General features: G+C 48.5%; 1 protein-coding gene across 1 annotated transcript; it reads left to right on the top strand.

Moving 5' to 3' along the window:
- The first annotated feature begins 7,052 nt into the window (after positions 1-7,052).
- Positions 7,053-30,645, top strand: LOC147974199 (uncharacterized). Its single transcript, XM_087524944.1, has 2 exons — positions 7,053-7,652; positions 30,337-30,645. Exons 1-2 carry the CDS (start codon positions 7,053-7,055, stop codon positions 30,643-30,645), a joined length of 909 nt encoding a protein of 302 aa, XP_087381070.1.
- Positions 30,646-72,089: the final 41,444 nt, after the last annotated feature.

The following is a 72,089-nucleotide window of genomic DNA, read 5'->3' on the forward strand; positions in this document are numbered from 1 at the left end:
CAAGAACCCTTTCTTTGCCTAATCCATTTTGAACTTCTTCAAAACTTTATCAAGGTATGTGCTTTGTGAAAGTCCAATTAAGTGTCTTGATCTATCTCTATAGATCTTGATGCCCAATATATAAGTAGGTTCACCGAGGTATTCATTGAAAAATTCTTATTCAAGTATCCTTTTATGCTATTCAGAAATTCAGTATCATTTCCGATCAACAATATGTCATCTACATATAATAACAGAAATGCTACAGAGCTCCCACTCACTTTCCTGTAAATATTGGCTTCTCCAAAAGTCTGTATAAAATATATGCTTTGATCACACAATCAAAGCGTATATTCCAACTCCGAGAGGCTTGCACCAGTCCATAAATGGATCGCTGGAACTTGCACACTTTTTTAGCACCTTTTGGATCGACAAAACCTTCTGGTTGCATCATATACAACTCTTCTTTAATATATCCATTAAGGAATGCAGTTTTGACATCCATTTGCCAAATTTCATAATCATAAAATGCGACAATTGCTAACATGATTCGGACGGACTTAAGGATCGCTACGGGTGAGAAGGTCTCATCGTAGTCAACTCCTTGAACTTGTCGAAAACCTTTTTCAACAAGTCGAGCTTTGTAGACAGTAACAGTACCGTCAGCGTTAGTCTTCTTCTTGAAGATCCATTTATTCTCTATGGCCTGCTGATCAACGGGCAAGTCAACCAAAGTCCACACCTTGTTCTCATACATGGATCCCATCTCATATTTCATGGCCTCTAGCCATTTTGCGGAATCTGGGCTCATCATCGCTTCCTCATAGTTCGTAGGTTCATCATGGTCAAGTAACATGACTTCCAGAACAGGATTACCGTACCACTCTGGTGCGGATCTCACTCTGGTTGACCCTACAAGGTTCGGTAGTAAATTGATCAGAAGTTTCATGATCATCATCATTAGCTTCCTCACTTACTGGTGTAGAATCACTGGACTGATTTTAGTGATGAACTAATTTCCAATAAGGGAGCAGGTACAATTACCTCATCAAGTTCTACTTTCCTCCCACTCACTTCTTTTGAGAGAACCTCCTTCTCTAGAATGGATCCATTCTTAGCAACGAATATCTTGCCTTCGGATATGTGATAGAAGGTGTACCCAACAGTCTCCTTTGGGTATCCTATGAAGACACATTTCTCCGATTTGGGTTTGAGCTTATCAGGTTGAAGTTTCTTCACATAAGCATCGCAACCCCAAACTTTAAGAAACAACAACTTGGGTTTCTTGCCAAACCACAGTTCATAAGGTGTCATCTCAACGGATTTAGATGGTGCCCTATTTAACGTGAAAGCAGCCGTCTCTAAAGCATAACCCCAAAACGATAGCGGTAAATCAGTAAGAGACATCATAGATCGCACCATATCTAGTAAAGTACGATTACGACATTCGGACACGCCATTACGCTGTGGTGTTCCGGGTGGCGTGAGTTGCGAAATTATTCCGCATTGTTTAAAATGAAGACCAAACTCGTAACTCAAATATTCTCCTCCATGATCAGATCGTAGAAACTTTATTTTCTTGTTACGATGATTTTCCACTTCACTCTGAAATTCTTTGAACTTTTCAAATGTTTTAGACTTATGTTTCATTAACTAGATATACCCATATCTGCTCAAATCATCTGTGAAGGTGAGAAAATAACGATATCTGCCGCGAGCCTCAATGTTCATTGGACCACATACATCAATATGTATGATTTCCAATAACTCTGTTGCTCGCTCCATTGTTTCGGAGAACGGTGTTTTAGTCATCTTGCCCATGAGGCATGGTTCGCAAGTACGAAGTGATTCATAATCAAGTGATTCCAGAAGTCCATCAGAATGGAGTTTCTTCATGCGTTTTACACCAATATGACACAAACGACAGTGCCACAAATAAGTTGCACTATCATTATTAACTATGCATCTTTTGGCTTCAATACTATGAACATGTGTATCACTACTATCAAGATTTAGTAAAAATAGACCACTCACCAAGGGTGCATGACCATAAAAGATATTACTCATATAAATAGAACAACCATTATTCTCCGATTTAAATGAATAACCGTCTTGCATCAAACAAGATCCAGATATAATGTTCATGCTCAACGTTGGCACCAAATAACAATTATTTAGGTCTAAAACTAATCCCGAAGGTAGATGTAGAGGTATCGTGCCGACGGAGATCACATAGACTTTGGAACCATTTCCCATGCGCATCGTCACCTCGTCCTTAGCCAATCTTCGCATAATCTGTTGCCCCTGTTTCGAGTTGCAAATGTTAGCAACTAAACCAGTATCAAATACCCAGGCACTTCTGCGATCATTAGTAAGGTACACATCAATAAGATGTATATCAAATATACCTTTCACTTTGCCATCATTCTTCTTCGCCAAATACTTGGGGCAGTTCCACTTCCACTGACCAGTCCCGTTGCAGTAGAAGCACTCAGTTTCAGGCTTAGGTCCAGACTTGGGTTTCTTCACTTGAGCAGCAACAGGCTTGCTGTTCTTCTTGAAGTTCCCCTTCTTCCCTTTACCCATTTTCTTGAAACTAGTGGTCTTGTTGACAGTCAACACTTGATGCCCCTTCTTGATTTCTACCTGCGCAGCCTTTAGCATTGCGAAGAGCTCGAGAATAGTCTTATCCATCCCTTGCATATTATAGTTCATCACGAAGCTTTTGTAGCTTGGTGGTAGTGATTGAAGAACTCTGTCAATGACAATATCATCAGGAAGATTAACTCCCAGCTGAGTCAAGTGGTTGTTGTACCCAGACATTCTGAGTATATGTTCACTGACAGAACTATTCTCCTCCATTTTCCAGCTGTAGAACTTATTGGAGACTTCATATCTCTCAATCCGGGCATTTTCTTGAAATATTAACTTCAACTTATGGAACATCTCATATGCTCCATCACGTTCAAAACGTCGTTGAAGTCCCGGTTCTAAGCCATAAAGCATGGCACACTGAACTATCGAGTAGTCATCAGCTTTGCTCTGATAGGTGTTCACAACTTCTGGCGTTGCTCCTGCAGCAGGTTTTTCACCTAGCGGTGCTTCCAGGATGTAATTCTTCTGTGTAGCAATGAGGATAATCCTCAAGTTATGGACCCAGTCCGTGTAGTTGCTACCATCATCTTTCAACTTAGCTTTCTCTAGGAACGCATTAAAATTCAACGGAACAATATCACGAGCCATCTATCTACAACAACATAGACATGCCAAATACTATCAGGTACTAAGTTCATGATAAATTAAAGTTCAATTAATCAAATTACTTAAGAACTCCCACTTAGATAGACATCTCTCTAATCATCTAAGTGATCACGTGATCCATATCAACTAAACCATGTCCGATCATCACGTGAGATGGAGTAGTTTTCAATGGTGAACATCACTATGTTGATCATATCTACTATATGATTCACGCTCGACCTTTCGGTCTAAGTGTTCCGAGGCCACATCTGTATATGCTAGGATCGTCAAGTTTAACCCGAGTATTCCGCGTGTGCAAAACTGTCTTGCACCCGTTGTATGTGAACATAGAGCTTATCACACCCGATCATCACGTGGTGTCTCGGCACGACGAACTGTAGCAACGGTGCATACTCAGGGAGAACACTTATACCTTGAAATTTAGTGAGAGATCATCTTATAATGCTACCACCGAACTAAGCAAAATAAGATGCATAAAGGATAAACATCATATGCAATCAATATAAGTGATATGATATGGCCATCATCATCTTGTGCCTTTGATCTCCATCTCCAAAGCACCGTCATGATCACCATCGTCACCGGCTTGACACCTTGATGTCCATCGAAGCATCGTTGTCGTCTCGCCAACTATTGCTTCTACGACTATCGCTACCGCTTAGTGATAAAGTAAAGCAATTACATGGCGATTGCATTTCATACAATAAAGCGATAACCATATGGCTCCTGACAGTTGACGGAAACTGTGTTACAAAACATGATCATCTCATACAATAAAATTTAGCATCATGTCTTGACCATATCACATCGCAACATGCCCTGCCAAAACAAGTTAGACATCCTCTACTTTGTTGTTGCAAGTTCTACGTGGCTGCTATGGGCTGAGTAAGAACCGTTCTTACCTACGCATCAAAAACCACAACGCGGTATAGTGATTGCTTTTTGATCTTCAGAAAGAACCCAGTTCATTGAATCCGATTCAACTAAAGTTGGAGAACCTGACACCCACCAGCCACCTGTGTGCGAAGCACGTCGGTAGAACCAGTCTCGCGTAAACGTACGCGTAATGTCGGTCTGAGCCGCTTCATCCAACAATACCACCGAATCAAGAATTTACTAGTGACGACAAGCAATATGTATATACCCACGCCCACAACTCCTTTGTGCTCTACTCGTGCATATAACATCTACGCATAGACCTGGCTCTGATACCACTGTTGGGGAACGCAGTAATTTCCAAAAAATTCCTACGCGCAGGCAAGATCTATCATGGTGATGCATAGCAACGAGAGGGGAAGAGTGTTGTCCATGTACCCTCGTAGACCGTAAGCGGAAGTGTTATGACAACGCGGTTGATGTAGTCGTACGTCTTCATGATTCGACCGATCCTAGTACCGAAAATACGGTACCTCCGTGATTTGCACACGTTCGGCTCGGTGATGCCCCACGAACTCTCGATCTAGCTGAGTATCGAGGGAGAGCTTCGTCAGCACGACGGCGTGATGAAGGTGATGATGAAGCTACTGGCGCAGGGCTTTGCCTAAGCACTACGACGATATGACCGAGGTGGATTATGGTGGAGGGGGGCACCACATATGGCTAAGGGATCAATGATCAACTTGTGTGTTCTAGGGTGCCCCTGCCCCCGTATATAAAGGAGCAAGGGGGAGGCCGGCCGGCCTTGGGTGGCGCGCCAAGGAGGGGAGGAGTCCTCCTCCTAGTAGGAGTAGGACTCCCCCTTTCCTAGTCCAACTAGGAGGAGGAAGGTGAAAGAAAGGAGAGGGAGAAGGGAGAAGGAAAGGGGGCGCCGCCCCCCTTACCTAGTCCAATTCGGACTAGAGGGGAGGGGCACGTGGCCCTGCCTTGGCCGGCCCTTCTCTCTCTCCACTAAGGCTCATGTGGCCCATTAGTTCCCCCGGGGGTTCCGATAACCCCCCTGCACTCCGATAATTATCCGGTGACCCCCGGAACTCATCCGGTGTCCGAATATAGTCACCCAATATATCAATTTTTATGTCTCGACCATTTTGAGACTCCTCGTCATGTTCATGATCATATCCGGGACTCCGAACTACCTTCGGTACATCAAAACACATAAACTCATAATACCGATCGTCACCAAACATTAAGCGTGCGGACCCTACGGGTTCGAGAACTATGTAGACATGGCCGAGACATGACTCCGGTCAATAACCAATAGCGGAACCTGGATGTTCATATTGGATCGCACATATTCTACGAAGATCTTTATTGACCAACTGCATAACGATATACGTTGTTCCCTTTGTCATCGGTATGTTACTTGCCCGAGATTTGATCGTCGGTATCTTAATACCTAGGTCAATCTCGTTACCGACAAGTCTCTTTACTTGTTCCATAATGCATCATCCCATAACTAACTCATTAGTCACATTTCTTGCAAGCCTTATAGTGATGTGCATTACCGGGAGGGCCCAGAGATAACTCATTAGTCACATTCCTAATGTCGATCTATGCCAACTCAACAAACACCATCGGAGACACCTATAGAGTATTTTTATAGTCACCCTGTTACGTTGTGACGTTTGATAGCACACTAAGTGTTCCTCCGGTATTTGGGAATTGCATGATCTCATAGTCATAGGAACATGTATAAGTTATGGAGAAAGCAATGACAACAAACTAAACGATCATCGTGCTAAGCTAACGGATGGGTCAAGTCAATCACATCATTCTCTAACGATGTGATCCCGTTAATCAAATGACAACTCATGTCTATGGTTAGGAAACATAACCATCATTGATTCAACGAGCTAGTCAAGTAGAGGCATACTAGTGACATTCTGTTTGTCTATGTATTCACACATGTACTAAGTTTCCGGTTAATACAATTCTAGCATGAATAATAAACATTTATCATGATATAAGGAAATATAAATAACAACTTTATTATTGCCTCTAGGGCATATTTCCTTCAAGGACGAGGGCCGACAAAGGCGGATACCGAAACCTTCACACTATATAACAACAAACAATAATAAAAGTAAGAAAATTACATAGGTATCTATCTAAATCATACAAGTAAGAACTTTTTTCTTTTAGAAAGAATATAAGATCAACAGGCTCACCACGGTGGTGCCGGCGATGAGATCGGCGCGGGCGATCGACGGCGGTGAGGGCGGGGACGGGACATGATAGACCGCCAAACCTAGATAAATCTTGAGGAAAATGGAGTTTGGACAAGGAGCTTAGAGGGGAGAAAGCTTAAGTGTGGCTCTGGCATTTCATCGAATACCTCATGTGCATAGGGGGTGAGCTAGAGTACTACAAAGCTCTCCCACGGTCGGCCAAAAAAACAGAGCACTCCACTGCTCTACTCACGGGCAAGGGGGTATATATAGGCATCTCATTGGTCCCGGTTCATGGCTGGAACCGGTACTAAAGGACACCCTTTGGTCCCGGTTCCAGCCAAAAATCAGGACCAACCCCCTTTGGTCCCGGTTCCAGCCACAAACCGGGACCAATGGTTGTGGGCCAGGAGCGAGGCCCATTGGTCCCGGTTCGTGTCTAGAACCGGGACCAAAGGGTCCAGACGAACCGAGACCAATGGCCCACGAGGCCCGGCCGGCCCCTGGCCTCACAAACCAGGACCGATGCCCCCATGGGTTCCAGTTCGTGAGTGAACCGGGATTAATGGGCTTACCCGGCCTGGATCAACGCTTTGTTTTCTACTAGTGAAGGGGATGCACGACCAGGAGGCCGACTCCTCGTCTGGCTGACGCCACTCCAGCAGGTCCGCGCTGCCCGCACCGCCTACTCCGTCAGCTTTCTAGATGGCGCCGCTGGCGGCCGGGCATCGCGACAGGCCGTACATCCACGTTGATGTCTTCCACTGTTACTGGGAGACGGCGGCACCATTACCATGGGGAGATGTCTACCTGCCAAACAACTGGCATCTCTCCGCCGACCGCGTGCCGATCCCTCCAGTGCCCGTGAGCTGCCGCGGCCGCAGCGTGGACAGTAACCGACGGCGTGCCCGCCTCCCACCTGATCTACTAGAGGACCCTAGGTACGCCATAGATTCACCGCTATGGGATACGTGGCTCCGCGACGAGCATGATCAGCGGCGGCAATATTTTTTTGTCAGTCGTCCTCCTAGCCCACGCCCTCCTCGTGCTGACAGCCCTCCCAAAACATGGGGTCATAGGCGTGTACGCGGCATCACGCCGACGCCTTCTCGATCCCCGTCCCTGCCACCGCCACCTCCCATGACCGAGGAGGAGGAGGCCCGCCTCATTAGGCGGGTCATGGAGGACTCCATGTCCACCCATGACGAGCGGCAATGGGATGGCCACGAAACCGCGTTGGCCCTCTCTGCGACCAGCGACTTAGCCATCCCGGAGTTGGAACTCGGCGTCAAGGAGGATGTCGGTGTCAAAACCGGCGAATCTCAGGTAGGGGGTCCCAAACTGTGCGTCAAGGCCGGATGGTAACAGGAGACAAGGGACACGATGTTTTTACCCAGGTTCGGGCCCTCTCGATGGAGGTAATACCCTACTCCTGCTTGATTAATATTGATGATATGGGTAGTACAAGAGTAGATCTACCACGAGATCAAGGAGGCTAAACCCTAGAAGCTAGCCTATGGTATGATTGTTGTATATGGAGTTGATGTCCTACAGACTACAACCCTCCGGTTTATATAGACACCGGATAGGGTTAGGGTTACACAGAGTCGGTTACAATGGTAGGAGATCTTGAATATCCGCATCGCCAAGCTTGCCTTCCACGCCAAGGAAAGTCCCATCCGGACACGGGACGAAGTCTTCAATCTTGTATCTTCATAGTCCTGGAGTCCGGCTGAAGGTATAGTCCGGCTGCTCGAACACCCCCTAATCCAGGACTCCCTCAGTAGCCCCTGAACCAGGCTTCAATGACGACGAGTCCGACGCGCAGATTGTCTTCGGCATTGCAAGGCGGGTTCTGATGAAGCTATGTACCTAGGGTAGGGGCACGGACCCGTCCAAAGAACCCTACCCAAGGACATCCCTAGAAGAAATCACCTATCAATCGACTTGAAGGTACCCCACTCGACAGGTTCAAGACACTCGACCAAGAAGCTACCACTCGACCATGAAGCTAATCACTCGACTACCAGGAGGCCTACAGTCACTCCGTAGGCAAACGGTCAGCTGTTAAGTAGTCTTCATGGTCATTATAGCACTTTATTAGAGGCGTTACCAGTAACGCCTAATCTTAAATGTACCTTAAACCCTGCATTACTGAGGGCAGGAGGGGGCCGGCGAACTCTATATAAGCCACCCCCCTCCTCAGTATGGAGGGTTCGCACCCCTGTAATCCATACACGCATAATCCAGTCGACCGCCTCCGGGCTCCGAGACGTAGGGCTATTACTTCCTCCGAGAAGGGCCTGAACTCGTAAACCTCGCGTGTAACAACTTCCCAATAGCTAGGATCTAGCCTCTCCATACTCACCCCCCTACATCACTGTCAGAGTCGGAACCACGACAGTTGGCGCCCACCTTGGGGCAGGAATCTTAGCACTTAGTTGGAGAAGTTGCGATCTTTTCCGATCCCTTTGATCATGGTTTCTTGCGGAGTTTTGGTGGAGGGCCGCGAGATCCATCTCGGCGCGCTCTCCTTCATCGCCGATGACTCCGCCTGGCTTCAGGAGGCACCACTCGACATCGACGCGCTCCCCGTCCGTGGCGCGACGCACTTCCGCGCATGCATTCGTGGCATCCTCCTACGGCAGCCGTCGACCCAGTATCGGTCGACCCCTGCGTCGTCTCCCCGCCCTGTCTCCCACCAGCGCAAGCACTCCGGTCGGTCGAGACTTCAGCGGTGGGTGAGGCACGCCGTGGCCCGCCAGTCGGCAGCCCCACAAGTTGCGGCAATCGAGCCCGTCGAGTCCCTCTATGGCCTGTTCGACTGGCTCCGTGCGGACCGCATCCAAGTGCGACAGCAGCGACCCAGCGGCTGAGGTTCTGGCGGTCGATGGGACACACAGTCCCCCTGGTTTCCCTCGCACTGACGGAGCTACGGGCGGAGGCGACCCGTGGCATCCCCACGATGAGTATCTGCCCGAACCTCTCACGTCGTTACAGCGAGAGGAGCTTCGCCGCCGGAACATGGACGCACTCCACACTCCTATTGTCGGAGAAACCCCCGAGGCCCGGGCCTTGGAGGACGTGTGCCTTGCTAACCTGGCCGAGCGCACTCGACTGGAGAATCTCCAGCGAATACTCGACGAGCAAGCGCGTCAGCGGGCTCCCGAGTCCAGTCGACGTCCGCTAGCTCCCGAGTCCAGTCGGCGCCGGCTCTTCTCACCGCCTCAGGTATATCGAACCCTAGTTCAGAATTTGGCCTCAGCAACCCGTATAGCAGAGTCAATTCAGCCATCCCAGTCAGAGGCAGGCAGGGGCTTGTTGCAGATCAGAGCATTGCTCCGGGCGGCAGGAAACCAGAATTCCGCCGTTTCTCAGTCGCGGGATAGGATCCACAGTCGATCCGTTGCAGCAGACACAGTCCAGTCAGCCCATAGCCCGAGATCGCCCCCGAGGCGTGAGGGACGTGATGACCGGCATGATCAGTACAGGAGGAATGAGCAGTTTGATCATCGATTCGGTCGAGATGATCGACGTCGAGTGCCAACCCCTCCCCCGAGGAGCGGGTCATATGCGCCTCGACGGCAAGATGACAGACGCCCTCACAGTGTTGGGCAGAGGATTCCAGTCGACCCCAGAGACCCAGGCTTTGATGCGAGGTCTATCCTCATTCAAGGTTTGGTCGACAGGAACAGGGCTCATCGAGAGGGCCACAACAGAGATGCACCTGCCAGCAGTAGCAGAGTACGTGTTTCAGGGCCAGAGTGCTTCAGTCAAGCCATCAGGGTCGCAGTGATTCCTCCCAATTTCAGGCTGGCAACTGGATTCAGCAAGTTCACCGGCGAGTCCAAGCCTGACACTTGGCTCGAAGATTACCGAGTGGCTGTACAGATTGGCGGTGGCAATGATGAAGTGGCCATGAAGCATTTGCCTCTTATGTTGGAGGGCTCAGCCAGAGCGTGGTTGAATCAGTTGGCACCTAGCAGCATTTACACCTGGGAGGACCTCTCCCGAGTGTTTGTCACGACCTTTGAAGGAACATGCAAACGACCTGCAGGCCTCACAGAGTTACGGTCTTGCGTGCAGAAGCCGAATGAAATGCTGAGGGATTACATCCAGAGGTGGATCACGCTGCACCACACAGTTGAGAACGTGCCAGACCATCAAGCAGTTTGCGCTTTCAAAGAGGGCGTTAATACAGAGAGCTGAATCTGAAGTTCGGTCGAACTGGAGAGATGTCTCTGAATCGGATGATGGAGATCGCCACCAAGTACGCTAGTGGTGAAGACGAAGACCGACTCCGAAGCGGCAAGCTCAAAGCAGTCGCCCAAGAAACTGGAGGAAACTCCACTCGGAAACAGAAGCGAAAGGCCGAGCCAGCTGCTCCCGGGGAGGCCCTGGCCGTTGCCCAGGGAAACTTCAAGGGGAAACCCAAGGGCACCTGGAAGCCCAAGAAGGTCAAAGATCAAGACGGGAATGATGTTTTGGACTTACCGTGTCACATCCACACCAAGAAAGACGAAGAGGGTAATTTTATTTACCCAAAGCATACCACTCGACAGTGCCGGCTCCTGATCCAGCAGTTCCAAGGCAAGCAGCCCAAAGATAAGGAAAAAGAGCCAGACAGGATTGAAGACAAAGAAGACAGTGACGACGGATACCCCCAGATCAATTCCACCCTGATGATTTTTGCTGATGTTGAGAGCAAGAGTCGACTGAAAGTCATTAACCGTGAGGTGAACATGGTTGCCCCGGCAACACCCAATTACCTGAAGTGGTCGCAGACTGCCATCACATTCGACCAGTCGGATCACCCGACGCACATTGCCACCCCTGGGAGGCAAGCTTTGGTGGTCGACCCAGTTGTCGAAGGCACTCGACTGACCAAAGTATTGATGGACGGCGGCAGTGGCCTGAACATACTGTACTCTGAGACTTTGAAAGGGATGGGCATTCCGATGTCCAGACTTAGTACCAGCAACATGAGCTTCCATGGAGTCATTCCTGGGAAGAAAGCCGAGTCGCTCGGCCAGATTGCTCTTGATGTAGTTTTCGGTGATTCAAAGAATTACCGCAAGGAAAGGTTGACATTCGAAGTTGTGGACTTCCAGAGTGCCTATCATGCCATTTTGGGTAGGCCAGCTTACGCACGCTTCATGGCTCGACCATGTTACGTGTATCTCAAACTGAAGATGCCTAGCCCCAAAGGTGTGATTACTGTTACTGGCAGCCGAAAGAAAGCAGAAGAATGCTTTCAGAAAGGCTCAAAGATCGCTGACGCTCAGATGGCAGTAGTCGAGCTGAAAGAGTACCAAAAGACTGCCGATCCGAGTGAATTGCTGCGAGCCAAGAAGCCCGCCTCAGAATCAGCTTTTCAGTCGGCTGGCGAAACAAAGACAGTCCACATTCACCCGACCGACCCCAACGCTGCTCCGACTCACATCTCGACGACGGTCGACTCCAAATAGGAAGGAGCGCTCATCCAGCTCCTCCGTGAGAACTGGGATATCTTCGCATGGAAACCCTCTGACATGCCTGGAGTTCCCAGAAAGCTGGCTGAGCACCGTCTACGAGTCGACCCAAAATTCAAGCCTGTGAAGGAACATCTTCGACGGTCCGCCGTCCAGAAGAAGCAAGCCATTGGCGAGGAAGTGGCTCGGCTCTTAGCAGCAGAGTTCATCCGAGAGATTTACCACTCCGAGTGGCTCGCCAATGTCGTCATGGTCCCCAAAAAGGACAAGTCGCTCCGCATGTGCATTGACTTCAAGCATATCAATCGGGCCTGCCTGAAAGATCATTTTCCCCTCCCTCGCATCGACCAAATAGTCGACTCGACTGCGGGGTGCGAGAGACTGTCTTTCCTAGACGCCTATTCCGGGTACCATCAGATCCGTCTGTATGGGCCCGACGAGATCAAAACAGCTTTCATCACTCCATTCGGGTGCTTCTGTTACGTCACCATGCCGTTCGGCCTCAAGAACGCCAGAGCCACGTTCATGAGAATGATTCAGAAGTGTTTACTCACTCAAATCAGTCGGAATGTGGAGGCATACATGGACGATATCGTGGTCAAGTCCCGAAAAGGTTCCGACCTGCGGGCTGACCTTGCTGAAACCTTTGCCAATCTCAGGAGGTATGATATCAAGCTCAATCCATCAAAGTGCACATTCGGAGTTCCAGGTGGAAAGTTACTCGGTTCTCTCGTTTCCGAACGAGGGATCGACGCCAATCCTGAGAAAATTGGCACCATACTCCGGATGAAGCGTCCTGTACGCGTGCACGATGTCCAAAAGCTTACAGGCTGCTTGGCCGCTTTAAGTCGATTCATTTCTCGTCTCGGTGAAAAGGCGTTGCCTCTTTACCGACTGATGAAGAAGTCTGACAAATTCGAGTGGACTCCAGAAGCTGATGCAGCGTTTACAGATCTCAAAGCTCTGCTCTCCACCCAGCCGGTGCTTGCTGCCCCAATCAGCAAAGAACCTTTGCTGCTTTACATTGCAGCCACAGGACAAGTTGTCAGCACAATACTTACGGTCAAGCGGGAAGAGGAGGGAAAGGCCTTCAGAGTTCAGCGCCCAGTCTATTACGTGTCTGAAGTTTTGACCCCTTCAAAACAAAGATACCCCCATTACCAGAAGCTTGTATATAGGATTTACATGAACACAAAGAAGGTTGCACATTACTTCTCTGACCACTCCATTACAGTCGTCAGCGACGCCCCACTATCAGAGATTCTGCACAACAGAGATGCAACTGGTCGAGTGGCCAAGTGGGCGATTGAACTCCTTCCCTTAGATATCAAGTTCGAGGCAAAGAAGGCTATCAAGTCCCAAGCAATCGCAGATTTCATCGCCGAGTGGATTGAACAGCAACTTCCGACTCAAGTTCACTCGGAGCACTGGACCATGTTCTTCGATGGATCTAAGATGCTTAATGGTTCCGGCGTGGGAGTAGTCTTAGTCTCCCCCCGAGGAGATAAGCTCAGATATGTTCTCCAGATTCACTTTGATTCCTCCAATAATGAAGCAGAGTATGAAGCACTTTTGTATGGGTTGCGCATGGCCATTTCACTCAGCGTCCGTCGCCTCATGGTCTATGGTGATTCGGATTTAGTGGTTAATCAAGTGATGAAGGAGTGGGACGTCAGAAGTCCGACTATGACCGGTTACTGCAACGCAGTAAGAAATCTAGAAAAGAAATTTGAGGGGTTGGAGCTTCATCACATTCCCCGACTGAAAAATCAGGCAACTGATGATCTGGCAAAGATAGGCTCCAAGAGGGAAGCCATTCCCAGCAACGTGTTCCTGGAACACATCCACTCGCCGTCAGTCCAAGAAGATCCCTTCACAGAAGAAACCCCGCAGCCGAAAAGTGCCACAGATCCGACTGGAGTCGAAGTTGCTGCCGTGGTCGACCTAATCATGCAAGTCTTGGCGATCACTTCCGACTGGACGGTACCGTACATCGCGTATATCCTAAGAAAAGAACTCCCGGAGGACGAAGAAGAGGCTCGACAGATCGTCCGTCGATCCAAGGCCTTCACAGTCATAAAAGGACAGTTGTACAGAGAAAGCGCGACTGGAATCGGTCAGAAGTGCATAACACCGGAAGAAGGTCAGATGATCCTTGATGAGATCCACTCGGGGACCTGTGGTCACCATGCGTCCTCTCGGACCATTGTGGCCAAAGCATACCGAGCGGGATTTTACTGGCCAAGAGAAAATGAGATGGCAAAGGAGATAGTCGACAAGTGTGAGGGGTGTCAGTTCTACTCCAACATGTCACGCAAGCCCGCATCAGCCCTGAAGACCATTCCACTCATCTGGCCCTTTGCTGTCTGGGGACTGGACATGGTCGGTCCTCTGAGAACAGGCAGGAGCGGTTTCACCCATGTGCTTGTGGCAGTCGACAAGTTTACCAAATGGATTGAAGCTAAACCCATCAAGAACCTCGATGCTTGCACTGCTATTAGTTTCGTCAGAGGACTAACATTCAGATATGGAGTCCCTCACAGCATCATCACTAACAATGGGTCAAACTTCGATTCAGACCAGTTCAGAGCCTTTTGCGCCTCTCAAGGCACTCGAGTCGACTATGCATCAGTCGCCCATCCCCAGTCGAATGGACAAGCTGAAAGAGCAAATGGTCTGATCCTCAAAGGACTAAAACCTCAACTAATGTGTGATCTCAAGCACGCGGTAGGTGCCTGGGTCGACGAGCTTCCGTCAGTTCTGTGGGGATTAAGGACCACCCCTAACCGGTCGACTGGAAGAACCCCATTCTTTCTTGTTTATGGAGCCGAAGCCGTTCTGCCAAGTGATCTCCTTCACAACGCTCCCCGAGTCGAGCTTTACACCGAAGATGAAGCAGAACAGGCTCGGCAAGATGCAGTAGACCTCCTGGAAGAAGAAAGAGAGATGGCCATGATCAGATCGACCATTTATCAGCAAGACTTGCGTCGATTCCATGCCCGGCATGTGAAGAGTCGAGCCTTCCAAGAAGGAGATTTGGTCCTCCGAGTGGATCAACAGAAACCACACAAGCTTGCTCCTACTTGGGAAGGCCCCTTCATCATCACCAGAGTCCTCCGCAACGGAGCGTATCACCTCTACAATGTTGATCGCCAGATCGACGAGCCGCGAGCTTGGAACGCGGAGCTGCTCCGCCACTTTTACACTTAAGTTCCTTCCTATAAAGATGTAATAAGAGAAACTTCCGCAGTTCGTTTTTATCAAAGCCAAGAGTGTTCCGATGATTGCTGTCACTTTTGTTTAACATACGAAAACCCCCAGTGGGTGACTTAGCCGCGAATCTGTTTCGCCTAAGTTCAAAAAAATCCTACCGAGTGGAGAGCAAACCTCCCACTCGGGGGCTTAGCTGCAGTCCAGCACTCGCCTAAGTTCTCCTACGAAGAGACTTAGATGCAGTCAGCACTCGCCTAAGTTTGAAAAATCCTACCGAGTGGAGAGCAAACCTCCCACTCGGGGGCTTAGCCGTAGTCCAGCACTCGCCTAAGTTCTCCTACGAAGAGACTTAGCTGCAGTCAGCACTCGCCTAAGTTTGAAAAATCCTACCGAGTGGAGAGCAAACCTCCCATTCGGGGGCTTAGCCGCAGTCCAGCACTCGCCTAAGTTCTCCTACGAAGAGACTTAGCTGCAGTCAGCACTCGCCTAAGTTTGAAAAATCCTACCGAGTGGAGAGCAAACCTCCCACTCGGGGGCTTAGCTGCAGTCCAGCACTTGCCTAAGTTCTCCTACGAAGAGACTTAGCTGCAGTCAGCACTCGCCTAAGTTTGAAAAATCCTACAGAGTGGAGAGCAAACCTCCCACTCAGAGGCTTAGCTGCAGTCCAGCACTCGCCTAAGTTCTTCTACGAAGAGACTTAGCTGCAGTCAGCACTCGCCTAAGTTTGAAAAATCCTACCGAGTGGAGAGCAAACCTCCCACTCAGGGGCTTAGCTGCAGTCCAGCACTCGCCTAAGTTCTCCTACGAAGAGACTTAGCAACAGTCAGCACTTGCCTAAGTTTAAAAAATCCTACAGAGTGGAGAGCAAACCTCCCACTCGGAGGCTTAGCTGCAGTCCAGCACTCGCCTAAGTTCTCCTACGAAGAGACTTAGCTGCAGTCAGCACTCGCCTAAGTTTGAAAAATCCTACCGAGTGGAGAGCAAACCTCCCACTCGGGGGCTTAGCTGCGGTCCAGCACTCGCCTAAGTTCTCCTACGAAGAGACTTAGCTGCAGTCAGCACTCGCCTAAGTTTAAAAAATCCTACAGAGTGGAGAGCAAACCTCCCACTCGGAGGCTTAGCTGCAGTCCAGCACTCGCCTAAGTTCTCCTACAAAGAGACTTAGCTGCAGTCAGCACTCGCCTAAGTTTGAAAAATCCTACCGAGTGGAGAGCAAACCTCCCACTCGGGGGGCTTAGCTGCAGTCCAGCACTCGCCTAAGTTCTCCTACGAAGAGACTTAGCTGCAGTCAGCACTCGCCTAAGTTTGAAAAATCGTACCGAGTGGAGAGCAAACCTCCCACTCGGGGGGCTTAGCTGCAGTCTAGCACTCACCTAAGTTCTCCTGCGAAGAGACTTAGCTGCAGTCAGCACTCGCCTAAGTTTGAAATCCTACCGAGCGAGAGCAAACCTCCCGCTTGGAGGCTTAGCTGCAGCCCAGCGCTCGCCTAAGTATGAAACACATCTCATTTCCCAAGGACGACGAGGGGCAGGTCGACTGCCACCTCCTCCTGGAGAGCTTCGCCACAAATACAATGTGCGCTCCGTCCCACTCCGCAGTAACAGGGTGTAGATCGACTACTACCTTCTCCTTCGGAGCTGCACCTCAGACACAAAGTTATTTCGAGTGAAGACCAAATTCCACTCGACGGGTCATCCACAAAGAGATTCAACGACAAATCAAGTTCAAATAAAGCCTAAAAGGTCCCAGAGACCTCAGATCAAAGTACTTGAGCCCCCAGCTCGGCAGAGTTTAACTGTTACTCTTCCACTCGGCATTCCGAGGCAAATTTAAGGCAGAGTTTAACGGATTACAAAATACACTCGGCATTCCGGGGCAAGTTTTTTCATTCCTCAGGAGGAGGAGGACTGGCAGGGGCGACAAACTCATCCAAGTCGATCCCGTCTACGATACGGGTAGCAGCAACAATAAATGTCTCCATGAAGTCCTGGAAGTTGTGCTTCCTCGTGTTGGTGACTTGGATGGCGGCCAGCTTATCCTCCCGCACCTCCTTGCAATGGACGCGGACCAGAACAGAGCCACGTCAGCGCCACACCGAGCTGAAGACTTCTTCCACTCCTGCACTCGGTCTGGGATCCCGTTGAGTCGAGTCATCAGAGACTCGAGATCATTCTGGAGCGTAGACTCTGGCCAAAGCATCGGGTCGATCCGCGTCATGGCAACCTTCAGTCGAGCCAAGTAATCCACGACGCCGTCAATACGAGATTCCAGTCGGAGCAGGTTCATGGCAGCTTCATCTTTCACCGGAGAGTTGATTGGATCCAAACCTGTTTCGATCCGCCCAGTCTCCTCTTCAAAGTTCTGGCAAAGTTATGCATACACGACCCAAGGATAAGTCAAATTTCGTAAAACTGAGTCGACACAAAAAAAACAGTCAGAACTGAATGTGCACCTTCGAGCTTGATGTACAACTTCTTGGCAAAACTCCTCAAGTAGCCCTCCAGGTCGTCCCTCCTACGAGCGATGCCTTCCATCTTCTTGCCCAAGAGGAGGTTCTCCTTCTTCCAATTTGTATTCAACCTGTTGGCTTCATTCAGAGCGGTCTGCAACCTGGTATTCTCTTTTTCCAATTGGTCGACCGAAGCCAGCTTCTGTGTGGCCAGAGCAGTCTTGTCATCAGCCTCCTTACGGGCAGCAGCCAAGTCCTGATCCTTCTTCGCCAGAGCTTCTTTCAGTTTTTCTGCAAAAAATGATGACTGAGTCGGAGAAAGCGAAAAGATACTCAAGCCTAAAAACTAACCAGTCGACAAAGGCATCTTACCTGCGGCGCCGTCTCTGACCTTCTGCAGCTCTGTCCTGGCCAGCTCCAGATCAAGGTTCATTTGAATTTGCTGCTTCTCCAAGTCAGCCAAGCGGGTTCCAAGATCACAAGATCTCTGAAGTCAAAGGGGAGGAGTTACAATTTCAATAAAAAAGAAGCAACAAAGGCAATAAATACTAAGACTACGGTCGACTACCACCAGCCCACCATAGTCTCGGGGACTACACCCAGTGGGTGCACTTAGCGTGCCCCCACCGGTTCCTATCCCACCCGACCGACCCCTGAAGTCGAGTCCAAGACAAGTTGCTTCCGAGCAGCTAAGAGACAATAATGGAGTTTCTAAGACTACAGCCGAAGCTAAACATTCGATAGTAGCCTCGGGGACTACACCCAGTGGGTGCACTCAGCGTGCCCCCACAATAAAAAAAAAGAGAAAGACGTCGACTGCCCGCAGTCGACAGGATACCGTTCCATTCGACATGACCCGATCAGACAGAGCGAAGAAACTCAACTACAACGACTCAATTTAAAGACTACAGTCGACTGCCAGCAGTCCACCGTAGTCTCGGGGACTACACCCAGTGGGTGCACTTAGCGTGCCCCCACTCGTCCAAGAATTGGCAAATACACCCAGTGGGTGTACAAACTTAAAGATCTTCGGAAAAGAGATTCTTCAAAGGACATATCGAAACAGACCAAGTGTTGAAGTCGACTGACCTGGACATTGCTCTGAAGAGCCGAGCTTGCGTCATAAGCCGCCTGGCAAGCCTCCCGAGCCACTTTCACCTGTTCCATCATGATTCCATCCTGGCGTACAGCCTCCTTCGCAGCAGCCGCTTGGTCCTCAGGGACAGGGTACGCAGCAAAAAGCGAAGACGGATCCGCAGTCGACGCTGAAGGTCGCACACTCGTCAGAGGAACAGCGAAAGTCACGGAAGCCCGAGTGGGTTCGCCATCGTCCCGAACTACGGCCTCAGGCGCCGGAGTGGATTGCGGAGTCTTCCCAGCCAACGCCTTCTTCTTCCTCTTCACCCTCAGTGGTTCGTTGTCGTCGTCGTCCGGGAGGTCAATAACATGAGGAGGAGCTGCAAGGAAAACATTCAATCGACCAGAGTCGCGATAAAGTTTCAGTCGACTCGAAAGCAGGACGTCAGTGATCGTACCAGGGTTGGAGGTGACAGCGTCCTCCATCTCTTGGTCGTCGTTCCTGACGGAGACCTCAGAAGTTGCACCACTGCAAATCTCGAAAGTTAGTCAGTTGGCCCAGTGAATCGACCAAGGATCCATCCACATTCGACAAAGGAAAGCAAGTGTTATTGTTACCCGGAAATGGTGGGAACAGCTATCTTCATCTTGGGCAAGGCCTTGGGCGGCTTGGATGGCGTCGCTCGTGGGTGCTTGGGAGCCTTCCCGGTCGGCGGAGGAGAAGAAGTCCGAGGGCGTTTCGACGACTGCCCAACAGGAGCAGTCGCCTTGCCACGTTCCTGTGCTGGATCGTGGTGAGCTTGGATCGCCCCTCCGGGCGGGAGGGTTCAGCCTCCTCCTCCTCTTCGCTGGAGAAGATGTCGTCGCCTTCCTCTCCCTCACCGTTGGACTCCCACTCGCCCTGGTCGTCCCCGCTCTCGCCTCCGCTCCCCTCACCTTCCTCAGTCGACCCTTGTGCCCCGTTGGGCGTCGAGTACATCTCGGTGGTCGCCTGGAAGACAACAGACAGGACGAAAGTCAATCGACTTACCCAAAGAAGACCAATACAGAAGGCCAGATATCCGACACAAAGACATACCTGATCCACTTCATATGAGTTGTCGAGTGGAATTACCCTTCTGGCTCCTTGGGGATTGTCTTTGTTCCCCGTGATGCTTGACAGCCACCCCTCCAGCATCTCGTCGGTGACCTCCTCCGGGTGGATCCGAGTGGTGTCGTCAAGGCCAGAATACAGCCACATCGGGTGGTCTCGCGCCTGGAGCGGTTGGATGCGCCTCTGAAGAAAGACCTCTAACAGGTCCATCCCAGTCACCCCCTCACGGACAAGCTCAACCACTCGACCCGCCAATACCTTGACTTGGGCCCTTTCCTCCGGCATGACTTTCAGAGAGACAGGCTTCTCGGCTCGGTCGAGGGAAAAAGGAGGAAGACCAGTCGACTGTCTGGGGGTCGCCTGGTCCTGGTAGTAGAACCAGGTCGACTGCCAGCCGCGGACCGACTCCGGGAAGGTGATAGAGGGGAAACAGCTCTTCCCCCTCGTCTGGATCGCCAGGCCCCCGCACAGCTGGATCACTTGCGTCTTCTCATCACTCGACTTGGCCTTTTTAACCGACTGAGAGCGGGAAGTAAAAATATGCTTGAAAAGCCCCCAATGCGGACGGCAACCCAGGAAGGCCTCGCACATGGAAATGAACGCGGCAAGATAGACTATGGAGTTGGGGGTAAAGTGATGGAGCTGCGCTCCGAAGAAATTGAAGAAGCTCCGGAAGAATGGATGGGGAGGCAGAGAAAACCCTCGGTCGATGTGGGTGGCGAGGAGCACGCACTCACCGTCGCGGGGTTGAGGTTCGATCTCCCTCCCCGGGAGACGCGCAGCCTCGTGGGGAATGGCTCCTCCCTCGACCATGTCGTCGAGATCTTCCTGCCGGAGCACCGATGGCATCCAGTCGCCCTGAATCCAACCCTTGGGCAGGGTGGTCCGGGAGGAAGATCCGCCTCGTGCAGACCTCTTTCCTTTCCCCACCGCCGCCACCTTCTTCGCGCGCTCCAAAGCAGTGGTCTTGCCCTTCACCATCGTCGTCGGCGAGGTCTCACACGGGCTAACGGCGCTAGGGTACGGCCGAAGGTCACGGGAGGGCTGGCGAAGGGAGAGAGGAAGAAGGAAGAAGAATAGAAGCGCACGGCTTGGAAACCCCGAGCCGGCAACTTATAAGGGGCCGCTCCCGAGTGGATGACTGGTAGGCCCAGGCAGTCCAGTCAAATCCCGCAGCAGACGCGCGCGCAGCATGTGGCGAAAAAGGCGACGCGAGGATCGAGGAGTTTCCGCTTTATCACTTCCGATTACTGCGGCTGCTCCCGTCCCGCGCGCTTCCCAAAATCCGAATCCCGTGAGATCCACGGGCCGCAGAACCACTTGCCAAAAACAGAGTATCCCGCTCGCACCAACACTCAGCATGTCGCAAGCAAAGATATTCACTCGACGAAAGGCCTGGAATGGATCAAGGCGACTGAAAGAGGTTGATGACGTCATCCGTGACAACTGACCCTAAACGAGGCACTCATACAGCCCCAAAGAACCAGCCGGAAAGGATCCCCAACTCTTTCCCCACTCTAACCTCGATCCATTCGGGGGCTAATGATGAAGCTATGTACCTAGGGTAGGGGCACGGACCCGTCCAAAGAACCCTACCCAAGGACATCCCTAGAAGAAATCACCTATCAATCGACTTGAAGGTACCCCACTCGACAAGTTCAAGACACTCGACCAAGAAGCTACCACTCGACCATGAAGCTAATCACTCGACTGCCAGGAGACCTACAGTCACTCCGTAGGCAAACGGTCAGCTGTTAAGTAGTCTTCATGGTCATTATAGCACTTTATTAGAGGCGTTACCAGTAACGCCCAATCTTAAATGTACCTTAAACCCTGCATTACTGAGGGCAGGAGGGGGCCGGCGAACTCTATATAAGCCACCCCCCTCCTCAGTATGGAGGGTTCGCACTCCTGTAATCCATACACGCATAATCCAGTCGACCGCCTCCGGGCTCTGAGACGTAGGGCTATTACTTCCTCCGAGAAGGGCCTGAACTCGTAAACCTCGCGTGTAACAACTTCCCAATAGCTAGGATCTAGCCTCTCCATACTCACCCCCCTACATCACTGTCAGAGTCGGAACCACGACAGGTTCCTCCTCCAAGTCCTTCATAGAAGATTGTAAACACCAAGAGTAGTGTCCGGCTCTGCAAAATAAGTTTCCACATATTGCCATAGAGAGAATAATATTAACACAAATCAAATCTGCTGACGTATTCTGCAGTGCATCATCACACTACGGCCAAGTCCTTTACTCGAATCGTTTTTACTTTTCCGCCTCAGCATGTTTTGCGAGGCGGTTTCCTTCGCACGTCTTGTCAAAGCAGAGATCGTGTACCCCCTTTTACGGGATTCTCATCAATACGGACGTGGGTAACCCAACCGCGCCATTTATCACGGTGCTTGGGACGCAAGCGAGTTTTACTAGGCTGGTGGGGACGCACAACCGCATCCGCCCATATAAGGGGATAAGGATCCACCTTTTTACCTACGCCTTCTTCCTCCTTTGCCTATCCATCTCCTGCGCGCTCGAGCTCCAGCGCCCAAGCCCGCACTTCCCACCTCAACCTTCTCCAGCAATGTCCGGAGCGGGAGGCAAGTGGATGGTCTCCTCCGCCACGGAGGGCCAAGTCAAGAAGCTAAGGAAGGCCGGATACCTGTCTAAGGACATCACACACCGGCTTACCGAAAAGGGGAAGCTTCTCCCCACCCCAAGGCCCCATGAGAGGGTAGTATTTCTTCCCCACTTCCTCCGCGGACTGGGTTTTCCACTCCACCCATTTTTCCGGGGGCTCATGTTCTACTACGGCCTGGATTTCCACGATCTGGCCCCGAACTTCATCCTCAACATCTTGGCGTTTATCATCGTGTGCGAGGCTTTCCTCCGCGTCCGCCCTCATTTCGGCCTCTGGCTCAAGACCTTCAACGTCAAGTCCAAGGTGGTGCGCGGCAGCCAGGCGGAGTGCAGAGGCGCCATGGCGGGCAAGATGGCCAACGCCCTATGGTTCGAGGGCTCTTTTGTGGAGACCCTAAAGGGGTGGCAATCTGAGTGGTTTTACATCACCGAGCCACGCTATCCGAAATGGATCGCAGCCGCCGAGTTCCGATCCGGACCCCCTCGCGGCTTATGTCCTGGAAAGAGATAGGCCTGTCGTGGGGTGACGAAAAAGAGGTGACCGGATTGCAAACATGCATCCAGTCCCTGGTGAACAAGCCAATCCGGCTTGTTAATGTAATCCAGGTTATGCTCGTCCGCCGGATCCTCCCGTGCCAACAACGGGATTTTAATCTGTGGGAGTTCGACCCGGCGCAACACCAAACCCTTAGTAGGCTCTTCGACACGACGTACGAAGATCCCTGGAAGGTGCTATTCAAGGGCGTCGAGGCTCCCGCATTCGCTTCCAAGGACCGCGGATACAGCTTGCAGCGTCACGCTAGCGAGGTAAGCTATCTTCACCTTTTACATGATGTTAAGCTTTTTTCATAGTTTTGACTCTATGCAGGATCTAAACTCCCTTACCTTTGACAGGCTTGGCGGGCGATATCCGGACCGATTAACTGTCCGGCTCCGCTGCCCGAAGACCCAGCCCCAGCTCTACTAGTGAAGCTGCTGGTTCCGGCGCCTTATGTGGTGCCGGAGAAGAAGGCCAAGAAGAAGAAGACCACGGGGACTCGAAAGAGTGCCCGTAATGTGGTGGTGTTGGACTCGTCATCCACGAGTCCGAGACGCCCTCTTCCCGTGAAAACGAGGAGGAGGAAGAAGAAAACTCCCCCCCAGCGGAGGGAGGATAGAAGAGGAAGGCCGCCCCAATGGGGGAGGCCGAGGGGTCTAGGAAAAGGAAGACCCCTTCGCCGGACTACTCCCCCGACGCCGAAGAGGGCGAAGAGGAGTGGCCAAACAGGGCCAGGCGTCCGGCAAAATCGTAAGTTCGGATATCAGAGTAACTCATGATGTTCCTTTGTTGCACAACTTCCCCTAATGTCGAACGTAATTATGCAGCCCGCCCCGGGCCGAATTCAACGAATCGTCGGGCGGCTCCCTGGACTCATCGGACGTGAACTCAGTTCCGTTCGCTGTCTCCCCCCGCACTGCAGACGACGCCGAAGTGGCGTCGCGACAAGCTCCAGGGCAGGAGGAGGTGGTCCCGGAGGAGCCGCAAGGCAACCTCCCGGAATCCAGGAGTGAAGGGGATAAGGCCCCCCAGCGCTCCAAGTCCGGCTTTGTGCCGGACACCGCGGCGGAATCTTCCACAGTTCCGGACTGCGGTAGGCGAACTCCTTCCAAGAGGAGCAAGCCTTCTGAGCCGGCGGCCTCCGTCCAACCGGAGGTGCCGGACAATCTGCTGGAGGTGCTTGACAGCGCCTCCATCGACGAGGGGCACCGTACTATTATGAGTACGGTGATCCAGTAGGTTCGGTCCGCCAAGAGCGGACTGACTGAAGCTTGCTCTAGCCTTCTAACAGGCTTCGAGGTAAGTAAAAATATGTAAAAATATTACCGCATAGACAATAGCCCCTGATGCTCTGTTTGGCGTTCGAAAAGAAAAGCCGAATAGAGGATCTATTAAATTTCGCAGGAGTCTAACAAAAAGGAGTCAATATGCGTATGCAGGCTTCGCTGCTATCCACCGCCGCACTAACTGCGGAGGTGGGTGTCCTGAAGCAGGACATCGAGCGGACCGAGCAAGAGCTCGGCCTTGCCAAGCGGCGGCTTGAGGAGAAAGAAGGTAAGAAATACCTTACAGAAAAAGTGCCTATAAAAAGGCGTGATTGCAAAAAAAATAACAGGATTGTACTGCTTATTGTAGGTGCCACGACTGAGGTGGCGACCCTTAAGCAGGCGATGTCTGAGGCCGAAAAGAAAACGTCCATGGAGCGCACCGAGCGAGACAGACTTGGGACTCAGGTTGGCGAGGTGCAACAAGAGCTTCAGGCTCTCATGAAAAAACATGAGAGTTTGGAGCTTGAGTCAAAGGCGCAAGCATCCGAGCTCGCGACGGCCCTTGAGACTGCCAAGTCTGCCAAGGCCGAAGCCCAAAAGGCCCTCCAAGAGTTGGAGGAGATGAGGAAGATAGCAGCGGGTAAGGCATTCTTTATGCAAAGCAAAAATATAAAAGTAAACTACTTGTTACTTATCCGAATCCGGAGCTCTCCAGGGGCATTCGCAGATCTTCCCTGCAGCATATTCGACGCCGCCGCATTCTATCGAGCTGAAGAGGGCAGCTCGACGGAGAAGGTGTTCTGGTCTCAGTATTCTGAGGCCGGACACCCTGTGCCCTTGAGCGACCAGCTGAAATAGCTGGTCGAGCTCCACAAGGCGGCCGAACAGGCCATGAAGGGCTTGATAGTTCGGCTGTGGTCCGGAGAGGCCCTGCCTGGGAGCTATTTCGGGCTGGTGCGGCGGCTGGTGGAGGCCTGTCCGAGGCTCGAGGTCATCAAGCGCTCCATCTGCATCGAAGGTGCCCGTCGGGCCCTTGCCTGTGCAAAGGTGCACTGGGGTAAGCTGGACGGTGAGAAGCTTGTGAAGGACGGGCCGCTGCCGGGGAAGGAGCATCACAAGCCCGAGAACTACTACAAGGATGTTCTTGCAGGTGCCCGCCTTGTGGCGGATGAATGTACCAAGGATGTGATTTTTGAATGAACTCACTCGTGTTTATCCTGTGCGCTGAAAACTTGTTCATATGCGCTAAGCAATGCTTATTGAATTTAAAATATTACTTTCTGTGCGGCCGTTTATCAAAAAATTGAGAGATGGCCAATCGTCGGCTTCTGCCCACATGCCACTAGTGCTGGGGTGTTCGGGATAAACCTGAGCGCTCTTTTTCCCATAGTTGGGTCCTTCGAGGGAGGCGCTCAGCACAACGAACCAGGCAATCGGACTATAATGCTTGAACACTCTCACTTAGCCATAGAACTCTATAATTTTAAATTTCGGCGAAGCCCCTAGTTCGGAAGACCGAGTTCGGGGCGCTATCCACGCCTTGGCCGGACAAAGCCAGCTCCTCGCAAGAAGCGGCATAAGTCTTTAGGGACTTGAAAAACCTCTCGAACAGCAAGAGGTCTCTCGCCTCATCATGACAGTCAGTTTTAGCTTTCTCCACTGAGGTGCTTAACCCAGCTGAACCGGGGCACAATCGCAGTGGTTCTCCTAGTGCTACCTTAGCCGATATAGCGGAACGTAAGGCACCAAAACATAGGAGCCGGGCAAACACAACTATTGACCCAAATCATGATTCGGAGCCGATGCATATAGTGCTATAAGTTCGGGGTGCCGCACTTGTGAAAGTGTACAGACTTCTCACACCATAATGAGGGGTACTGAAGCCCCTGGCGTGTTTGCCGTACCATGGTGTACGGGTGCAATCATGTCATTTAATAAACATATATGTGAAAAGAGGATAATTCAAAAAATAGACAAAAAGCTATGCATTGTTTATAGAGAGGCTATTTATCAAAGCCGAACGATACAAATAGTGCGATAAGCAAAAAGATATTGGACTATTGAACATGTCCTGACCAGGGGCAGGCCGCGGAATTGTATTCAAAACAGGTATACTGCTCGTAACAGAGACCACCTGGGAGTTCCATAATGCGGCATGGCTTGTCTGCCTCCCTGGATCTTGCATCGTTTGTGCGGCAGTCGAATTGCCGAACAAGTCGTCCGAAAATGGAGTCCTGAAAGTAAGAAAAAAATTAAAAAAAGAATCCGGCAGCCCCTAGTACGTTTTAAGCTGTATTTTGGGCGTGCCGTTATTGTGCCCCTTCCCCTGTGCCCATGGTATTTCAAGGGCGTAGTTATGTACGCGAGGCACTGCTTTCGCTATGTCGCGAGAGCTGGGGTTGGGGCCGCATTGCTACGCTTGCTCAGAGCGTGCCAGGCAGTCCTGCTGTGGGTTACTCCAGGCGCGCTTGGCAGTGTCTGGCTTTTTAACGGCCGGACTGGAGAATTGCCTAAGAAGGCTACTTTGTACTTCCGTTGCGAGAGCCGCCGTGTGCTCCTCCATACGGAGGGAGCGTTCGGTGTTTCCGTTGACTGCGATTACTCCTCGAGGGCCTGGCATCTTGAGCTTGAGATATGCGTAGTGCGGCACCGCATTGAACTTTGCGAATGCGGTTCGTCCGAGCAGGGCGTGATAGCCACTACGAAACAGGACTATATCGAAGATTAACTCTTTGCTTCGGAAATTGTCCGGGGATCCGCAGACCACGTCAATTGTTACTGAGCCTGTACAGTTGGCTTCTACACCTGGTATAACGCCTTTAAAGGTCGTTTTTGTGGGCTTAATCCTTGAGGGATCTATGCCCATTTTCCGCACTGTATCCTGGTAAAGCTGGTTCAGGCTACTGCCGCCGTCCATGAGGACTCTTGTGAGATGAAATCCGTCGATGATTGGGTCGAGAACCAATGCGGCGAAGCCGCCATGACGGATGCTAGTGGGATGGTCCCTTCGATCAAAAGTGATCGGGCAGGAGGACCATGGGTTGAACTTTGGGGCGACTGGCTCCATCGCGTATACGTCCCGTAGCGCACGCTTCTGCTCCCTCTTGGGAATGTGGGTTGCGTATATCATGTTCACCGTCCGCACTTGTGGGGGAAAGCCCTTTTGTCCATTGTTGTTTGGCAGCCTGGGCTCCTCCTCGTCATCGCTGTGCAGCCCCTTGTCTTTGTTTTCGGCTCTTAACTTGCTTGCCTGCTTGAACACCCAACAATCCCTGTTAGTGTGATTGGCTGGCCTTTCGGGGGTGCCATGTATCTGGCACAAGCGGTCGAGTATTCGGTCCAAACTGGGCGGGCCCTGAGTATTCTTTTTGAATGGCTTTTTCCGCTGACCGGATTTATAGCCTCTGAATCCGGCATTGACTGCCGTGTCTTCATTGCTGTCGCTGTTAATGCGGCGTTTTTTCTTATTCCGACGTGTCCTGCCACTTTCGTCCTTGGTATCCGAATTACCAGGGTTCTTTGATAAGTTGTTACTGCGAGCTAGCCAGCTGTCTTCTCCCGCGCAAAAGCGGGTCATGAGTGTCGTGAGGGCTGCCATAGATTTCGGCTTTTCCTGTCCCAGGTGCCGGGCAAGCCACTCGTCGCGGATGTTATGCTTGAAGGCTGCTAGGGCCTCTGCGTCCGGACAGTCGACTATCTGGTTTTTCTTTGTTAGGAACCGTGTCCAGAATTGCCTGGTCTATTCCTCTGGCTGCTGAATTATGTGGCTTAAGTCGTCGGCATCCGGTGGTCGCACGTAAGTGCCCTGGAAGTTGTCGAGGAATGCGGCTTCCAGGTCCTCCCAAGAACCGATTGAGTCTGCTGGCAAGCTGTTAAGCCAATGCCGGGCCGGTCCTTTAAGTTTGAGCGGGAGGTATTTGATGGTGTGTAGATCATCGCCACGTGCCATGTGGATGTGAAGGAGATAATCCTCGATCCATACCGCCGGATCTGTTGTGCCATCGTATGATTCGATGTTTACGGGTTTGAAACCCTCTGGGATTTTATGATCCATTACTTCATCTGTGAAGCATAGCGGGTGTGCGGCGCCTCTGTACTGGGCTATATCACGACGCAGCTCGGAAGAGCTATATCTGTTGTGTTCGGCCCGGCCGGATTTGTTGTATCCGGAGTGAAGATCATCGTCACGTGCCGTAGGGCGCCTGCGCAATCCGTAGATCGATCTTGTTTGTCTTGCCTTATCCTCCAGTACGTCTCGCAGGTCTGGCGCATTTTCCCGTGCCTTAGTTGAGCGGCGTTGGGACATGGCTTGGGTGGAGAGCCGAGAGGCCTCTCTGTCGCGGCCACGAGGTGGCCGGTCTGTCATGTCGTGCGCTGGTGATGTAGGTGTTTCCTCCTCTGATCGGGGTAGCGGCCTGCGCTTTGGGTAACTCTTGGAGGGGCGTTCGAGTTCATACTCTTCGGCCGCAAGGACTTCAGTCCATCTGTCAGCTAGCAAATCTTGGTCAGCTCTAAGCTGTTGCTGCTTTTTCTCGAGGCTGCTTGCCGTGGCTAAAAGCCTGCGTTTGAAACGCTCTTGTTCGGCGGGGTCTGATGGTACGACGAATTCGTCGTCATCGAGGCTTGCCTCGTCTTCGGAGGGAGGCATATAGTTATCATCCTCGACCTCTCGGTCTGCCGCTCTCTCATGAGGGCTAGCTTCTCCATCTTCCTGTGCCGAATCTTGCTGGGGTGGGTGTTCTTCAGCGCTACCTGGGGTAGTATAATCTCCCGTGCCGGAATCACCGTTTTTGCTTTGGCGGGATTTAGAGCGGCGCCGCTGACGCCGACGCTTTGGCTGTTTCTTGGAGGTGTCATCCCCCGCTGTTCCATCGCCATCTCCATCTTTTGGAGTATCCACCATAGATATGTCATATGACGAGGTGGCCTTCCAGCGCCCTACATGTGCTGGTTCCTGTTCGTCTCCTACATCGTCGTCCATACCGTCGATGTCTTCGGAGCCGAAGTCAAGCATGTCGGTTAAATCGTCGACAGTGGCTACAAAGTGGGTGGTGGGTGGGCTTTGAACTTCTTCATCGTCCGTATCCCATCCTCGCTGACCGTAATCCGGCCAGGGCTCTCCTGATAAAGAGAGAGACTTGAGAGAATTCAGGATGTCGCCAAAAGGCGAGTGCTGAAAGATGTCCGCGGCGGTGAACTCCATTATCGGCGCCCAGTCGGATTCGATTGGCAGGGGCGCGGGGGGTTCGAAGTCTGGGGAGGAGTCCGGATCCTCAGAGTCACGGGTCATGCAGAGTGCGGGGCTGGTGTTCGGCTCGATCGCCTTTGAGATCGCAGCCCCCGAGGTGACGTCCAACCGCTCATCCTCGATTGGCGCAATAGGCTCCGAGTTAGGGGTCGGAACCGGTGCGTGCGCGGCCTCCAGGACACTGTCCGGAGGCAGAGCTAGATCATGCCCCTCGAGATAGTGCGGCGCGCTTGGCTGTGGCTCGAACCCGTCGAAGATCAAGTCTCCGCGGATGTCAGCCGTGTAGTTTAAGCTTCCAAACCTGACTTGATGGCCAGGGGCGTAGCTTTCGATCTGCTCCAGGTGGCCAAGCGAATTGGCCCGCAGTGCGAAGCCGCTGAAGACGAAGATCCGTCCGGGGAGAAAAGTCTCACCCTGGACCTCATCGTTGTTGATGATCAAGGGAGCCATCGGGCCTAAAGGCGACGACACAGAGGAACTCTCAATGAAAGCACCAATGTCAGTGTCAAAACCGGCGGATCTCGGGTAGGGGGTCCCGAACTGTGCGTCAAGGCCGGATGGTAACAGGAGACAAGGGACACGATGTTTTTACCCAGGTTCGGGCCCTCTTGATGGAGGTAATACCCTACTCCTGCTTGATTAATATTGATGATATGGGTAGTACAAGAGTAGATCTACCACGAGATCAAGGAGGCTAAACCCTAGAAACTAGCCTATGGTATGATTGTTGTATATGGAGTTGATGTCCTACGGACTACAACACTCCGGTTTATATAGACACCGGATAGGGTTAGGGTTACACAGAGTCGGTTACAATGGTAGGAGATCTTGAATATCCACATCGCCAAGCTTGCCTTCCACGCCAAGGAAAGTCCCATCCGGACACGGGACGAAATCTTCAATCTTGTATCTTCATAGTCCTGGAGTCCGGCCGAAGGTATAGTCCGGCTGCCCGAACACCCCCTAATCCAGGACTCCCCCAGAGGAGGTGCAGCAGGAGGAGGTCGTGGAGGAGCCGCTCGTCGCCATGTGGAACCCGCGTCTGGTGGTCCAGCGGTGGAGCTGGTCGTGCACGGCGCCGGAGATGACCGACTTGGTGGGCATTGGCCCATGGTCAGCCATGTCACCGTGGTCACCAGAGCAGGAGCAGGAGCCACGGGAGGAGGTGGTGCAGGCGCCGCCGGCGCATCTGGTCTGGCAGGGCCGCCAGCACACCTTTGTCAGCCACCTCCCTATGTTGACCTCATCAGCGACGACGACGAGTAGGACGGCGGCTCTTGAAGACGACGGCGGCCACGGGCGATGAGCCAATTTCGAGTTTATTATGTTTTAGTTTAATTAAGACCTGTGTTGAACTTAGGTACTATGTACCACCATTTCTCTTTGCTTTCCTCATCCATCATTCCTCACATACCACCACGTCGGCGGCGGGCTCACGCAACATGCACCGGAGCTCCTGCCGAGGCCGCCCCAACACCGAGGACCTTGTAGCCATAGCAGTAGGGGTCGGCGACCGCCAACTCGCATGTGAATGATGATATGATTTGGCCGGTCAGTGTTTGTTCGCGCGCCTGACTCATATATCGCTGGCCCATTGGATTAATCATCTCTGTCGCCCTCTCTTGAATTCAGCACTGGATTGGATTGTACTACTTTAGGGAGAGCAACTAGTTAATGAGCGCTTCTTCGGGAGGCTCACAACGATCAGCGTCACTTGGCGCGCTCTCGGCCGCCCGCCACGTGTCGCGCTCTGGGCGCTCTTTGCGATTTTTTATTTTTCCGCACGCACTTTCGGCTTTTAAAATATTTTTTCGGTCTTTTTCAACGTTTTGGTTTTTCCATCGGTCTTCATTAACTTTTGGAACAATTTTTTTAAAAAAAATTGCACGAAAAAACATGTTTTTATTTATTTCGCGAGAGTTATGGTTTTGCTTCCGCGAGAGGCATGATTTTGCTTTCGCGAGTCATGGCCGTGACTCTCGGAAACGGAAAAAGAAATGTATTTTCTGTTTTTTCCTTCCGCGAGAGGTACGGTTTTGCTTTTGAGAGAGGCACAATTGTGCTTTCACGAGAGGCACGCCTGTGCCTCTCGGAAACGAAAAAAACACGTTTTATGTTTTTCTTTCATTCCGAGAGAGGCACGGTTTTGCTTTCGCGAGAGGCACATTTGTGCTTTCATGAGAGGCACAGCCGTGCCTATCGGAAACGGAAAAAACACATTTTCTGGTTTTTTTTTCTTTCGCGAGAGGCACGGTTTTGCTTTTGCGAGAGACACGGTTTTGCTTTCGCGAGAGACATGGTTGTGCTTTCGTCAGAGGCACGGCCGTGCCTCCTTGGAAACGGAAAAAAAAGTACGTGACTTGGGTAACTAAAACTTTGGTGTCTATGTGCAAAAACTATCTCTTTCTTATGTTTTTCTAGATGGCTATATTTCTTGTGTGATTTACCATTTGAACCATATTGTGTCAAATTATTGCCGATTAGCACAAGGGCCAAGTAGGTTGGACAGGCCCAATAGGACGAGCGGTTTTTACTGGTTCTTCATGTTGGGCATTTTTATTTCTATTCTTCTCCACTGGTTTTCATCTGGACTTTTATTTTATTTATTCTTTTTCCCTTTTCCCTTTTTATGTTTTATTCAGTGATTTATTTATTTTAAAAATTTGAATTTATGCAATCCTTTTTAAAATTTTGATACCATTTTTTAAAATTCAGTAATATTATTTAAATTAGAAAATGTTTTTGTAAATTTTAAGGAGTTCTTTAAAACATGAACATTTGTAAACTTCATGATCAAATTTTAGATTCTAGAACATTTATAAATTTATATTTGTTTAGTTTTCATGGTCATTTCTTAAAATCTGTTCATCTTTTGTTAAACCTTTTTCTAGTGTAGCCAGCTAGCTAGAAAAAATAAAAGTACACAAAAAACCCTTAAATTACCTACGGTATGTAGCACCAACATGGGACGGCCCTATGGGATATGTGGGTTTGCCTGGCATTTTGACACACAGAGCGTCAAATAGGGCTCCCCTCTCTTATCATGACTAAGCCGCACAACTGTTATTTTATTTTTTTGAGAATGAGCAGCGCAACTGCCTTTATTAGCATCTTCTTTTGAGCATCTGCTATATCCTATAGCCTCTTATAGCATACAATGGCCCACTAGTTCTCTTAGTTGGCCGAGTCCATTTAAGTCACATTCGTTGTTTATGGGTACTAGTAGAAAGTCCATGCATTGCTACGGGCTCATACCATGATCATATAGGCACCATAACATCATTGAGTATATTAAAATGATAGATTTTAACAAGCTCACAAAGAAGAATCTTGATTCATAATTTACACTCGTTCGCCGAAGGCAAGTGAACAAGCTCTAGTCCAGGCCCGATGCTCTTGTTGGTAGGTTTTTTTTTGCAGATAGCCGGCGATATCCACTCGTATGTCCCTTACATGCTCTACAAAAATGAAATATATACACAAATACCCCCTCCATAAAGAAATATAAGATCTAAATGCTCTTATATTTCAGAATATTTTGTTTTTTAAATTCAAAATATGACGTAAATTAGATAAAATTTAGTAAATTTAAGGACTTTTGTAAAACATGAATATTTTAAACTCCATGGTCAAATTTTAGATTGGAGAACATTTTAAATTTGACATATTTTTAGTTTCATGGCCATTTCTTAAAATCACTTCAACATTTGTTAAACCTTTTTCTAGTGTAGCCGGGTAGCTAGAAAAATTACAAGCAGGCAAAAAAAAGAGAAAACCTTAAATTACCTACTGTAGGTAGCACCAATATGGTACGGCCCTATGGGATATGTGTGTTTGTCCGGCATTTTGACACACAGAGTGTCAACTAGGGCTCCTCTCTCTTATCACGAGTAAGCCGCACAACTGTTATTTTCAGTTTTATTTCTTTGAGAATGAGCAGCGCAACTGTTTTTTTTACATCTTTTTACGTTTTTTTTAGACAATCAGCAAAGCTTTATTGATCCGTCACACAATTTACATGGACGAAATGAAGATCCCCAGGGTGGCCCAACCAAACATGGCGACCAAGCCCCAATTTTAGTGCATGCTTTGCTAGATTGTGAGTTTCGACATTCGAGCTCCTAAATTCATGAACAAAATTACACAAAGTGAAACTAGTAGAGTACTCTAGTATTTCATGTATAATAGCCCCATAGCCAGCCCCACTTCTCCTCTTGATGTCATCTATCACCACTGAGCAATCCGAAGCCACATGAATAGCTTGTAGGTTTAGATCCTCCGCCAATGCCATGGCCTCCCTCACTGCTAGAGCTTCCAGAGTCGTGGGATCAACTATACCTCTGAATACCACGGATGAAGCACCTAGATATATAGAGTCCTTGCCTGTTCCTGCATATCGCTGCCACTGAACCGACTCCTCGACGTCCCCTCACCGCAGCATCTACATTTACCTTCATCAAATTTTCCGGCGGTTGGATCTAGTTGGACGGCCTCGCCGGTCTGGCCTGTGAATGCTGGATGTGTGGCTTCTTTAAAACTTGGAGATCACTCTAATAGGACTGAATATATAAGTGTGTTGACATTGGGCTTTGAAAGATGTCCTCATAAACTGCTTTCCTTCTCGCTCCCCATATAGCCCATAACGTGATCACCATGTGAACTAGCTGGTCATGCGATAATTTGCTGTTCATTTGGAAGATCCAGTCCTTCGCGTTGTCGCTTTCATTCTGACACATCACCTCCACAATTTCTTCATCAGCTAACGCCCACACACTCCGAGCCATCGAGAAATTTATAAGTGCATGTCGCCAAGAATCTCTTGCGCCGCATAACCTGCATGCCGCCGATGTAGCCATGTTCCGATGATGAAGAAGATCCGCAGTTGGCATCGATGATCTAGCCAGCCGCCACAAGAACATTTTCAGTTTTGATGGAACATCAATCTTCCAAAGCTTCGACCAGTCATTTGTCTCCCTGTTATCGCCCGACGCGCCCTCGGCCTCCTCTAACCAATTCTCCCTTGAGATTTTGGTGTGAAGTATCATCTTGTAGGCTGATTTGACAGTGAACATGCCTCGATTGTCAGCACTCCACGACCAGAAGTCATCGATGTTTCTGGTACACAGGGGGATCCACAAAATTGCTTCAACATCGATAGGAAAAAATACCTGGCGTACCAACGGCTCGTTCCAAGATGCTGTAGCTGGGATTATCAGATCCGCCACAAGCTCTGGTGGGTTATTAACCAAAAACGCTATCCGTCTCAACATACTCGGGCACGGTAGCCAGTTGTGTCTCCATATTTCTGTAGTCTGTCCATTGCCAATTCTCCTTATAATTCCCTGCTTCAACATGTCTCATCCATCTAAGACTGCCCGCCAAATTTGCAAGGGCTTACTCCCTAATTCTGCATCAAGCAAGGAAGTCTCTGGAAAGTAAGCTGCCTTCAAAATCCTCGCACTAAGAGAAGATGGGTCGCTCAAGATTCTCCAAGCTTGCCTGGCGAGTAGTGCTAGATTGAAAATTTCCATGTCTCTGAAGCCCAAACCCCCAAGGTGTTTCGGTCTAACCATGTCATCCCAAGCCACCCAACTGGGCTTGCGCCTCCCCGCCTTACTACCCCATCAAAATTGCCGGATGATCGATATGATATTGTAACATAGTCCTCTGGGTAGTCTGAAACAAACCATGGAGAAGACCGGGAGTGCTTGTGCCACTACTTTGATCAAAATCTCCTTCCTCGCATAAGACAAGAGTTTTTGCATCCACCCCTTCACCTTCTCCCAAACACGATCTCGAAGATAGCGGAAGGTTCCCATTTTTGATTGACCAACATCAGTTGGCATTCCCAAATAGCGATCACTGAGGGTCTCATTCTGAACGTTGAGGATGTGCTTGATACTATCTCTCCTCTGTTGTGGGCACCCCTTGCTGAAAAAATAGATGACTTACTGCGATTGACTCTCTGGCCTGATGCATCACAATAGATATTCAATAGGTTTGACACCGACGTCGCCCCCTCACTACTAGCCTTGAAAAGCAGTAGGCTATCATCCGCAAACAGGAGATGGTTCACAGCCGGAGCTGTCGGAGCCACCTTAATCCCACTGAGCAAAGACGACTGAGAACTGTGTTTTAGGAGGCACGAGAGGCCCTCTTCTGCAATCAAGAATAGATAAGGGGAAATCGGATCTCCCTGTAGAATACCACATGAAGGTGTAAAAGCTTCCAACTTCTCTCCATTAAAAGAAACCGAGAAAGAAACTGAGCTGATCATATCCATTATAATGTCCACCCACTGCTGCATAAAACGAAGCTTGATCATAATCTCCCGAAGATAAGACCATTCTAACTTGTCATAAGCTTTCATCATATCAAGCTTGAGCGCATAATGACTATTTGATTTGGCCTTACTCCTCTTCATGAAATGCATGCACTCGTAAGCACAAATAATATTATCTGTGAAGAGATGGCCCGGGACAAATGCTGGTTGCTCTTCTGAAATGATCTCTGGCAGGATCACTTTCAACCTATTTGCTATAACCTTGGACACGATCTTATAGATGACATTACATAGGCTAATGGGGCGAAACTGAGATAAGAGGGTAGGGTTCATCACCTTTGGGATTAGCACCAGTACCGTATCATTAACACATGCCGCACTTTCCTCTCCCCTTATGATTCTCAGGACTGCTCTCGTGACCTCCTCTCCACAGATATCCCAGTGCCGCTGATAGAATTGTGCAGGAAAACCATCGGGCCCAGGCGCCTTAGTCGGTGCCATCTGAAAGAGTGCTATTTTAACTTCCTCTCGGGTATAAGGGGAAACCAGCGCCTCGTTCATGCTTTGGGTGACCTTTGTAGGAACATGTTGGAGGACTTGATCCACATTACTTACACCCGCAGATGTATATAGAGACTTGTAAAAATCAGTCACGAGTGTTCTCAATTCAGCCGGATCACTAATGTTCACCCCAAGTGCATTCTCAAGGGCTTTAATCATGTTCTTCTTTCTCCTCATCGAAGCCCTCATATGAAAATTTTTTGTATTCTTGTCACCTGATGCGAGCCACTCAAGCCTAGACCTTTGACGCCACATCAGTTCTTCCCTATGGTAGAGCTCAACGAGCTTTTCATTGATCTTAAGTTCTGTATGGGACGGTCCGATCCTCATCGGGTCTCCTCTCAGTCGCTCTAGTTCAGCTGACAGGTTCTTTATTTCTTTGCGGACACTTCCAAAAGTATTCCTATTCCAATTACCAAGGCTGTCAGAAATACATCGCAGCTTTACTTGCAACTCTTCCAAATTCACAATCGGTTGTCCCTCGCTCCAGCACTGTGAGAATGTATCCTGCCATGTTTCATGCGTCTCCCACATAACCTCATACCCGAAGGGAGGTTTTGCTGATGGACGAGACTCACCATCCTGAATTTTCAATAGAATTGGGGCATGGTCCGAGGTCGCCGCCGTAAGAGCAAAACCGTAGCTGTGGGAAACATCAACGCCCATGCACTCGTCGCGAGTGCTCTATCCAGGCGTACTCTAGTATAGCTCCCTCCCGAGACCTTCTTCTCAAACGTCCAAAAATTACCCTGATAGCCCAAGTCCGCCAACATGCAAACATCCACTGCCTCCCTGAAACCTTGGATTTGTGCACTACTCCTCTCTCCAATACCTTCTTGTTCTTCTAGACGAAGCACTTCGTTGAAATCGCCGATACAGACCCAAGGTAGATCGCTTAAACTAGCTATCCCTTTCATTATATCCCAAGTATGATATCTCAGGTGTGTTTGGGCCTCTCCATAAAAAACAGTAGCCCTCCACGGGTCCTGACCTGGATCGGTGAGAGAACAATCAATGTGATAAACTGAGTAGCCCAAAATCTCTATGTTTATTGGATTATTCCAGAAAATTCCAAGTCCACCACTCCGACCCTGACTACTAACAGCATATGCATTATCAAAACCAAGACTACTAGCCAAACTCTCTACCCGTGCTCTATCAAGCTGTGTTTCTACGATACAACGTAGGCAGGCCCGGCCCTGAGGGGGGGGGGGGGGGGGCAGGGGGGGCGGCCGCCCCGGGCCCCCGGAACGAAGGGGCCCCCCAATAAGGGATGTGTTCTTATGTGTGTTATACGTTGGCCTGCTGCTATGTGCACTGAAAGAAAAATAAGCGACCATGCAGGTCCAAGATACTGCGTACAGAAGCTAAAATCACACGGCCTAGTTTAGAAAGCGGGAGCGATGGCGCATAGAGCGACGCATCTGTTACGACCTCACCCACGAGGCACGATGGCGGCGGCTTCCGCGGATGCGTTTTTGCCTTATCGCCTCACGGGTCAAGCCACGCCCTCGCTGGATCGGTAGTCGTCGCCACGCCGTCACCGCAAGAACAACGGCGGATGACCCAGCGCACATATGGCCGGTGAAACTTCAGCCAGAGATCTGGAAATGCCCCATCACCGATCCCTACGCCGAGAGACTAGAAGCTGATTTTTTGGAAGGTACCTACCCTAGAGACTTTACTATGATAATCAAAAATAGATTATAAACAATAATCAATATTTCGTCTAGCTTCATCGGTATAATAGGGCATTGATAATTGATTGACTGGGTTTTGCTAGCGATGCATATTATTGATTTCATTTTTTTTGCGACTTCATTTTTAATAAGATTTATTGAGTACTTTTCAATTACTAAGGATATATCTAATTTATGGACCCTGTGTGATGCTTGCAGAAAACATATAGAAAAGCCAATTACATACCATGTCTAAGAGTCACTACCTTGGGTGCTAATTGTAATGTACATATGCTTCTACGATTAAACTGATTGGATAGGATATGCGAGTCACTACCTTGGGTGCTAATTGTAATGTACATATGCTTCTACGATTAAACTGATTGGATAGGATATGTTTTTGTAGCGCAGAGATGCAAACACTCGTTAACCAATTTATGATTTTTGCATAATATGGTAACACTTATTTTTGGAAACACGTCATGTATTTGATAGCACTTCAAATCGTACCTCCTCATTTTTGTAAATAATTATGTGCCGCACCGGGTGCAAGGTTATAACCCTAAATTGTACAAAAAGAAAGGGAAATGACCATAAAGTTGATCCCGGCGACATACTCTAAGGGGCCCCGACATTTAGATTTGCCCCGGGCCCCTAAAACCCCAGGACCGGCCCTGAACGTAGGGTAGGGGCAAATTTCCTCGCTAACTCATGAAGCTCCTGAACTGTCGCGGCTTTGCCTGCACCTCGGCAGTTCCAACATAGGATACTCATTGCGCCCGGCGGTGCTCCATCCGGGAGCCCGCCGATGTTGCATCTGGGTTCTTGTTGTCCTTGCCACTATTTCCCTTGCCTTGGTTGTTCTGGTCCGGTGTAACTGTCTTTGCCCTCTTTCTGTTCCTGCTTGGGGGGTGGGCTCACGGGTGTCTGTGGCGCCGTGAGCAGCAGAATCCCGTCGCCCGGGTGAGCCGGGGGCGCAGTAGTATGCACGCCTGTTGACAGGACTGATGCTTGGGTCCTCTTCCTGTTCTAATCTGCCTCAGCCATTGAAGCATCTTGGCCCGCGGAGAAATCCGATCTGACATCGGTTGCAGCAGCCCGTCGATTTCCTGTAGTGCTTCTTTTGTTCTTCGCCCCCCTGGACCAGGACCCGCACCATGGAACCAGGTGGCTTTCAGGTTCTTGAAAACGAGCGCCGATGGGGGGTGAACTCCATCCCCGTGTTCTTTGTATAGATGACCAAGCCTACCGCATACTGCACACCAGTCTGGCAGGCGTTCATATTTGACACGGAAGAGGAGCCTTTTGTCATCTATCTTGAGCGAGGCCGCATTCTTCAGTGGTTTATTGACATCTATGTTGACTCGAACCCTGAAAAAGTTTTCCTCAAAATCATGGGATGCTGGCTCTGCATACACCAGATCACCAATCTTTGCTGCCAACGCTGGTATCTGCGAAACATAGCCATCTGAAAAATCATGAATCTGTGCCCATATAGCCAACTTGTCTAGTTTGATCATTGATGGCTTGGTGAATCCGTCATATTCCGCCAGGATCACTGCATCTCCGCGGAAAGCCCACGGACCATCCTCCATCACACGCTCCCAATGACCGAGGCAAGAGAACTGCAGGGTATATAAATTGTCCTCGAGTGGCCGAATGTTCACCTTCTGCGCCAGATCCCACGCAGCCCTCATGTTCTTGTAGAACCAAAATTGGCTATAGGGCTTTTCATTGTGAACCCTAGCAATTGCCATCCACCGCATTGCCTCCGGCAGTACCGCTTTCTGATCCACAACAACATCATCTAGGTCCTCCTCCGAGAGACCCAAGTCCTTCATCATCGCCTCCAGATCCTCGTGTGTGCCCGATCCAGAAGCTTCGCTCGCCATGTTCGTTCCCTAGCCCGAAGAACTCTCCACTGGGCTTGTTGTCGACACCCTAGACTCCCTTCCTCTCAACGAATCCCTAACCAAGACCGGGCAGCAGCCCAGGGACCGCCCCTTGATCGATCCGAGTCAGGAGATCACGATCGAGGCTGGGGTAGGGAAGGAGAATCTCTACGGCGGCTGGGAGTCGCCACTGAGAGGAGAGGAACCCTAACGTGAGGGAAAATATGCATCTTTTTACGTGCATCTTATAGCATACAATGGCCCCCTATTTCGCTTAGTGGGCCTAGGCCATTTAAGTCACATTCACTGTTTTTGGGTATTTTGTCTTCACAATGTTTATCTCTTTTTCTCATTTGGTTTTATTTTCACCTTTTCTGATTTCACTTTTGTATCTATTTCCCATTTTCTAAATATTTTTTATTTTTATTTTTTGAATTCTAATATATACTGAACATTTTTTGGAATTCACGTACATTTAAAGGTGTGACCATATTTTAAAATTACATGATCATTTATGACATACTGCATGAACATTTTCTAAAAGGTTGAACAATTTTCAAAATGAATGAATATTTTTTAAAGTTACAAAAGCCGTGAATACTTTTTTGAAACTGCATGAGCATTTTTATATAAATGTCCGAATACTTAATAAAATTACATGGACACCTCTTTTAAAAAGGTAAATGTTTTGTAAATTAAATGAACATTATGTAAAACTACATTCGCATTTCAGAATGAATGAATATCTATTATATATTGAAATAGATCTCAGGTTAACTTGTCAAAAGATACGTGGCTAGAAAATCCTAGTCGATTGGGACCACAAAAAAATTCTCAGTCGTGTTTGTCGGCCTTCGAGATGTAAAAAAAATTCTCAGTCGATTGGGACCATAAAAACATGTTATCAACTATGTCTCGGTATCTCTGTATTCTTAAAGCCAACCTAGTGCAAAGCCACCGATCAGAATAACTACCACAAGTCAGAATCAAACCAAAAAAGCCTCAAATTCTTCTGCCAGGATGCTATGCAAATCGTGAATATAATTTGGAAGCATAACAACAAAAACGACAAGAAGGTTCGAATAATAGATGCGTGGTTTGCAATTGGTGCTTACATACTGGATGTGGTACTTCTGTAAGAGCAACTCTAGCAGACCCTGCATCCCGCCGGCTCGCAAAATGCGTTTGCAGTTCACGCAAAACCGCTTTTGCGGGCCGGCGCGGGCTGACACAGATGCAAACCCCGTATAATGGACACGTAAAAAAGCATATTCGTCGAATATGCTTTTTTACGGGTCGGCTTTTGCATGTTCTGATCTGGCGCAGCTCCTCCCGGCCCGGAAAACTTAGATTTCTTTCTATTGTATTAAGGAGTGCACTAACATCTATTAAGTTTCTTTCTATCAACAAATCAATATATTGGCCTTCCCAAAACCAAAATGAGCATCCATCGTCCTACACAAAACATTGAGCAAGCTCGAAGTGAGCTACCGCAATTGAACTAAAGAATGAGCTATGGAACGAGGTACCGCAAGTGCACGTACCCCGTCGTTTTCGCACTTGTAGAACACCCATCCGGGGTGCTTCGACGTGCCCGAAGTGAGCCGCAGCACTTGGCGCGGGCAGTCGTCGCACTCTATGAGCGGCATCGGCAGGCCACAAAGACGCTGCGCGAGCGCCGAGCCCGGTGAATGGCCGGACAAGTCCATGCCCGCAAACCTTCGGCAGCGGCGGGCGGACGAACCCGTGCCTGCATGCGGCGATGCGCCCTTGCCTGGGTTGCGGGAGAGGCTCCCCGACCACTCCATCGCCTGGGGCAGCAACCGGTGGCCGGAAAAAAGCCAAATCCGGCGGCCCGCGATGAAGTGCCGCAGATATGCAAATCCGGCGGCCCGCCGACGCAGGGGGGAAGGAAGGGGATGCCTCCTGCGCGTGGCGGCCTTCCGGCGTGCTTCTGCCGGCTGCTGTCGCCGGAATCTTGGGCGGCGGCCGGTGGCGGCGCCCGGGGGGAGAGGAGAGGTGGTTGGTGGGAGAAAGCGCGGGATGAAATGCCCCCCCCACCAACCGCTTCCGCTTATATGCAGGGCACCGCAGCCGCGAGGAGAAAACCCGCGTTTTCCCGGGTTGGGGTCGGGATTTTGCCGCGCCCCCTAAAATTTTTTGCGGGCCGGGGCGAAATGCAGGGTCTGATCGGGCTGGTTTTTCCGCCCGACCTGCATTTTGGCGGTTATTTTGCGGGTCGGGGCGGGATGCGGGGTCTGCTAGAGTTGCTCTAAGAACGATACATTGCAAGATGATTGCTTACATCATTGACTCCAAATTTAACATACAAATAGAGATGCATAACTATTCTTACTATCACAATAATTAGGTGCTAACAAGAAGTTGCCTCTTGTAACAAACCATCACCCTCCCTTTAGGGCCAGAAATGATTTTATCAAATTCTTCCTCTAGGAAAGGAGAAATAATTTTTAACTCAAAGTTTAGGAAACTACTCCATATTGCTTTATTTTTCGTGTAAGCATATTCCTCTCCAGTGCATGCATGCCTCCCACCACCAAATGTAAATAAATCCAATTTGAGATGTAAAAAAATGGGGCCAGTACAAAATTTCTTGAAAACCAAAACAACTTGGCATGGCGTGAATTAAAAAAAGTTCATGAATTAGAAAAAGGTCATGAGTTTGGAAAATGTTCATTAAAAAACAAATCATAAATTTTAAGAAGTTAAGGAATTTTAAAAGGAGTGTGAATTAAGAAAAAAAACAAAAATATAAAGAAATAAGGCAAAAACGAAAAATATCCGAAGAAAAACGGCCAAACTGAAAAAAATCAAATCAGAAATGCATGCATTTTTTATTACCATTATATTTTGATAAGGAGGATAGAAGAATTATGGCACAACAGTTAAACTATCGCAGTGGTTAGCAGCTTCATTACTAGCAGTGGTTAGCAGCTTCATTACTAGAGCATAGAGGTGGATCGTATGGGTTTCGATGTAGAAAAGATACAAACAAACGCGGCGCAACCCATACCTTTCACCAAGTAGAAGACATACCGGGGCTGGGACAAGTTTGTTGAGAAGTCCAAGCTGAAGGAACTGTTACCCCTGAACGACGACTGCATCACGATGAGGTGTGTTTTGACCGTGATGAAAGAAGCTTGCACGGAAGATCTGACCACAGCCGTGGTCTCAGTCCCGCAGTCAGACTTGTAGAAGATGAGGTTTGGGCCGTGCAACTCTCAATACATCAATCGGGTGCACTAGACACGTATATATAATATACAAGACAGGGTCACAACCTCAACTATACAGGAAACACTACATCACGCATCAGAATTCCCTACCGATGTCTGTTAGAAAAAAGTCACTATTGCCGACTGATAATCTATCAGGAAAAATTCTAACGGACTGTGGGTCGGGAAACGTCTATACGGTGACGCACCGTCGGTTGGGAAAGCCACAAAATATATCATCCAACGGTCGGTCGGGAATTCCTATATGGCCCATGGGCCGTCGATCCGTAAATAATCCCGACCAATAATCCGATGCTAAATGGGCTTCGCGCGCGAGTGGCCAAATTTTCAGCGGCAATAACTGGCCCAACCCACGAACATTTTCCCCCAAAATCAGAAGCTCCTTCGTTCGTTCTCCTCGCACGCACGCAGAGGCAGCCAAATCCCTAGATCTTCGCCGCCTGGGCTCCCGCTGCTCGATCCACGCCGTCCCACCGCCGCCCCACGCTGCCTGGAGCTACCACCAGTCTATCCCCACACCGCTCCACCACCGCCCCACCCCCATGCTGCCCTCCCTCTACAACGCCGCCCTCCCTATGCAACGCCGCCCAACGCCGTCCTATCTCTCCACCGACGGCCCCACGCCCTAGTGCTCTCTCTCCGGTCGTCCGCCTCTCTCCAACTGGCAGTCGGCGTGCGAGCATCCGGAAGCGGCCGCCACCTTCCCTGGCCCGACCTACCCCATCTCCGCCATCCAGATCTCGAAGACACACCTAGCTTTGCAGGGCATGTTGTGATGTGATATGATCAAGACATGATGCTAAATTTTATTGTATGAGATGATCATGTTTTGTAACACAGTTATCGGCAACTGACAGGAGCCATATGGTTGTCGCTTTATTGTATGAAATGCAATCGCCATGTAATTGCTTTACTTTATCACTAAGCGGTAGCGATAGTCGTAGAAGCAATAGTTGGCGAGACGACAACGATGCTTCGATGAAGATCAATGTGTCAAGCCGGTGACGATGGTGATCATGACGGTGCTTTGGAGATGGAGATCAAAGGCACAAGATGATGATGGCCATATCATATCACTTATATTGATCGCATGTGATGTTTATCCTTTATGCATCTTATTTTGCTTAGTTCGGCGGTAGCATTATAAGATGATCTCTCACTAAATTTCAAGGTATAAGTGTTCTCCCTAAGTATGCACCGTTGCTACAGTTCGTCGTGCCGAGACACCATGTGATGATCGGGTGTGATAAGCTCTACGTTCACATAGAACGGGTGCAAGCCAGTTTTGCACACGCGGAATACTCGGGTTAAACTTGACGAGCCTAACATATACAGATATGGCCTCGGAACACTGAGACCGAATGGTCGAGCATGAATAATATAGTAGATATGATCAACATAGTGATGTTCACCATTGAAAACTACTCCATCTCACGTGATGATCGGACATGGCTTAGTTGATATGGATCACGAGATCACTTAGATAATTAGAGAGATGTCTATCTAAGTGGGAGTTCTTAGGTAGTTTGATTAATTAAACTTTAATCTATCTAAGTGGGAGTACCTGATAGTATTTTGCATGTCTATGTTGTTGTAGATAGATGCCCCGTGCTATTGTTCCGTTGAATTTTAATGCGTTCCTAGAGAAAGCTAAGTTGAAAGATGATGGTAGTAACTACACGGACTGGGTCCGTAACTTGAGGGTTATCCTCATTGCCGCACAGAAGAATTATGTCCTGGAAGCACCGCTAGGTGACAAATCTGCTGCAGGAGCAACGCCAAATGTAGTGAACACCTGGCGGAGCAAAGCTGATGACTACTCAATAGTTCAGTGTGCCATGCTTTACGGCTTAGAACCGGGACTTCAACGACGTTTTGAATGTCATGGAGCATATGAGATGTTCCAGGAGTTGAAGTTAATATTTCAAGCAAATGCCCGGATTGAGAGATATGAAGTCTCCAATAAGTTCTACAGCTGGAAAATGGAGGAGAATAGTTCTGTCAGTGAACATATACTCAGAATGTCTGTGTACCAGAACCACTTGACTCAGCTGGGAGTTAATCTTCTTGATGATAGTCTCATTGACAGAGTTCTTCAATCACTGCCACCAAGCTACAAGAGCTTCGTGATGAACTGTAATATGCAAGGGATGGATAAGGCGATTCATGAGCTCTTCACAATGCTAAAAGATGCGGATGTAGAAATCAAGAAGGAGCATCAAGTGTTGATGGTCAACAAGACCACCAGTTTCAAGAAAAAGGGTAAAGGTGAGAAGGGGAACTTCAAGAAGATAAGCAAACCAGTTGCTGCTCTAGTGAAGAAACCCAAGTCTGGACCTAAGCCTGCGACTGAGTGCTTCTACTGCAAAGGGACTGGTCACTGTAAGCGGAACTGCCCCAAGTATTTGGCGGAGAAGAAGGATGGAAACGTGAAAGGTATATTTGATATACATGTTATTGATGTGTACCTTACTAATGTTCGCAGTAGTGCCTGTGTATTAGATACTGGTTCAGTTGCTAACATTTGCAACTCGAAACAGGGGCTACGGATTAAGGGAAGATTGGCCAAGGACGAGATGTCAATGCGCGTGGGAAATGGTTCCAAAGTCGATGTGATCGCCACGCTACCTCTACATCTACCTTCGGGATTAGTTTTAGACCTAAATAATTGATATTTGGTGCCATCATTGAGCATGAACATTATATCTGGATCTTGTTTGATGCGAGACGGTTTACATTTAAATCAGAGAATAATGGTTGTTCTATTTATATGAGTAATATCTTTTATGGTCATGCACCCTTGATGAGTGGTCTATTTTTTACTCAATCTTGATAGTAGTGATACACATGTTCATAGTTTTGAAGCCAAAAGATGTAGAGTTGATAATGATAGTGCAACTTATTTGTGGCACTGCCGTTTGGGTCATATTGGTGTAAAGCGCATGAAGAAACTCCATTCCGATGGACTTTTGAAATCACTTGATTATGAATCACTTGGTACTTGCGAACCATGCCTCATGGGAAAGATGACTAACATTCCGTTCTCCGGAACAATGAGCAAGCAACAGAGTTATTGGAAATCATACATACTGATGTATATGGTCCAATGAACATTGAGGCTCGCAGCGGATATCGTTATTTTCTCACCTTCACAGATGATTTGAACAGATAAGGGTATGTCTACTTAATGAAACATAAGTCTGAAACATTACAAAAGTTCAAAGAATTTTAGAGTGAAGTGGAAAATCATCGTAACAAGAAAATAAAGTTTCTACGATCCGATCGCGGAGGAGAATATTTGAGTTACGAGTTTGGTCTTCATTTGAAACAATGCGGAATAGTTTCGCAACTCACGCCGCCCAGAACACCACAGTGTAATGGCGTGTCCGAACATCGTAATCGTACTTTACTAGATATGGTGCTATCTATAATGTCTCTTACTGATTTACCGCTATCGTTTTGGCGTTATTATTTAGAGACAGCTGTTGGGGAATGTAGTAATTTAGAAAAAATCTTACGCACACGCAAGATCATTGCGATGCATTGCAACGAGAGGGGAGAGTGTCGTCCACGTACCCTCATAGACCGTTAAACGGAAGCGTTATGACAACGTGGTTGATGTAGTCGTACATCTTCATGATCGACCGATCCTCAGTACCGAACGTACGGCACCTCCGCGTTCAGCACACGTTCAGCTCGGTGACGTCTCGCGAACTCATGAACCAGTAGAGCTCGAAGGAGAGTTTCGTCTGCACGATAGCGTGGTGACGGTGTTGATGAAGCTACCGTCGCAGGCCTTCGCCTAAGCACCGCTACAGTATGACCGAGGTGGATTATGGTGGAGGGGGGCACCGCACATGGCTGGGAGAGATCAATGATCAACTTGTGTGTTCTAGGGTGCCCCCCTGCCCCCATATATAAAGGAGCAAGGGGGGAGGCCGGCCGGCCCTATAGGGCGCGCCAGGAGGAGGAGTCCTCCTAGTAGGAGTAGGACTCCCCTCTTTCCTACTCCTACTAGGAGGGGGAAAGGAAGGGGGAGAAGGAGAAGGAAAGGGGGGCGCCACCCCCCTTCCTAGTCCAATTCGGACTAGAGGGGGAGGGGGCGCGTGGCCTGCCCTGGCCGGCCCCTCTCTCTCTCTCCACTAGGGCCCTACAAGGCCCATTAACACCCGGGGGGTTCCGGTAACCCCTCCGGCACTCCGGTAAAATTCTGATTTCACCTGGAACTATTCCGATGTCCAAATGTAGGCTTCCAATATATCAATCTTTATGTCTCGACCATTTCGAGACTCCTTGTCATGTCTGCGATCATATCTAGGACTCTGAACTACCTTCGGTACATCAAAACATATAAACTCATAATACCGATCGTCACAGAACTTTAAGCGTGCGGACCCTACGGGTTCGAGAACTATGTAGACATGACCGAGACACATCTCTGGTCAATAACCAATAGCGGAACCTGGAAACTGATTTTGGTTCCTACATATTCTACGAAGATCTTTATCGGTCAAACCGCATAACAACATACCTTGTTCCCTTTGTCATCGGTATGTTACTTGCCTGAGATTCGATCATCGGTATCTCAATACCCAGCTCAATCTCGTTATCGGTAAGTCTCTTTACTCATTCTGCAATGCATCATCCCGCAACTAGCTCATTAGTTGCATTGCTTGCAAGGCTTATAGTGATGTGCATTACAGAGAGGGCCCAGAGATACCTCTTCGACAATCGGAGTGACAAATCCTATTCTTGATCTATGCAAACTCAATAAGTACCATCGGAGATACCTGTAGAGCACCTTTATAATCACCCAGTTACGTTGTGACGTTTGGTAGCACACAAAGTGTTCCTACGGTAATCGGGAGTTGCATAATCTCATAGTCATAGGAACATGTATAAGTCATGAAGAAAGCAATAGCAGTAAACTAAAATGATCAAGTGCTAAGCTAACAAAATGGGTCATGTCAATCACATCATTCTCTAATGATGTGATCCCGTTAATCAAATGACAACTCATGTCTATGGTTAGAAAACATAACCATTATTGATTCAACGAGCTAGTCAAGTAGAGGCATACTAGTGACAATCTGTTTGTCTATGTATTCACACATGTATTATATTTCCGGTTAATACAATTCTAGCATGAATAATAAACATTTATCATGATATGAGGAAATAAATAATAACTTTAGTATTTCCTCTAAGGCATATTTCCTTCAGTCTCCCACTTGCAATAGAGTCAATAATCTAGATTACACAGTAATGATTATAACACCCATGGAGTCTTGGTGCTGATCATGTTTTGCTCGCGGAAGAGGCTTAGTCAACGGGTCTGCAACATTCAGATGCGTATGTATCTTGAATATCTCTATGTCTCCCACCTGGACTTGATCCCGGATGGAATTGAAGCGTCTCTTGATGTGCTTGGTTCTCTTGTGAAATCTGGATTCCTTTGCCAAGGCAATTGCACCAGTATTGTCACAATAGATTTTCATTGGACCCGATGAACTAGCTATGACACCAAGATCGGATATGAACTCCTTCATCCAGACTCCTTCATTTGCTGCTTCTGAAGCAGCTGTGTACTCCGCTTCACACATAGATCCCGCCATGACGGTTTGTTTGGAACTGCTCCAACTGACAGCTCCACCGTTCAATATAAACACGTATCCGGTTTGCGATTTAGAATCTTTCGAATCAGTGTCAAAGCTTGCATCGATGTAACCATTTACGACGAGCTCTTTATCACCTCCATAAACGAGAAACATATCCTTAGTCCTTTTCAGGTATTTCAGGATGTTCTTGACCGCTATCCAGTGATCCACTCCTGGATTACTTTGGTACCTCCCTACTAAACTAATAGCAAGGCACACATCAGGTCTGCCACACAACATTGCATACATGATAGAGCCTATGGCTGAAGCATAGGGAACACTTTTCATTTTATCTCTATCTTCTGTAGTGGTCGGGCATTGAGTCTTACTCAACTTCACACCTTGTAACACAGGCAAGAACCCTTTCTTTGCTTGATCCATTTCGAACCTTTTCAAAACTTTATCAAGGTATGTGCTTTGTGAAAGTCTAATTAAGCATCTTGATCTATCTCTATATATTTTGATGCCCAATATATAAGCAGCTTCTCCGAGGTCTTTCATTGAAAAACTCTTATTCAAGTACCCTTTTTATGCTATCAAGAAATTCTATGTCATTTCCAATCAGCAATATGTCATCCACATATAATATTAGAAATGCTACAGAGCTCCCACTCACTTTCTTGTAAATACAGGCTTCTCCAAAAGTCTGTATAAAACCATATGCTTTGATCACACTATCAAAACATTTATTCCAACTTCGAGAGGCTTGCACCAGTCCATAAATGGATCACTGGATCTTGCACACTTTGTTAGCTCCCTTTGGATCGACAAAACCTTCTGGTTATATCATATACAACTCTTCTTCCAGAAATCCATTTAGGAATGTAGTTTTGACATCCATTTGCCAAATTTCATAATCATAAAATGCGACAATTGGTAACATGATTCGGACAGACTTAAGCATCGCTACGGTTGAGAAAGTCGCATCGTAGTCAAATCCTTGAACTTGTTGAAAACCTTTCGCAACAGTCGAGCTTTGTAGACAGTAACATTACCGTTAGCGTCAGTCTTCTTCTTGAAGATCCATTTATTCTCGATGTCTTGCCGATCATCGGGCAAGTCAACCAAAGTCCATACTTTGTTCTCATACATGGATCCCATCTCAAATTTTATGGCCTCAAGCCATTTTGCGGAATCTGGGCTCATCATTGCTTCTTCATAGTTTGTAGGTTCATCATGGTCAAGTAACATGACTTCCAGAATAGGATCACTATACCACTCTGGTGCGGATCTTACTCTGGTTGACCTATGATGTTCAGTAGTAACTTGATCTGAAGTTTCATGATCATCATCATTAGCTTCCTCACTAATTGGTGTAGGTGTCACAAGAACCGGTTTCTGTGATGAACTACTTTCCAATAAGGGAGTAGGTACAGTTACCTCATCAAGTTCTACTTTCCTTCCACTCACTTCTTTCGAGAGAAACTCCTTCTCTAGAAAGGATCCATTATTAGAAACGAATGTCTTGCCTACGAATCTGTGATAGAAGGTGTACCCAACAGTCTCCTTTGGGTATCCTATGAAGACACATTTCTCCGATTTGGGTTCGATGTTATCAGGTTGAATCTTTTTCACATAAGCATCGCAGCCCCAAACTTTAAGAAACAACAACTTTGGCTTCTTGCCAAACCACAGTTCATAAGGCGTCGTCTCAGCGGATTTCGATGGTGTCCTATTTAACGTGAATGCAGCCGTCTCTGAAGCATAACCCCAAAATGATAGCGGTAAATCAGTAAGAGACATCATAGATCGCACCATATCTAGTAAAGTACGATTACGACGTTTGGACACACCATTACGCTTTGGTGTTCCGGGTGGCGCCAGTTGTGAAACTATTCTGCATTGTTTCAAATGTAGACCAAACTCGTAACTCAAATATTCTCCTCCACGATCAGATCGAAGAAACTTTATTTTCTTGTTACGATGATTTTCCACTTCACTCTAAAATTCTTTGAACTTTTCAAATGTTTTAGACTTATGTTTCATTAAGTAGATATAACCATATCTGCTCAAATCATCTGTGGAGGTGAGACAATAACGATACCCGCCGTGAGCCTCAATATTCATCGGACCACATACATCAGTATGTATGATTTCCAATAAATATGTTGCTCGCTCCATTGTTCCGGAGAACGGAGTTTTAGTCCTTTCTCATGAGGCATGGTTCGCAAGTACCAAGTGATTCATAATCAAGTGATTCCAGAAGTCCATCAGTATGGAGTTTCTTCATGCGCTTTACACCAATATGACCCAAACAACAGTGCCACAAATAAATTGCACTATCATTATCAACTCTACATCTTTTTGCTTCAACATTATGAATGTGTGTATCACTACTATCGAGATTTAAAACAAATAGACCACTCTTCAAGGGTGCATGACCATAAAAGATATTATTCATATAAATAAAACAACCATTATTCTCAGATTTAAATGAATAACCATCTTGCATCAAACAAGATCCAGATATAATGTTCATGCTTAACGCTGGCACCAAATAACAATTATTCAGGTCTAAAAATAATCCCGAAGGTAGATGTAGAGGTATTGTGCCGACGTTGATCACATCGACTTTGGAACCATTTCCCACGCGCATCGTCTCCTCGTCCTTAGCCAGTCTTCGCTTAATCCATAGTCCCTGTTTTGAGTTGCAAATATGAGCAACATAACCGGTATCAAATACCCAGGTGCTACTACGACCTCTAGTAAGGTACACATCAATAACATGTATATCTCATATACATTTGTTCACCTTGCCATCCTTCTTATACGCCAAATACTTGGGGCAGTTCCGCTTCTAGTGACTAGTCTGTTTGTAGTAGAAGCACTCAGTCTCAGGCTTAGGTCCAGACTTGGGTTTCTTCTCCTGAGCAGCAACTTGTTTGCCATTCTTCTTGAAGTTCCCTTTCTTCTTCCCTTTACCCTTTTTCTTGAAACTGGTGGTCTTGTTGACCATCAACAGTTGATGCTCCTTCTTGATTTCTACCTCTGCAGCTTTTAGCATTGTGAAGAGCTCGGGCATCGTCTTATTCATCCCTTGCATATTATAGTTCATCACGAAGCTGTTGTAGCTTGGTGGCAGTGATTGAAGAACTCTGTCAATGACACTATCAACATGAAGAGTAACTCCCAGTTGAGTCAAGTGGTTATGGTACCCAGACATTCTGAGTATATGTTCACTAACAAAACTATTGTCCTCCATCTTGCAGCTGTAGAATTTATTGGAGACTTCATATCTCTCAATTCGAGCATTTGCTTGAAATATTAACTTCAACTCCTGGAACATCTCATAAGCTCCATGACACTCAAAATGTCGTTGAAGTCCCGGTTCTAAGCCGTAAAACATGGCACACCAAACTATCGAGTAGTCATCAGCTTTACTCTGCCAGACGTTCTTAACGTCATCAGCAGCATCTGCAGCGGGCCTAACACCTAGCGGTACTTCGAGGACGTAATTCTTCTGTGCAGCAATGAGGATAATCCTCAAGTTATGGACCCAGTCCGTGTAATTGCTACCATCATCTTTCAACTTTGCTTTCTCAAGGAACGCATTAAAATTCAACGGAACAACAACACGGGCCATCTATCCTCGTATAACATAGGCAAGCAAAAATACTATCAGGTACTAAGTTCGTGATAAATTTAAGTTCAATTAAACATATTACTTAAGAACTCCCACTTAGATAGATATCCCTCTAATCATCTAAGTGATCACATGATCCATATCAACTAAACGATAACTGATCATCACGTGAGATGGAGTAGTTTTCAATGGTGAACATCTCTATGTTGATCATATCTACTATATGATTCACGCTCGACCTTTCGGTCTTAGAGTTCAGAGGCCATATCTGCATATGCTAGGCTCGTCAAGTTTAACCCGAGTATTTTGCTTGTGCAAAACTGTCTTACACCCGTTGTAGATGAACGTTGAGCTTATCACACCCGATCATCACGTGGTGTCTCGACACGATGAACTTTGGCAACGGTGCATACTCAGTGAGAACACTTTTACCTCGAAATTTAGTGAGAGATCATCTTATAATTGTTGGGGAACGTAGTAATTTCAAAAAAATTCCTACGCACACGCAAGATCATGGTGATGCATAGCAATGAGAGGGGAGAGTGTCGTCCATTTACCCTCGTAGACCGTAAAGCGGAAGCGTTATGACAACGCGGTTGATGTAGTCGTACGTCTTCACGATCGACCGATCCCCAGTACCGAACATATGGCACCTCCGCGTTCAGCACACGTTCAGCTCAGTGACTTCCCGTGAACTCACGATCTAGTAGAGCTCAGGGAAGAGTTTTGTCAGCACGACGGCATGGTGACGATGTTGATGAAGCTACCGTTGTAGGGCTTCGCCTAAGCACCACTACAGTATGACCGAGGTGGATTATGGTGGAGGGGGGCACCGCACACGGCTGGGAGAGATTAATGATCAACTTGTTTGTCTAGAGGTGCCCCCTGCCCCCGTATATAAAGGAGCAAGGGGGAGGCCGGCCGGCCCTAGAGGGCGCGCAAGGAGGAGGAATCCTTGTCGGTGTCAAAACCGGCGGATCTCGGGTAGGGGGTCCCGAACTGTGCGTCTAGGCCGGATGGTAACAAGAGGCAAGGGACACGAAGTTTTACCCAGGTTCGGGCCCTCTTGATGGAGGTAAAACCCTACGTCCTGCTTGATTAATATTGATGATATGGGTAATACAAGAGTAGATGTACCACGAGATCGGAGAGGCTAAGCCCTAGAAGCTAGCCTATGGTATGATTGTTGTTCTGTATGTTGTCCTACGGACTAAAACCCTCCGGTTTATATAGACACCGGAGAGGGTTAGGGTTACAGAAAGTCGGTTACAATGGTAGGAGATCTACATATCCGTATCGCCAAGCTTGCCTTCCATGCCAAGGAAAGTCCCTTCCGGACACGGGACGAAGTCTTCAATCTTGTATCTTCATAGTCCAGGAGTCCGGCTGAAGGTATAGTCCGGCCATCCGGACACCCCCTAATCGAGGACTCCCTCAGTAGCCCCTGAACCAGGCTTCAATGACGACGAGTCGGACGCAGATTGTTTTCGGCATTGCAAGGCGGGTTCCTCCTCCAAGTACTTCATAGAAGATTTCGAACACAAAGATAGTGTCCGGCTCTGCAAAATAAGCTTCCACATATTGCCATAGAGAGAATAATATTTACACAAATCTAATCTGCTGACGTATTGTGTAGTGTGACATCGCACCACGGCCAAGCCTTTATTCGAATCGTTTATTGTCCCACCTCAGCGTGTAATGCGAGGCGGTTTCCTTGGCACGTCTCGTCGAAGCAGAGATCGTGTCCCCTTATTCCGGGATTCGCATCAATACGGGCGTGGGTAACCCAACCGCGCCATTGATTATGGCGCTTGGAGATAAGCGAGTTTTACCAGGCTGGTGGGGACAAGTAGTTGCATCCACCCATATAAGGGGATAAGGATCCACCTTTTCACCTACGCCTTCTTCCTCCTTTGCCTATCCATCTTCGCGCACTCGAGCTCCAGCGCCCATGTCCGCACTCCCCACCTCAACCTTCTCCAGCCATGTCTGGAGCGGGAGGCAAGTGGATGGTCTCCTTCGTCACGGAGGGACACATCAAAAAACTGAGGAAGGCCGGATACTTGTCTAACGACATCGCGTACCGGCTTCCCGAAGAGGGGCAGCTCCTCCCCACCCGAAGGCCCCATGAGAGGGTAGTGTTCCTTCCCCACTTCCTCCGCGGACTGGGCTTTCCTATCCACCCATTCGTCCGGGGACTCATGTTCTACTACGGCCCGGATTTCCATGATCTGGCCCCGAACTTCATCCTCAACATCTCGGCATTTATCGTCGTGTGCGAGGCTTTCCTCTGCATCCGCCCTCATTTCGGCCTATGGCTCAAGACTTTCAATGTCAAGCCGAAGGTGGTGCGCGGCAACCAGGCGGAGTGCGGAGGCGCCATGGTGGGCAAGATGCCCAACGTCTTATGGCTCGAGGGATCCTTTGTGGAGACCCTGAAGGGGTGGCAATCGGGGTGGTTTTACATCACCGAGCCGCACGACCCTGAGTGGGTCGCAGCCCCCGAGTTCCGGTACGGACCCCCAACGCGGCTCACGTCCTGGAAAGAGACAGGCCTGTCGTGGGGCAACAAAGGAGAGGTGACTGGACTGCAAACATGCATCCAAACCCTGGTGGACAAGCAGCTCAAGCTTGTCAACGTAGTCCAGGTTATGCTCATCCATCGGATCCTCCCGTGTCAACAACGGGCCTTCAATCTGTGGGAGTTCAACCCGGCGCAGCACCGAACTCTGAGTAGGCTCTTCGACACGACGTACGAAGATGCCTGGAAGGTGCTTTTCAAGGGCGCCGAGGCTTCCGCATCTGCTACCGAGGATCGCGGATTCAGCGCGCAGCGTCATGCTAGTGCGGTAAGTTGTTTGTACCTTTTATAGGGTATTAGTTTTTCATAGTTTAACTCTATGCGGGATCTAAGCTCCCTTACCTTTGACAGGTTTGGCAGGCGAAGTCCGGACAGATCGACTGTCCGGCTCCTTTGCCCGAAGACCTAGTCGATGCCCGCTTGGCGAAGCTGCTGGTTCCGGCACCCTATGTGGTGCCGGAGAAGAAGGCCACGAAGAAGGCCACGGGGACTCGAAAAAGTGCCCGGCGCCAGGAGGTGTCGGGTTCATCATCCGACGGCTCCAAGGCACATTCCTCCCGTGAAGACGAGGAGGAGGAAGAAGAGACCTCTCCCCCTCCCGCGGGAGGAGAGAAGAAAAGGAAGGCCGCCCTCACTTGGGAGGCCGAAGGGTCCAAGAAGGGGAAAACCCTTCCTCCGGACTACTCCACCGACGCCGACGATGGCGGAGAGGAGTGGCCGCTCAGGGCCAAGCCCCTGGCGAAATCGTAAGTATCCGGATACCAGAGTAATTCATAGTATTCCTTTATTGTACAACTTTCCCTTATGTCGAATATGATTATGCAGCCCACCCAAAGACCGGCTTGACACGTCGTCGAGCGGTTCACTGGACTCGTCGGATGTGAATTCGCTTCCGACGGCTTCCTCCCCCCGCCCTACGGACGACGACGAAGTGTTGTCCCAACAGGTTCCAAGCCAGGAGGAGGTGGTCCTGGAGGCGCCGCAAGGCGACCTCCCGGACTCCAGGAGTAAAGGGGATAAAACCCCCCAGGGCTCCAAGTCCGGCCCTAGGCTAGACACCACTTCGGAACCTTCAAAGGCTCCAGAGTCCGGCGGGCGACCTCCTTCCAAGAGGAGCATGCCCACCGTGCCGGTGACCCCCGTCCAACCGGAGGCGCCGGACAATCTGTTGGAGGTGCTCAAAGGCGCCTCCATCGACGAGGAGCACCGCACCATTATGAGTGCGGTGGTCCAGAAGGTTCAGTCCGCCAAGAGCGGACTGACTGAAGCTTGTGCTAGCCTTTTAACAGGCTTTGAGGTAAGTAAAGAATGTGTAAATAATATTACCGCATAGACAGTAGCCCCTGATGCTCTGTTTGGTGTTCAGGAAGAAAAGCCGAATAGAGGATCTAATAAAATTCGCAGGAGTCTAACAAAAAGGAGTCAATATGCGTATGTAGGCTTCTCTGCTGGTGTCCGCCGCACTGACTGCGGAAGTGGACACGCTAAAGCAGAACCTTGAGCAGTCCGAGCAAGAGCTCGGGCGTGCCAAGAAGTAGCTCGAGTACAAGGAAGGTAAGAAATACCTTGTTTAAATATATATAAAAAAGGCGCAATTGCAAAAAATGATAGGATTATCGTGGCTATTGTAGGGGCCACGTCTGAGGTGGCGACCCTTAAGCAAGCGCTGGTCGAGGCCGAGAAGAGGGCGGCCACGGAGTGCACCGAGCGAGAGAAGTATGAGGCCCAGGTTGGCAAGGTGTGGCAAGAGCTCCAGGCTCTCATGAAAAAACATGAGAGTTTGGAGCTTGACTCAAAGACGCGAGCGTCCGAGCTCGCGATGGCTATTGAATATGCCAAGTCTGCCAAGGCCGAATCCCGGAAGACCCTCCAGGAGTTGGATGCGGTGAAAAAGATAGCGGCGGGTAAGGCATTCTCTATGCAAAGCAAACACATAAACGTGGGTTACTTGTTACTTACCCGAATCCAGAGCTCTCCAGGAGCATTCGCAGATCTTCCCCGTAGCGTGTCCGATGCCGCCGCATTCTATCGAGCCGAGGAGGGCAGCTCGACAGAGAAGGTGTTCTGGTCTCAGTATGCTGAGGCCGGACACCCCGTGCCCCTGAGCGACCAGCTGAAGCAACTGGCCGAGCTCCAGAAGGCAGCCGAATAGGCCATGAAGGCCTCATAGTTTGGCTGTGGCCTAGAGAGGCTCTACCTGGGAGCTATTTCGGGCTAGTGCGGTGGCTGGTGGGGGCCTGTCCAAGGCTCGAAGTCATCAAGCGCTCCATCTGCATTGAAGGTGCCCGTAGGGCCCTTGCTCATGCTAAGGTGCACTGGGGCAAGCTGGATGCTGAGAAGCTTGTGAAGGACGGGCCACCGCCGGGGAAAGAGCATCGCAAGCCCGAGAATTATTATACGGATGTTCTGAAGGGTGCCCGCCTTGTGGCGGATGAATGTTCCAGGGATATAATTTTTGAGTAAAACTCGCTCGTTTTGTCCCGTGCGCTGAAAACTTGTTCATATGCGTAAGCAATGCTGTTGGAATTTAAAATATTACCTTCTGTGCGGCTGTTTATCAATTCTGAGAGATGGCGAGTCGTCGGCTTCTACCCCCGTGCCGCTAGTGCTGGGGTGTTCGGGGATAAACCTGAGTGCTCTTTTTCCCATGTTTGGGTCCTTCGAGGGAGGCGCTCAGCACAATGAACAAGGCAATCGGACTATAATGCGTGAACACTCTCACTTAGCCATAGAATTCTATAATTTTAAATTTCGGCAAAGCCCCTGGTATTATGAAGACCGAGTTCGGGGCGCTATCCACGCCTTTGGCCGGACAGAGCCGACTCCTCGCTCTAAGCGGCATAAGTCTTTAGGGACTCGAAAAACCTCTCGAACAGCGACCAACTCTCGCTTCATCATGACAGTCAGTTTTAGCTTTCTCTACTGAGGTGCTCGACCTATCTCAAGTGGGGCACAATCGCAGTAGTTCTCCTAGTGCTACCTTAGCCGACACAGTGGAATGTAAGGCACCAAAACATAGGAGCCGGGCAAACGCAACTATTGACCCAAGACATGATTCGGAGCCGATGCATATAATGCTATAAGTTCGGGGTGCCGCACTTGTTAAAGTGTTCGGACTTCTCACACCATATTGAGGGGTACTAAAGCCCCTGGCGTATTTTGGCCGTACCAAAGTGTACGGGTGCAACATGTCGTTAAGGAACATATATTTGTAAAAAAAGAGAGTAATGCCAAAATAGACAAAAGCTATGCATTGTTTATTAAAAAGGGCTGCGATCAAAGCAGAATGATACAAATAATGCGATAAGCAAAAGGTTGGACTATTTAACATGTCCGTTCTAGGGGCAGGCTGCGGAATGGTATGCGAAACAGGTATACTGCTCGTGATAGAGACCACCTGGGAGTTTCGTAATGCGGCATGGCTTGTCTGCTTCGCTGGTTCTTGCATCGTTTGTGCGGCAATGGAACTGCCGAACAGGCCTTCCAAAGAATGGAGTCCTAAAAGTAAGCGAAAATTAAAGAATTGGCAGCCCTGGTGCGGTTTAAGCCATGTTTCGGGCGTGCCGTGATGGTGCCCCTCCCCCTGTACCCATGGTATTTCTAGAGCGTAGTTATGTACGTGAAGCACTGGCGTCGCGTTTTTGCGAGGGCTGGGGTTGGGGCCACATTGCTACGCCTGCTCGGAACGTGCCAGGCGGTCTTGTTGTAGGTTACTCCGGGCGCGCTTGACGGTGTCTGGACGTTTAATGGCCGGACTGGAGAACTGCCTGGAGAGGCTGCTTTGTACTTCCGCTGCAAGGGCCGCCGTGTGCTCCTCCTTTCGGAGGGAGCGTTTGGTGTTTCCATTGACTGTAATTACTCCTCGAGGGCCTGGCATCTTGAGCTTAAGGTATGCGTAGTGAGGTACCGCATTGAACTTGGTGAATGCGGTTCGTCCGAGCAGTGCGTGATAGCCACTACGGAATGGGACTATGTCGAAGATTAACTCCTCGCTTCGGAAATTATCCGGAGATCCGAAGACCACTTCAAATGTGACTGAGCCTGTACAGTTGGCCTCTAAACCTGGTATTACGCCTTTAAAGGTCGTTTTGGTGGGCGTAATCCTCGAGGGATCTATGCCCATTTTCCGCACTGTATCCTGGTAAAGCAGGTTCAGGCTGCTGCCGCCGTCCATAAGGACTCTAGTGAGATGAAATCCGTCAATAATTGGGTCTAGAACCAATGCGGCGAATCCGCCATGGCGGGTGCTAGTGGGATGGTCCCTTTGATCAAAGGTGATCGGGCAGGAGGACCATGGGTTGAACTTTGGGGCGACTGGCTCTACCGTGTATACGTCCCTTAACACGCGCTTCTGCTCCCTCTTGGGGATGTGGGTTGCGTATATCATGTTCACCGTCCGCACTTGTGGGGGAAAACCCTTCTGTCCATTGTTGTTCGGCGGTCGGGGCTCTTCGTCGTCATCGCTATGCAGCCCCTTGTCTTTATTTTCGGCATTTAACTTGCCTGCCTGCTTGAACACCCAACAATCCCTGTTGGTGTGATTGGCCGGCTTTTCGGGGGTGCCATGTATCTGGCACAAGCGGTCGAGTTTTCGGTCCAAACTGGACGGGCCCCTAGGATTTATTTTGAATGGATTTTTTCGCTGACCAGATTTATAGCCTCTGAATCCGGCATTAACTGCCGTATCCTCAGCATTGTCGCCGTTAATGCGACGCTTCTGCTTGTTGCGACATGACCTGCCACTACTGTCCCTGGTATCGAATTTCCAGGGTTCTTGGTCATATTGCTGCTACGAGCAAGCCAGTTGTCTTCTCCCGCGCAAAAGCGGGTCATGAGTGTCGTGAGTGCTGCCATAGATTTTGGCTTTTCCTGTCCAAGGTGTCGGGCAAGCAATTCGTCACGGATATTGTGCTTGAAGGCTGCTAGGGCCTCTGCGTCCGGACAGTCGACTATTTGAGTTTTCCTTGTTAGGAACCGTGTCCAGAATTGCCTGGCCGATTCCTCTGGCTGCTGAATTACGTGGCTTAGGTCATCGGCGTCTGGTGGTCGCACATAAGTGCCCTGGAAATTGTCAAGGATTGCGGCTTCCAGGTCCTCCCAACAACTGATTGATCCTGCTGGTAAGCTGTTAAGCCAATGCCGAGCTGGTCCTTTAAGCTTGAGTGGGAGGTATTTGATGGCGTGGAGATCATCGCCGCGGGCCATGTGGATATGAAGGAGATAATCCTCGATCCATACCGCAGGATCTGTTGTGCCATGATGTGATTCGATGTTTACGGGTTTGAAACCCTCGGGGATTTGATGATCCATTACTTCGTCTGTGAAGCATAGTGGGTGTGCGGCGCCTCTGTACTAGGCTATATCACGACGTAGCTCCAATGAGCTTTGTCTACTGTGTTCAGCCCTACCGTATTTGTGTCCGGCGTGACGGTTATCGTATCGAGTCATGGGACGCCCAGGCGATCCGTAGATCGATCTTGTTTGCCTTGCCTTGTCCTCCAACATATCTCGCAGGTCTGGCGCATTTTCCCGTGCCTTGGTACGGGGTGTGGCTTGAGTGGAGGGCCGAGGGGCCTCTTTGCCGCGGCCACGAGGTGGCCGGTCGGCCGTATCAAGTGCTTCCTCCTCTAATCGGGGTAGCAACCTGTAACGCCCTCGATGCGGCTATATCTCCCACGTGTCGAAGCACGACTTAGAGGCATAACCGCATTGAAAGCAATGTCGCAAGTGAGGTAATCTTCACACAGCCCATGTAATACATAAGGGAAAGAGATACATAGTTGCCTTACAATCGCCACTTCACACAAATACATGAATAAAGCATTACATCAAACAGATACAAACAAGGTCCGACTACGGAACCAAAATAAAAGAAGAACCCCAAATGCGACAAGGTCCCCGATCGACCCCAACTGGGCTCCACTACTGATCAACTAGAACGAAACAACACAAAGCACAAGATCTTCATTGAGATCCTCCTTGAGCTTGGATGCATCATCTGCACGGACTCATCAGCACCTGCAAACTGGTTTTGTAAGTATCTGTGAGTCATGGGGACTCAGCAATCTCGCACCCTCGCGATCAACACTATTTAAGCTTATGGGTAAGGTAAAGGTAAGAGGTGGAGCTGCAGCAAGCGACTAGCATACATGGTGGCTAACATACGCAAACGAGAGCGAGAAGAGAAGACAAAGCACGTTCGAGAAATCTATGATCAAGAAGTGATCCTAAAACAACCTACGTCAAGCATAACTCCAACACCGTGTTCACTTCCCGGACTCCGCCGGAAAGAGACCATCACGGTTACACACGCGGTTGATGCATTTTAATTAAGGTCAACTTCAGGTTTTCTACAACTGGACGTTAACTAATTCCCATCTGCCCATAACCACGGGCACGGCTTTCGAAAGTTCAAATCCCTGCAGGGGTGTTCCGACTTAGCCCATGACATGCTCTCACGGTCAACGAAGGATATTCCTTCTAGCGGGAAGACCCGATCAGACTCAGAATCCCAGTTACAAGACATTTCGACAAAGACAAAACAAGTCCAGCAACACCGCCCGAATGTGCCTACAAATCCCGATAGGAGCTGCACATATCTCGTTCTCAGGGCACACTCAGATGAGACATCCTACGAGTAAAACCAAACCTCAAGTTGCCCCGAGGTGGCCCCACAGTCTACTCGGTCGGACCAACACTCAGAGGAGCACTGGCCCAGGGGGGTTAAAAATAATGATGACCCTTGGGCGCGCGACCCCCAAGGGAAAAGAAAAGGCTAGGTGGCGAATGGTAAAACCAATGTTGGGCATTGCTGGAAGAGTTTTTTTCAAGGCGAACTGTCAAGGGGTTCCCATTATTACCCAACCGCGTAAGGAACGCAAAATCCGGGAACATAGCACCGATATGACGGAAACTAGGGCGGCAAGAGTGGAACAAAACACCAGGCATAAGGCTGAGCCTTCCACCCTTTACCAAGTATATAGATGCATTAATTAAATAATATATATTGTGATATCCCAACAAGTAAACATGTTCCAACAAGGAACAACATCTCCATGTTCCAACAAGGAACAAACTTCAATCTTCACCTGCAACTAACAACACTATAAGAGGGGCTGAGCAAAGCGGTAACATAGCCAAACAACAGTTTGCTAGGACAAGGTGGGTTAGAGGATTGGTTCAACAATATGGGAGACATGATAAGCAAGTGGTAGGTATCGCAGCATAGGCATAGCAAAAGAGCGGGCAACTAGCAAGCAAAGATAGAAGTGATTTCGAGGGTATGGTCATCTTGCCTGAAATCCCGCAAGGAAGAAGAACGGGTCCATGAAGAAGACAAACAGACATAGACGAACGGGTCCTCACAAACGCGACGTTACCGGATCCAACCCGAAGAAGCAAACACCGGAAAGAAGCACACAACATAGTAAACAACCAACACATGAACATGGTATGATATGTGGGATGCGGTATGCGATGCGTATGCATGATTTGACAAGGAATGATTGAACCTGGCCTCAACTTGGAAATCCAAGAGTGCCACTGGAAGGTGAGGTGATTTCGGTTGAAATCGATATAAAGATCACCGGAATCGGATGCACGGTTTGGAAATGGCAAACAAAACAAATATGGCACCGGTCTGCGAAAAACAGCAAGTAGCCATCTAAATGCATCAAGATAATTATGCTACAGCACTCAAACATGGCAAAAAAATACATGGCAGGGATCCACGCATCATGCTTGACAAAAGATGAACACTGAGCTACGACGAATTCATCCATTAACAGGTTCAAACAACCATGGCAAAAGTGCAATTGGTAAACAGGTTTCAGACTTAGTGAAATTAACACAAGCCTGGAATTTAAGATCAGGTAGCACACTTTGGAGCATGAAACCTAGATGCTAAAGGAACTTAACATGGCAAAGCAAGGCATGGCATGGAGGTACTCAAAGAGCTTAACAAAATTCCCTTAGTGACCTTGAGCCAAAAGGGTACAGAAAATATAATTGCAAGCATGTGAACATGGCAAAAACATAATCAGGTTACAGACTTAGAGAAAAACTGGAGCATGCAAATCTATTAACGAGTAGGCATGTTAACAAGCTCGATGCACTCACTACAGAGCAAGGCATGACAATCTAAGCATACACCCATCAAGAATACACATTATACAAACTAGACATGGCAAGAACAACAACATAGCATGCACGGATCAACAACAACATCCTCGGCAAAATCGCTAACAAGTAGACAATCTGCCAGGAATTATGAAATAGCAAAAGTAGAGCTCGATTGACTCAAGCTAGGGTGCTCCATAATTGCAAACAAAGGCATGGATGGATAGAGCACCATAAGATTAACAAATCATCATTACTGATCATCCTCAAAGGAGACACGGATCACTAGCAAACAACATGAACATATGGCATATTGATAAGAACAGATCAAGGACTTAGTTAAATTACTAAGTCCCTGAAATCAGCATTAACGAATGCACTACTTTGCATGCTTGTGATAGTCACCACACATATCACAAAAATACACGGATGACACCTCTGTAAGGATGGCAAAGCATATAACAAAACACATGTAGAGCTCAGGATCATATCATGCACACATTAATCATGGCAAAAATGACAAATAGCTATTTGGTGCAGCAGATCTGACAATTAACTCAAATAGCTCTCTTCCAACAGCATTTCGGGAATCACGATGAGCTCAAATGAAAATGATGCAATGAGATGAAATGATGTACTCTCTGAGACGAACATTTTGATATGCTACATGCGCAAAACGGAGTTACGGATGCAAAGTTACGACATGATGAACATGGGCATTTGAATCTGGAAATCTCGGGGACTTAGTAGAAATATCTCACCCAGATCTAGGGTTTCGTGGCACGGACTTCGAGGATCGCCAGAAAAGTTGCCGGAAGAGCCGCCTGATATGGGGAAGAAGGCAGGGAGGCGCGGATCGGCGACGAGCTCGCCGGAGAGGACCGTACGGCGGCGGGCGGCGAGGCTCCGGCCGGACGCACGGCGTATGGCGCAGACGGCAGCCGTGGCCGGCAAGGCAGCATCGTGGCGGCGCGGCGTGGCGCGCCGGCGAAGGACGAGCGTCGGCATGGGACGCCTGGCGACGAGGTGCGACGAAGGAGGAGGCGCGGGCGCACTTGGCGGCGGCGGGCGGCGGTTCGGGCCCCGCGGGCCGGATCTGGGCCGCGCGGGCCCACGGCGGCGGAGGAGAGAGGAGATCCCGTGGGAGGCGACGTGGCGCGCGGGGGTTGGAGGAGAGCAGCAGCGGGGCGACATGGCGCGATGCGATTCGCCGGAGTGAGGTGGCGGGCGGACATGTCCGGCGCGGTTGGACGTGTCCGGCAGCGCGAGGAGGAAGACGCTAGGGTTTCATCCGCGAAAATTTCGGGGATGGCCACATATATATAGGTAGAGGGAGCTAGGAGAGTCCAAATGAGGTGCGGTTTTCGGCCACACGATCGTGATCGAACGATCGAGATGATGGAGAGGGTCTTTGGGCCAAATTGAAGGGGTGTTGGGCTGCAACACACACGAGGCCTTCTCGGTCCCTCGGTAAGTGTTGGAGTATCAAACAAAGTCCAAATGGTATGAAACTTGACAGGCGGTCTACCGGTAGTAAACCAAGGCCGCTTGGCAAGTCTCAGTCCAATCCGGAAATGTTTAACCCCCACACATGAAAAGAAGGTAGAAATGACCACCGGAGGAGATAGGAGCGCCAGAATGCAAAACGGACTACGGGAAAAAATGCTCGGATGCATGAGACGAACACGTATGCAAATGAAACGCACATGATGACATGATATGCAATGCATGACACGCAAGCAATGACAAGGCAACAACAGCGAATAACTGGACGACACCTGGCACATCGGTCTCGGAGCGTTACAACACTCCACCACTACGAGAGGATCTCGTCCCGAGATCTAGAATGGCACCGGAGGGACAACGGAAAAGAAAGAGAATAGGTAAAACTAAGTCGCTTCTTTGACAAACGAGTGAAACCAAGGAACCTTGAGAAGGTTAAACCATTTCGAGAAAAGAATACGACGGAGATGAACGAAGTTGAAAACACTCCGTTTGAAAAGAGGAACAAGGGAGAACAACTTTGAGCAGCACTCCGGTTGAGAAGGCATGCAAGGCTTGATAAGGCGAAAGAAGTTGAGTAGAAAGGACAGAACACTCCAGTTAAATGGATAAGCACGGAAAGAACATGGTCTTTGACAAAATGAGATTATGGGTTGAAAAGCGCAACATGACAATGCCTCCGGAACAAAAGTAAGAATGGAATGAAGTGAACGAAGGGAAACAAGGTCTTGAGGGAGCATGCTTACAACAAAAGCTAGAACGGAGTTGTTGGAAAACCAACAACAAAAGGAATAAGCTTGATATGGTCTAATGGAATACATCTCAAGTTATGAGGTGACAACCTGCCACTCACGGGAAAAGAATTGGATTGATAAGAACAAGAAGACGAGAAACTATTTCACCGGGAGGATAAATGAAAACTTGGATCATATATTATCACCATTAATAGCATTACTCCTTAGGGAAAGCTTTAGGTGAAATATAACCCAAGATAATTCCAATGACGAGATTGATGGATTTAAAATATCTCATTCTTGACAACATGTGAATCATGAAAAATGAACTCAAATTATCAAAAATGACATAATACCACCTCAAAAGATAAGGTTGAACAATTGCACTCCGGATTGCAAGATGAAGAAAAACTTGAGCTCCTCTGAAAAGAATCTCGATGAACACTTCGAGAAGGAATATAAATCCTTGATGAACCATCATGTAGAACCTTCATGAGAACTCCGGAAATAAAAGAAATGATCAATCGAAATGGAGGATGAAAAGAATAAGGTTGAAGCCTTGCAATGATTTAAATGAATCTTCGTGGTGATGTAATTGCGAGCTAGGAACTCCGGGAAAAGAAAAGATAAAGCATCTCGAACTAAGAATATGATATGATGAACCACTCTGGAAAAAAGGAATTTAATTTAGTCGATGAAACAAGAATAAGAATTACATTATGCTTATCCTTCACCAATTTAATTGATGACAAGCAATGGATTTGGCATACTACTTATTCTCGTAGAAAAGATTAAGCGAGATATAGCGCAAACTTGAGACGGTCTTCAACAAGCCATCGGTAGGATTTGGAAAACAATGAATGAGTTGATATGATAACCATGGAATAGAATCTTGAGCAAACCACCGTAAGAATTGAAAATGAACGAAGAGAAGATAAAGAAACACTGGGAAGAATTAGCAAATGAATGAAGATGCTTGAGAGGATTTAGATACAAGTGAACGAAGGGATCACGAACTGATTAGAGAATATTGAATGATGCACCGGTAAGATTGGAGAATGATAACTGATAGCTAAGACTGCATAAACCTGAATTGATGGACTCCGGATAACAAACTAAGAAGACTCTTGAATTGCTCCAGATGGGTGAAAAAAATCTCACAACCGAAAACAATTATGAGAGGATGGCAGAGAATGGGGCAATATTTAAAAGAAACTCTTCTTCGGTCTTCAAAATCCGAGAATGACGAGGAGAAACACCACCAAGAATTGTTGAGATACTCCGGGAGAATGAAAAGCGAAGAGGTAGAGCCAACAATGAAAATAATTTGAAAACGATCTTGGAGAAGGCATTTGACTGATGATAACTCATTCTTACGTCAAACTTCAAAAAGAATTTAGGATAGCTCCAGGAAAATAAGAAGAGTCAGGTAAGATCCTAGGAAAAGACCCGTGGGTTAGGGTCCACTCAAAAGAAACACCGTTGAAAAGGTCGCTTGGAAGATAGATTGCATCGTTGAATTAAAAGGCTTGAATGATATAACATCCTCGAAATAGCTTGAATGAAAGAAGAGTGGAAACACGAATCTTCGAGATATCTTCAGCACTCCGGAACAATTCAATAGTGAGAAGTGAAAGATTAAGAGAGTGGACCGGCATGAGAAAGTATTGAATTACGGAAAATAATATGATCAACACCGAAGCTTGAATTGAATGCACCGGAGAAGAAAAGATCGAAGAATACAACACTTGAAGCTCCGTTAGAATCTTCATGAGAATCACCGGATAAGAACATTGAAAGACAAGAATGAAAAGTCTTCACATCCATAAGATGGATACTTGATTGAGAAACCGGAGTCCTTGAAGAAACAAGGGTGGGTGGGCGGGAAAAACAAAGGCAACTTCGAGAAGGATGAAACGAACACCATTGAGAAGAGCTGATAATTGATCTTGCGAATGTTGAAATGATCAGATCCACTTGAAGAGAAACACGCCGGTGAAAAGAAATTGAAATGACAAACTCGATGATCGAGATGGATTAGTATTCACATCGAAGTAATGAGAACACCATTTGGGGAAGGTATAGAATCAAACACTTGACTTCGAAGCAACTCGAATACCACAACTCAAACCAAAGCAAAGTTTTGGCTTGCAGAATAAGCTGAAACAAAAATATGATAGAGATTTCGTCCGAAGTTTTCATGGTGGGGCCTACACGGGCTCGATCGTACAACACCATCATGTACAAGGCAGTGCACATGACATACGAAGCGTCCCCGAGTCGGCATAGCCAAGGAATCTTTAAGACACAACGAGACCACTGTAAAACCAACCGTGAATAGGCGGACCACTAGACGTCGAACCCCAATTTCATATCATACATCTGACGGAAAGATATCCTAAGAGCTACTTGAATTCCCACTTATAAACTCCCGAAACTTTTCGGTTATGCAATCAGGTGTTGGGGATACAAGGGAAGCATAATATCTCACCCAAAACTAGCAAATCCTACATCCAGCAGTATCCATCCCTCAACACATAACCAAGAAACCTTCGGAAATCATCTACCTCAACCTTCGAAAAGCATCCGTTATACAAGTTATGGCAATACTCCCGAACTCCCGCCCCGGTACTAGGTGGCGTCGAGGTTATCTCACCAACAACTGCATAAAAGAGATTTTCGATGTCGGCGAGCTAAACTCAGGTATTCCAGAACTGCAACGATAAAATTGTGACGACAACACCTCGGAGCTCAACTCCCCGAGACACTGTCACAACCCCTAAATGACAGGAGGCACCAAGAACAATGTTCTCGTCACAAAACCATCGGAACAATTCCAAGATACCCGCGTGATCCTAAATTTTTTTTTTGTGAAAATTTGAGAAGAGAAGAGTCAAAACTCTACGTCAGGATGCCTTACCAGAGCGATGAAGGGACTGGGGAGTAAAAAGAATTCCTAAACTCTCCGATATATAATTCCTAAATGACTCAAAACATTTTTCTAGACTCAACAACCTCAGCTAATTCGATCAAGCAGGGGGGCTCCTAAGGTCGGGGAAGGTTCTGATTACCAACTTGTAACGCCCTCGATGCGGCTATATCTCCCACGTGTTGAAGCACGACTTAGAGGCATAATCGCATTGAAAGCAATGTTGCAAGTGAGGTAATCTTCACACAACCCATGTAATACATAAGGGAAAGAGATACATAGTTGGCTTACAATCGCCACTTCACACAAATACATGAATAAAGCATTACATCAAATAGATACAAACAAGGTCCGACTACGGAACCAAAATAAAAGAAGAACCCCAAATGCGACAAGGTCCCCGATCGACCCCAACTGGGCTCCACTACTGATCAACTAGAACGAAACAACACAAAGGACAAGATCTTCATCGAGATCCTCCTTGAGCTTGGTTGGGTCATCTGCACGTACTCATCGGCACCTGCAAACTGGTTTTGGAAGTATCTGTGAGTCACGGGGACTCAGCAATCTCGCACCCTCGCGATCAAGACTATTTAAGCTTATGGGTAAGGTAAAGGTAAGAGGTGGAGCTGCAGCAAGCGACTAGCATACATGGTGGCTAACATACGCAAATGAGAGCGAGAAGAGAAGGCAAAGCACGTTCGAGAAATCTATGATCAAGAAGTGATCCTAAAACAACCTACGCCAAGCATAACTCCAACACCGTGTTCACTTCCCGGACTCCGCCGGAAAGAAAACATCACGGTTACACATGCGGTTGATGCATTTTAATTAAGGTCAACTTCAGGTTTTCTACAACCAGACGTTAACAAATTCCATCTGCCCATAACCGCGGGCACGGCTTTCGAAAGTTCAAATCCCTGCAGGGGTGTTCCAACTTAGCCCATGACAAGCTCTCACGGTCAACGAAGGATATTCCTTCTAGCGGGAAGACCCGATCAGACTCGGAATCCCGGTTACAAGACATTTCGACAAAGACAAAACAAGTCCAGCAACACCGCCCGAATGTGCCGACAAATCCCGATAGGAGCTGCACATATCTTGTTCTCAGGGCACACTCAGATGAGACATCCTACGAGTAAAACCAAACCTCAAGTTGCCCCGAGGTGGCCCCGCAGTCTGCTCGGTCAGACCAACACTCAGAGGAGCACTGGCCCGGGGGGGTTAAAAATAATGATGACCCTTGGGCGCGCGACCCCTAAGGGAAAATAAAAGGCTAGGTGGCGAATGGTAAAACCAATGTTGGGCATTGCTGGAAGAATTTTATTCAAGGCGAACTATCAAGGAGTTCCCATTATTACCCAACCGCGTAAGGAACACAAAATCCGGGAACATAACACCGATATGACGGAAACTAGGGCGGCAAGAGTGGAACAAAACACCAGGCATAAGGCCGAGCCTTCCACCCTTTACCAAGTATATAGATGCATTAATTAAATAAGATATATTGTGATATCCCAACAAGTAAACATGTTCCAACAAGGAACAACATCTCCATGTTCCAACAAGGAACAAACTTCAATCTTCACCTGCAACTAGCAACGCTATAAGAGGGGCTGAGCAAAGCGGTAACATAGCCAAACAACGGTTTGCTAGGACAAGGTGGGTTAGAGGATTGGTTCAACAATATGGGAGGCATGATAAGCAAGTGGTAGGTATCGCAGCATAGGCATAGCAAAAGAGCGGGCAACTAGCAAGCAAAGATAGAAGTGATTTCGAGGGTATGGTCATCTTGCCTGAAATCCCGCAAGGAAGAAGAACGGGTCCATGAAGAAGACAAATGGACGTAGACGAACGGGTCCTCACAAACGCGACGTTACCGGATCCAACCAGAAGAAGCAAACACCGGAAAGAAGCACACAACATAGTAAACGACCAACACATGACCATGGTATGATATGTGGGATGCGGTATGAGATGCATATGCATGAATTGATAAGGAATTATTGAACCTGGCCTCAACTTGGAAATCCAAGAGTGCCACTGGAAAGGTGAGGTGATTTCGGTTGAAATCGATATAAAGATCACAGGAATGGGAAGCACGGTTTGGAAATGGCAAGCAAAACAAATATGGCACCGGTCTGCGAAAAACAGCAAGTAGCCATATAAATGCATCAAGATAATTATGCTACAGCACTCAAACGTGGCAACAAAATACATGGCAGGGATCCACTCATCATGCTTGACAAAATATGAACACTGAGCTACGGCGAATTCATCCATTAACAGGTTCAAACAAGAATGGCAAAAGTGCAATTGGTAAACAGGTTTCAGACTTAGTGAAATTAACACAAGCCTGGAATTTTAGATCAGGTAGCACACTTTGGATCATGAAAACTAGATGCTACAGGAACTTAACATGGCAAAGCAAGGCATGGCATGGAGCTGCTCAAAGAGCTTAACAAAAGTCCCTTAGTGACCTTGAGCCAAAAGGGATCAGAAAATTCAATTGCAAGCATGTGAACATGGCAAAAACATAATCAGGTTACAGACTTAGAGAAAAACTGGAGCATGCAAATATGTTAACGAGTAGGCATGTTAACGAGCTCGATGCACTCACTACAGAGCAAGGCATGACAATCTAAGCATACACCCATCAAGAATACACATTATATAAACTAGACATGGCAAGAACAACAACATAGCATGCACAGATCAACAACAACATCCTCGGCAAAATCGCTAACAAGTAGACAATCTGCCAGGAATTATGAAATAGCAAAAGTAGAGCTCGATTGACTCAAGCTAGGGTGCTCCATAATTGCAAACAAAGGCATGGATGGATGGAGCACCACAAGATTAACAAATCATCATTACTGATCATCCTCAAAGGAGGCACGGATCACTAGGAAACAACATGAACATATGGCATATTGTTAAGAACAGATCAAGGACTTAGTGAAATTACTAAGTCCCTGAAATCAGCATTGACGAATGCACTACTTTGCAAGCTTGTGCTAGTCACCAAACATATCACAAAAATACATGGATGGAACCCCTGTAAAGATGGAAAAGCATATAACAAAACACATGTAGAGCTCAGGATCATATCATGCACACATTAATCATGCGAAAAATGACAAATAGCTATTTGGTGCAGCAGATCTGACAATTAACTCAAATAGCTCTCTTCCAACAGCCTTTCGGGCATCAAGATGAGCTCAAATGAAAATGATGCAATGAGACGAAATGATGTACTCTCTGAGAAAAATATTTTGATATGCTACACGCGTAAAATGGAGTTACGGATGCAAAGTTACGACATGATGCACATGGGCATTTGAATCTGGAAATCTCCGGGACTTAGTAGAAATATCTCACCCAGATCTAGGGTTTCGTGGCACGGACTTCGAGGATCGCCGGAAAAGTTGCCGGAAGAGCCGCCTGAGATGGGGAAGAAGGCAGGGAGGCGCGGATCGGCGACAAGCTCGCCGGAGAGGACCGTACGGTGGCGGGCGGCGAGGCTCCGGCCGGACGCACGGCGTACGACGCGGACGGCGGTGGTGGCCGGCAAGGCGGCGTCGTGGCGGTGCGGCGTGGCACGCCGGCGAAGGACGAGCGACGGCACGGGACGCCTGGCGACAAGGCGCGATGAAGGAGGAGGCATGGGCGCACTTGGCGGCGGCGGGTGGCGGTTCGGGCCCGGCGGGCCAGATCTGGGCCGCGTAGGCCCGCGGCGGCGGAGGAGAGAGGAGATCCCGTGGGAGGCGACGTGGCGCGCGAGGGTTGGAGGAGAGCAGCAGTGGGGCGACGTGGCGTGATGCGATTCGCCGGAGTGAGGTTGCGGGCAGACTTGTACGGCGCGGTTGGACGTGTCCGGCGGCGCGAGGAGGAAGACGCTAGGGTTTCATCCGCGAAAATTTCGGGGATGGCCACATATATATAGGTAGAGGGAGCTAGGAGAGTCCAAATG

This window comes from Triticum urartu, chromosome 5A, assembly GCF_056163025.1.
Source record: "Triticum urartu cultivar PI428250 chromosome 5A, HENAU_Tu73, whole genome shotgun sequence".
NCBI lineage: Eukaryota > Viridiplantae > Streptophyta > Magnoliopsida > Poales > Poaceae > Triticum > Triticum urartu.

Excerpts from the sequence above, each read along its gene's own strand:
- LOC147974199 (XM_087524944.1), top strand. The coding sequence starts at position 7,053 with ATGGCGCCGCTGGCGGCCGGGCATCGCGACAGGCCGTACATCCACGTT. Across the intron at positions 7,653-30,336 it reads GCGTCAAGGAGGATGTCGGT|GAGGAGGTCGTGGAGGAGCC; the intron begins GTCAAAACCGGC and ends GAGGTGCAGCAG.